The sequence below is a fragment of the Symphalangus syndactylus genome, chromosome 2 (genome assembly GCF_028878055.3).
Source record: "Symphalangus syndactylus isolate Jambi chromosome 2, NHGRI_mSymSyn1-v2.1_pri, whole genome shotgun sequence".
In the NCBI taxonomy this organism is placed as follows: Eukaryota; Metazoa; Chordata; class Mammalia; order Primates; family Hylobatidae; genus Symphalangus; species Symphalangus syndactylus.
The window spans coordinates 94,836,247-94,908,335 of NC_072424.2; positions in this window are offsets into that span (position 1 = coordinate 94,836,247).

The following is a 72,089-nucleotide window of genomic DNA, read 5'->3' on the forward strand; positions in this document are numbered from 1 at the left end:
CTCAGATATACATTGAAATGTTTAGCATAGTGTCTGGCCTAGAATAAATGCAAAAATTATACATTTGAACTATGTATTATTAAAGTAAAAATGAAACCAGTTGAAGTCTGCAAGACATAAAGAAAAAAACTTCATGATAGAGCAGGCTTAGTGGATGTTTACAACCTCATTGGTTATAAATCGCCATGCAAAGTAAATATGTGAACATGTATTTAATATTTTATCACTCTGTGAAAAGGTTCATCCTCAAAGTTTTAAGAGACTGGAAGGAATACAAATTTAATAAAAGAATTGGCTTAATTGTATTACCTGTTTGAAACAGCAAAGCTTTATTTCCACTAATAAGATACCACTTAGTGGCATATGATAAAGCTCAAGGAAATTTCACAAAGCCTATACTGATCTTCCTGATCTTTTTCACTCCTAAACAGTATCTTTATCCTAAAACAGTATGTTTATCCTATAACAGTATCTTTGTCCTAAATATATCAAGGACAAACTGTGAAACACAGACTATAGAATGGCCACAGAAAACCTCATACACACAGACAACTTTCAAAAGCTTCCCAACATCTGTCTTTTCAATATGCTAAAGTTATAGTTAACAGAGTCTGCAGAGAGGTAGTTTCCAGTTTTTCTTCATCCTGGTTTTTCATATCAGAAAATCTGAAATATAAGAGAGCTCTAAGACAATCTCTAATACCTTAAGAACTAGATAAACCAGGCAGCATTACCAAGTTTTTATGGCTTAATTATAACTGTTTCTCATAAGCTTTTATTTCCAGCTCCTAATTCAGCTGAAGGAATCTCCATATTTATCTTTTATCATGTAGCTTTAAATTTCCTGCTGAAATAATATTTTATTTAGAGTTGCAATACATCAAGAGACACCTACAGATTTGAAGAAAATGCAAATTGAAATGACAGTGAGATGCCCCTGCACACCTATTAAAATGGCTAATACTAAAAAGAATGACCTAGGAAGTATTGGAGAGAATGTGAAACAATTGGAAACCTCATACATTGCTGGTAGGAATACAAAATGATATAATCAGTTTGGAAAAGATTCTCAATTTTTTAAAAAGTTGAACAATCACCTACTATATGCCCCAGCCTATCCACTTCTAAGTATTCATTCAAGAGAAATGAAAACTTATGACCATATAAAGGCTTGTATGACACAAATATCTATAGCAGTTTTATTTGTTAAAAATTGCTAATTTATTTGCCCAAAATTTAAAACTACCCAAATGTTTTTGTATTTTTAGTAGAGACAGGGTTTCACCGTGTTAGCCAAGCTGGTCTCGAACTCCTGACCTCGTGATCCGCCTGTGCATGGTGGCATGCGCCTATAGTCCCAGCTACTCAGGAGGCTAAAGCAGGAGAATCACTTGAACCCAGCAGGCGGAAGTTGCAGTGAACCGAGATCCCGCCACTGCACTCCAGCCTGGGCGACAAAGTGAGACGCGTCTCAAAACAAAACAAAACAAAACAAAACAAAACAATAAACTACCCAAATGTCCATCAACAGGTGAATGGATACTTCTCCACACAAAAAAGTGAACTCTTCATACACACAACAATATGAATAAATCTTGAAATAATTATACTGAGTGAAAGAAGTCATACAATAAAGAATACTTATCATAATTATTTTATTTATATAAAATTCTTAAAAATATGGACTAATCTACTGTAATAAAAACCAAATCAATTGTTGCACAGGGATGAGGGGATAGGGAGGAGCAGGAGAAAGACATTACAAAGGTGTGAAGAACATGTTGGGGATAATAGACATATTCATTATCTTGATTTTGATGGTAGCTTTATGAGTATATACATATATCAAAGCCTATCAAATTGTATACTTTAAATATATGCAACGTATTGAGTGTCAATTATAACTCACCAAAGCTGTTAAAATAATTAAATAAAATTAAATATTCATTATTAAATATCAACCAGAAATGAATGAGACTTTCTATTTAAAATCACTCCAGAAAATTACTGGCTGAAAGAGACATTCCTAAATAACATTTCTAAATTACAAAACGGAGCTTAAAAGCCTTATTAAAACATTTTTTGTTTTAAATAGTAACTGAAAATCATGAGACGAGTAATATTATACAACAGAATTACAACATAGCCTTTGAAAACAGAAATAATAGAAAGAAAAACAATGTAACAATGTGTCACGTTTTTGAGTATAGAAATTAAAATGTTTTGGGCTTTCAAAGAAAGAAAGGACAGATTTTTCAAACTTGTGTAAAATTAACTCGGTAATGATAACGTGATAGCAAAGCATTTTATGAGAATGAAAGGGAGTAAAATATAATTTTCTTAGGGCTTCATTTGCTCGTCTTTGCCTCGTTTCTTAAGATAAAAGCTGAGGTCATTTATGTAAGACCTTTCTTTTTTACTAATACAGGTTTTTAGTGCTTATAATTTCTTCTAAATACTCTCTTAAATGTATCCCACACATTTTGATATGCTGTGTTTTTATTTTCATTAAATTCAAAATACTTCTTAATTTCTCTCTTTTTTTTTTTTTTTTTTTGAAAAACATCTGGGTTATCTAGAAGCATGTTATTTAGTCTCCAAGTATTTGAAGATTTTTCCAGATATAATTCTATTGTTGATTTTTAAAATTTATTTTCACTGTAATTAGGAAACATACTTTGTGTGACTTGACTCCTTTTAAATTTATTGAGACTGATTTTATGGCCCAGTAAAATATGATCTCTCCTGATAAATTTCATGTAAACATTTTTAAAAGCTTTGTGTCCTGCTATTTTTGTGTAGATTGTTCTATAAATGTTCATTAGGTCAGGTAGATTGAAAGTGTTGTTTAGGTTTTATATTCTTTAAAGTGATATAAATTATATTAATTATTGAGAGATAATTGCTTAAATCTTCAACAATTGTGGGTTTATCTATCTCTCCTTGCAGTTATGTCAGTATTTGCTTTATGTGTTTTAAATCTCTGTTCAGAAGTATATCAGCAATTAGATTTGTTATTTTATTGAATCCTTATGAAATGACTTCCATTATCTCTGATAACATTCTTTTGCTCAGAAATCTACTTCATCTCATATTAATGTAGCCATTCCAGCTCTTTTTTTTTAGAATGGTATATCTTCTTCTATCCTTTTACTTTAACATATTTGTCTCTTAATTTTTAAATTATATTTCTTATAAATATGTATAGTTGAACTTGCTTTTTTATCCAATATTTACAGAAGCAAAGCATGGAATCAACGTAAGTGCCCATCAGTGGTAGACTGGATAAAGAAAATGTGGTACATATACATGATAGAATACTATTCAGCCATAAAAAGGAATGATATCATTTTCTCTGCAGCAACAAAGATGGAACTGGAGGCAATTATCCTAAGCTAACTAACACAGGGGCAGAAAACCAAATCTGAATGTTCTCACTATAAGTGAGAGCTTAACATTGTACACATGGACACAAAGAAGAGAAACACACATATTAGGGTCTATTTGAGGGTGGCGAATGGGAGAAGGGGGAAGATCAAAAAACTACCTTTCAGATAGTATGCTTATTACCTGTACACCAAAACTCACAACACACAATTTACCTATGCAACAAACCTTGCACATATACCCCTGAAACTAAAAGTTATAAAAAATACACGTCAGTCACATCTAAAAAATGAAAAATAAATAAAATTGCCAGCACATAAAAAAGTTTGCCATTTAACTGGAGTGTTTGGATCATTTACATTTAATGTGACTATTATTATAGTAGGGTTTAACTCTACAATCTTGCTAGCTGTTTTCTGTTTATACCATTTTTGCTTTTCCTTCCTTTTATGCCTCTTTTGTATAAATTCATTATTTTTGTGATTCCATTTTATCTCCCCTTTTTAGATTATTAGTTATGAGTCTTTGTCATGCTATTTTAGTGTAATTTTGGGGGTGTGTAGTATACAGATTTAACTTATCACAGTCTTTCTTCAATATTATACCTGTTCGCATAGGCATAAGAACCTTACAACAGTGTACTGTTTCTTTCCACTCAATCTTTGTGGTACTTTTGTCACACATTTTATTTCTTTGTATATACTAAACTCCATATATATTGTTACTTATTTTTTATTGTAAATGTTCATCACCTTTTAAAGAAAATTAAGAAAAAAGTCTCTATTTTTACCCACGTAGTTACCTTTTTCTCGTGCTCTTCATTTACATAGATGTAAGAGTCCCTTTATTATGAATTTTCTTCTTCTTAAAATATTTTAATATTTCTTGTAAAGCATATCTGCTGATGATTTCTCTCAGCTTTTGTAGGTTGATATGGTTCGGCTATGTCCCCACCCAAATCTCATCTTGAATTCCCACATGTTGTGGGAGGGACTGACCCCATGGGATTTAATTGAATAATGGGGTCAGGTCTTTCCCATGCTGTTCTAGTGATAGTGAATAAGTCTCATAAGATCTGATGGTTTTATAAAGTGGATTTCCCTGCATAAACTCTTTTCTCTTGTGTACCACCATGTGAGACATGACTTTCACCTTCTGCTGTGATCATGAGGCCTCCCAAGCCATGTGAAACTGTGAGTCTATTAAACCTCTTTCTTTTGTAAATTGCCCAGTCTTAAGTATGTCTTTATCAGCAGCATGAAAACAGACTAATACATAGGTCATATAGTCTTATTTTACCTTCAATTCTGAAAAATATTTTCACTGGGTAAGGAATTCTAGGCTGACAATTTTTTTTGTTTGTTTGTTTCAATTCTATAGAAAACTGCTCCAGAAGAGTACTTCTAGAATGAGATAGTAAAGACTCCTGAAACCCACTCTTTCATAAAATCAATGACATCACTAGCATAAAAAATATCAAATAAAAATTTCAGAACACTGAAAATTAACCAAAAACTTGCATTAATCTGAAGAGTGCTTATTCAAGGAATAAGACTGAATATCTGGGAAAACCACAGCTTTGTGGTAATTTAATTTGCCACATCCTCATCCTCCTCTAATTAAAGTTCTGTGGAAGCCTTGAAAATCACCAGCAATGTAATCATGGTAACCATGAAAACCAGTAATTTATTAGCCCCTGTGGGGGACGGAATGAGTTTGGAGTTCTAAAAAGCTGCCCTATCGCCACAGGATTGTCATTATCTGATAGTTCCCTGAACACTTCCACTCACAGAACATGTTTTTATTTTACCTGACTTTAAGATCCTTCAGTGTGAACATATTTTTCCATGGGCTATTTGTCAAAAGCAACTAGCAACAACTGTTGAATATTGCAGCTATCTCAAGTGGTGATAATAGTTAGGGCAAACAATTTAGCCAAAGAGCTGTAGCGGCTATACTAATACCAGACAAAATGGACTTTAGGAATTGTTACTAAAGAAAAAGAAAGACATTTTGTAATGATAAAAGGGTCAATACATCAAGGAAGCATAACAGTTATTAACAAATATGCACCTAACACTAGGGCTTGGAAAAGGAAGCAAAAAAGCAGACAGAATTGAAAAGAGAAACAATTCAATGACAATTGTTAGGTACTTCATTACTCTAGTTTCAATAATCAATAGCACAACTAGACAAAAGATCAACAAAGAATTAAAAGATTTGATTACAACTATAAACCAACTAGACCTACATACATCTATATAACATACATGTATATAACACTTCACCCAACAATAGTATAATATTTATGCTTCTCAAGTGTACATGCAATGTTCTCTAAAATAGAACATATTTTAGGCCACAAAACAGCCTCAGTAAATTTAAAAGGACTGAAATCATTCAAAGTATGTTCTATGACCACAATTAAATGAAATTAGAAATCTTACTTTAAAACTGGGTCAGACTTAAATGTAAAAACTAAAGCTGTGCAAGTCTTAGATGAAAACATAGTTGTAAATGACCATTATCATGTATACGGCAATGTTTTCTTAGAAATGACCAAAAGCCGTAAGTGACAAAGGAAAAATACATACATTAAACTTAAAATAAATCAAGTTTAAATTAATGAAAAAACTTTGGTGCTCCAAAAGATAATATAAAAGTCCATACACAAACTATAAAACGGGAGAAAATGTTTGCAAATAATATATCCGAGAAAGGACTTGTATCCAGAATATACACAGAACTTTCAAAACTCAACAACAGAAAGACAATCCAATGTTAAAATGTGCAAAGTATTTGAATAGACATGTCTCCAAAGAAGATATTCAAGAGGCCAATATACACAGGAAAAAATGATCAAAATCATCTGTCATTAGGGAAATGCAACTCAAAACGACAACAAAGTATCATTTTCTATACATTAGGATGGCTATAATCAGTAAGATGAACAATAACAAATGTTGATGAGGATGTGGAGAAATTGGAACCCTCATACATTGCTGGTGGGAATGCAAAATTATGTAGCTTCTGTGAGAAACAGTTTGGAAATTTCTCAAAAGTTTAAACGGAGTTACTATGATGGCCAAGAAATTATACTCTTAGTTCTTTACCCAAGAGAAATTAAAATATATACTATACCACACAAAAAGTTGTGCACACATATAATTATTCATAATAGCTAAAAAGTGGAAACAAGTCAAATATCTGTCAACTGATGAATGAATACACAAAATGTAGCATATCAATATAATGAAATATTATTTAGCCATAAGAAGGAATAAAGTACTAATACAGGCTACAAAATACATGAACCATGGAAACATTATGGCGAGTGAAAGAAGCCAGACATAAAAGATAACATATTGCATGATTTCATTCATATGACATTTTAAAAATAGGCGACTCCATAGAGACAGGAAGATTAGTAGTTGCCAGGGCCAGGGTTGGGAAATGGGGACTGACTGCTAATAGGAACAGGGCTTCTTTTGGGGATAAATTGTTCTGGAATTAAATAGTGGTTATAGTTGCACAGATTGTGAATATACTAAAAATTATTGAAGTGTACAATTTTAAAAGGTGAATTTTATGGTATATGAATTATAACACGAATTTTTAAAACGTTCTCTATAAAAGGTTGCTACACTGTTTTCTAGTTTGCATCATTTCTGACCAGAAGTCTGCTGTCGTCTTATTTTGGTGCTTCCAAGTAAAATGTGTCTTTGTGTTCCTCTGGCTGATTTTAAGACTGCTTCTTTTCACTGGTGTTATGCAAGTTCATTGTTACGTACTTTGGTCTAACTCGTTCAGGTTTCTTGTGCTTACACTTTATTGAGATTCTTGAATCTGTGAGTTTATTGCTTCTATTGTGAACTTTGGAAACTTTTATGTACTATTTGTTCAAAACTTTTTTTTTTTCTGTGCCTCTCCCTAACATTTTGGGCATGTTGATTACATATGCATATGAGGCTGTTGGAAGTTTCCCCAAAGCTCACTGAAGCTGTAGGGAATTTTTCCCCCCTTTTTTTCATTTTTTCTGTTTTTAAATTTATTAATCTTCTGCTGTGTCTAATCTGCTATTCATTTAATCCAGTGTATTTTTCATTTCAGCTACTGTAGTTTCCATTTTAGAAGTTCAAATTTGTCTTTAAAAAAAATCTTTCATGCTCCCCTTAACATGCTCATGCTTTCCTCTTCCTTCTTGAATATCTGAACTATGGTTAATGCTAACCATTCTGGTGTCCTTATTTACTAATTCTACCATGTGTGACCTTTCTGGATTTATTTATTGATTGGCTTTTCTTAATTTATGGGTCTTATTTCCTATTTCTTTGTATGCCAGTATTTTATATTGGATACTAGGTGTGAATTTCATCTTGTTAAGTGTTGGATATTTTTATATTTTGTATTCCTTTAAATATATTTCATTCCAATTCCGATACGCAGTTAGGTGACCTGGAAACCATTTGTCCTTTTTAAGCTTTGCTTTTAAGCCTTGTTAAACAGAATTAGAGCAGCCTGTAGACACAAGCTAATTTTTATGCATTACTGAGACAATGCCCTTCAGAGTACTCTACCCAATATTACACACATTACATGGTTTCTGCTCTCTGTCTATTGTAGCATATGCTATACCCAGTGAAAGCTCTTAAGGTTGTTCTGCCTGCTCCTTTGGGGTTGTTTCCCCCCAGACTTCAGGTAATTTCCTTTCAAGCATGTGCTAATCAGTACCCAGGCATCCGTAGTGTGGAGGGAAGACATTCTACTCATCTCCTGGGGTCCCTCTCTGGGAAGCTCTCTCCTCTCCAGTATTTTGTCCTGCAAATTCTAACTACCTTGGTATCCTTGAGCTCCCAGCTCTATCTCTTTAACTCTGGAAAACTACCAGAACTTGCCTGGGTTCCTCCACAAGGTGGCCTGAAAACTCTCCAGGCATTAAGTTGGATTATTGTAGGATATCTAGTTTGTTTCTCATCTCTCAAGAATTGCTGCCCTCTACTTCCTGCTGTCCAGTGTCTGAAAACAATTGTCTTCTATATTTTATCTGCTTTCGAGTGGCTTAAGGTAGGAAGTTAAGTCCAGTCCCTGTTACTCTATCTTGGCCCAGAGTGGAGATCAGGTTATGTATTTTTTATATTCCCAAATTTATTTCACTCTGAGTATAGGAAGTTATAACATTAAATTGTCTCCCAACTATTCCTGGGAATTTCTCAGGTGATTCCTCTCCTATGCTTCAGAACACATTTCTCAGGTTATTCATTCATTTATTTATTCACATAATAGGTATTTATCGAGTGCTTATAATATCCAGGCACTGTTATAGGTGCTTGGGATACAATGAAAGACAAGAAAGACAAGCTTTCTGCTTTTGACAGTTTACATTTTGTTGGGGACAGCCAAATTGAACAAGCAAATATCAGAAAGCAGCAAATGCCACGTAGAAAACAAATCAGATGCTGTAATAGAGAGTGAATAGAGGGAAGGATGGTAATTAAGCTTAGGAGTTACCGAGAAGGTGACATTTGATCTGAGACCTGAGTGATAAGAAAGTATCACCAATAAAAAATTGGGGAAAGAGAATTCCAAGAAGAGGAACTAGCAAACACAAAAGTCTTAAAATGAAAATGAGGGATAGAAAGAACAGTGTGGTCCAAATTTAGAGAATGATGAGGAAAGTAGGAGGAGATAGGAGAAAAAGGCATGGACTTGTATTCTCAGCGCAAAGACAACGTGAGTGAGACATGCACCAGCTACTGCTTATTCCTACCAATACCGGTCTCTGTTCTCCCTTGTAGGCTTCGCCAATTCTGTTCTGTATTTAATCCTACCCCTGAACAAATGCTAATTACTCTAAACCAATCATGGTAATCCTATGTATCTGGCTAGTGACTGGTTTTGAAAAAGGTGAGTGACAGATACCTGGAAAATGAGACCTGAGAGGCAGTTTTTTAAGGAAAGATTCCCTTATTTATGAAAAAAGACCCACAGAAGGAGGTGGCCTCTGCTCTTTCATTAGATTAATGATTATCAACTGGGGACAAATTTGTGCCCCAGGAGATATTTGGCAGTATTTGGAGATGTTTTTGTTTGTCACATCTGGGAGTATGTTACTGGTATCTACTAAGTACAGGCTAGGGATACTGCTAACCATTTTACAATGCATAGGACAGCCCATGTAGCAAGGCAAGGAGTTATCCAGCCCCAAATATCAGTATTTCTAAGGTTGAGAAAGCCTACACTAGACACTCTTGGGTCTAAATGTGATTGCTACAACTGTTGTGGCCATCTTGCAACCAGGAATATTAGCTGATATGCTAAAGATGAAAAAGTGAAAAATAGAAAGGTCCTAGGGTTGTGATGTCTTTGAGCTGCTAAATAAACCAACTTATAACCATATCAGAACTTCTTGTTGTATGAACTATTACGTATGCTTATAGTTTGGACTATTTTGAGTTAAGCAGTTCCATATGGGAATCTAGAATCCACAGGAGAGATGACATATTATTTGGGAGTCACCAACAAATAAATGAAACTTGAAGCCTTGGGACTGGAAGAGGGCTTGGGTAGAGAACCAACATCAGGTAATGCCAACATTTATAGACTGGGTTGAGTCAGCACAGAAGACTAGGAGTCAGGAACAGCTAATAATAATATCTAATGCTTTGTATAGTGATTACTCCATGCCAAGCATTTTTCTAAATTCTTTGTAAATATTAACTCATTTAATCCTTATAACAAGTTTATGAGGTAGGGTTACTATTATCATCCCATTTTACACACAAGGAAAGTGAGTCATAGATCAATTAAAGCCAATTTTTCCAAGGTTACAAAATTAGTAAATGTATAAGTTGGGATTCAAATACAGGCAGTCTGGCACTATTGCTTCAATGTGTCCCCTCCTAAATTCAGATGTTGCCAATGCAATAGCATTAGGAGGTAGGGAGCTTAAGTGGTGATTAGACTATGAGTGCTCCTCCCTGGTGTATGGGATTAGGTATCCTTATAAAAGGACTTGATGGAGGGCTTTTGTCCCTTCTTGCCCTTTTGCCTTCTGCCATAGGAGGATATAGTGTTCTTCCCCTCCAGAGGACTCTGCATTCAGGGAACCACCTTGGAAGCAGAGGGAAGGATGCTAATTCAGGTTAGGAGTCACTGAGGAGGTGACACTTGATCTGAGGCCTGAATGACAAGAAAGTATCACCAATAAAAATGGAGGAAAGAGAATTCCAAGAAGAGGAATTAGCAAACACAAAAGTCTTAAAATGGAAATGGAAAATGTGTATTTGAAAGATAGAAAGAACAGTGTAGCCAGAATATAGAGAATAATGATGAAACTAGGAAGAGATACAAAGTGGTAGGAGGTGAGGGAACCTCACTTAAGGGAACCCTCACTCGATAATGAACCTGCCAGTCTTAATCTCAAACTTCTTGGCCTCCAGAACTATGAAAATTAAATTTTTGGTTTTTTAAAATAAACTAAATGTCTCAAGTATTTTCTTATAGCAGCACACATAGACTATGAAAGGCACCAAAGTCTAAACTATCTTGTTATACAACATTTCTAGCATCAGAAATATGTGGTTTCATAGATGGTAAGAAAGGTAAGTGCTTAAGAAAAGAGGAAATAGTCAGCTGTGTTGAAGGCTATTAATAAATCAACTAAGAGGGTAGAGAGGTGTCAGGTGGATTTGGCAACATGAAGAACATTGATGACCTTGACATGAGCAGTTTTCAGTTCCTTAGATAAAAAATAAGCTTATACATGTGGATTCAGAAGTGAATGGGGGATGAGAATCCTAGATTTAAAGTTTAGAATTTTATTTAATTGTTACCTGTTTAATTGTTGTGTGAAAATATAGGAATGAAATAATATTGTAGACTTTAAGTAACTAAGACCTAAAATACATAATATAGACAAGACAATTATGGTCAAATTAGCTAGATATGAATTAGAATACTTCATTTGTAACTTGAAATAATTATAAAATAGGTATGTGATTGATTTTGCCACCTGCCAAACGTTATCAATGAATTTTTCATTTCATTTCTTCTCTAAATATTCTTTTCTCTTATTTTTACCCTCTCATTTTGCATGCTTTGAAGTACAGACCTGTGCCTCCAGAAGGAACACAATCATGTCTATCAAATTATGGCCTTGACTATCACCGAGGCATTGAATTCCACAAGTACGTGCCTCTTAACCTCTGATGAGCAGCAGGTTACTGTAATTCTGTGTGTGAATTTCTGGGACAGACATGACAGGCGTTTCTCTCATTGTGATAAATATCTAGGGAATCTCGCTGCAATGTTGGCATAGTAAATCTTAAATTTGAGTATATCCTAGCGTCAAATTATGGTGTACTACACAGGTGATAAAAACAAACTAGATAAACATTTTTGTTTGCATCTACTGGCTTTAAGAGGCTATCTTATGGTACCAATGTGTTCTTTAGAGAATTGGCCAGTCATGTAATATTCTTCTATATCTCTATAATTAAAGTGGTTTGTAGCTCAAACTCTTAAACTGGACTTTAAGCAAAATGGCCATGAAACTCCACTCTTAGTAATAATAAAATGATTTTTAGGGATTAAAAAGAATGATCCAAATTGGGATACAGAAATAAAGTATATTGTCTTGATTATTATTTAATCCAAATATTTTCTCTATGGATACAGTCATGGCCATAATTCCACAGAAGTAGCATTGTGATATGGTGTCAACTGTGTATTAAAACCCATATTCACAGAGGTGAAATTATTATATTTCTATATTTTAAAAAGTCACTATCAAACATCAAGCTGTTGACTTTTCCTTTGCTAGGTTTAATTTTAATAATCACAGAGAAAGAAAACACTAGGTTGCTAATATAGAGCCCAGAAGAAATGTTTGCAACTAACTAGTGGCACAACTTTAGCTAGTTATTTAACCAATATGAGTCTCGATTTTCTTATGTGTAAACTGAGAACAATAGTATCTATTTGGCCTGTAATAAGTTATCAGTAAATGTTATCTAATTCCAATTCTAGTGGGCTGGTAGCATCATATTTATGTACAAAATTCAGGACATGATCAATGTGATGATTCCCATGATTCAAATGGAATATGACAATCAGGGTAATTGTGGCCTAGGAAACCATTAAACATACAGAAGATACTCATTTATTCAGATGTCAATGCAAATCTAGCCCTAAATTAAAGAAGACATATTAGATAACTTATCAGAGACATTCCTCCTCCAAACTGAAACAAAAGATAAACATCTATGTTTTGCCTAAACAAATAGAAAGAATCTAAGTGTGATGCAAATTGGGATAAAATTGTAGAACTTGCCTGATCATTTAGTTCTGGAGTCACATCAGTCAACATGGCATGACTCCTTGGCTTTGATTTTTGGCACTAATTGTGATCTTTAAAAAAAACTCATAAATTCATTTGATTGAGTATCTGTGGCACAGATCAAGTTTGTACTGGTAGAGCCAAGTCATGAACTTTCCCTCTGCTTTTCCTTGGCTCACTCTCCAAAGTTCTCGCTGCTCTTCCTGCAAAGGACAGTGAGTTGCTTGGCTGCCAGCTGCCATGGAGCAAGAGACTGGACTCAGATTTTTGTCTCTAACGAAACCAATGAAAGTCTGCATTCAGGTTTTGTCTGTAACAAAACCAATGTTTGGAAATGAAGACACTCAGTTTATCAGTCTCTTTGGTGACAGAAAACAACTGGTTTGACTAATGTTTTCACTTCATTAGCAGGTGATTAATGCCCTGAATGTAATACATATTGAGGTTTAATAGAAAGAATACAGGCTTAGGGATCAGAAAGCCTGGGCCTAAAGTCAAGACTTTAAAGCACCTCTTTGATTTTTAGGTTCTTTATGTATAGAATGGTTATAATCAAGCCTGTGCCATAACATTTTGGTGAGGAATAAATGAGGTAGCATAGTGTAAACTGCTTGGGTTTAAGGAAAGGCAACTAAAAGTGGTATTAAAGAGGAGAAGAGAATGGGAAAAGAGGCCCAGTTAGGTGATAATAGTAATATATAGGTAAGAAATGATAAGCATGTAACAATAGTAGTGGTGAGAGATTAAACACACACACAAACACACAATGCTTCTGGGATCTATTTTAGATGAAGGAGTAGATGTAGCTGGTAGTAGGATAACAGAGATATAAAATGTAAGACTGTGGGAGAAGCAGACCTTCCAGGAAACAAGATGGCTCTAGTTTTGCACATGTCAAGTTTAAGACGCCCACTAGACATCCAAGCAGAGTTCAGGGAAGGGGTGCAAGCTGAAAATGCAAACACAAGAATCATCAACATATGGATGATATTTAAAGCCATGAGGCCAAATGAGATCACCAAAGAAACATATGCAGAAAGAAAAGAGCAGAAGATCAAGGGTTGAGCATTGAATGGAGCCTTGAGAACAACAATGTCCAGAGGTGAGACTGATGAGGATGTACCCGAAAAAGAGATCAACTAAGATGATCTCCTTTTCTGAATTCATTTACATTTTCAATATATTTGAACACCTTTGTGATTTTCCATAGTAAATAGGAATTTTCCTAACATTCTTCCAGAGAAATCTAGAAAAGGAATAGTTGTTATAAATTATAGTGTTATAAATCCAAGATGTAAAGAATACATGTGTAACAAAGCTGCACATTCTGCACATGTATCTTGTTTTTTTACAAGAAATAAAAATAAAAGAAATTCATTGATTTTAGACTTTTAAATATGTATACAATTTCTATAAACATAAAGGGAATATTAAAAAAAGAATACATGTGTACATGTGATTTCATAGTATTCCAATTTGTTTCTGTTTGTGTAAAAGGTTTAATTTATACTGTAGTTCAAAGGTACAAAGAATAAATCCTCAACATGTGTTTTCATTTCATATCTCAGTTTCTGCAGCCTTTTATTTATAGCAAAAGATAAGTGAAGGCAAAAAGTTCACCTCAGAATTTGTCCTCCATGGTAGCTTAAAAACACAAAGGTTTGAACTAGTGTTTTGAAAGACAGGTTCTGTTTCAACAATTTCCATTTTTCTAAGAATGCTCATTCAAAAAATCATATGGTGTGCAAGGAAGACTTTATGTAAGATGTTATTCTGTAGCAGGGTGTTTGGCTTTCTCCTTTTTGATTCCCTTATTGTCAACTATTCATAACACAAATGCTTTTGTCCTTTTCTCCCTCTCCCTGCCACAATAGACCAAGTAATTAACCAAGTGAAGAGGCTGTCAATTAAACACTGATACTAATCTAGGCATAAAAGGTTCTTTAGGGAACATTGGTTTTGAACATATTTTCAGCATTATCAGCATTGATTTTATTCATCCAATTCTCATACAATCGAGTGCTCCAAATATTTACATGCCATCCAGGCAACACTTGCAACATGGATGACCCACAAAGTAGAAACAGCGTTCACAAAGAATGTACGGAGAATAAGCTCTCTATTGTGCCTCCAAGGCCTGTTTTCCCAGGAATAGATGTTCCATCATTAATTAATATCCCACATCTTTAATGATAAGATTGTCAAGGACAATTAGGGAAATGATTACAAGTGTCCTTGGCAACTGGAATGCCCCGCAGATTTTAGCTTACTTTCCCTAAGTGTTGCTGAAAGGTCATTTCTTTGAAGTGTGAAGACTTAACCATGCCTTGCATTGGTGGCATTGTGTTCAAATGTTATACAAAAAGAAGACATCTTTTTAGCCTGATTTCTTTGGCACAAATAAGATATTTAAAGATAATTATATTGTTGTGTCATTGCTTTAGCAATTAACTCTCTGGTAGTAAATTCACTAATAGTAAATTTTCTTGGGAATTAGTAGGGTTTATTATTACCTGTCTTGCTAATCTATTTGATAAATTTATATAAGCATGCTATTCCTTAAAATAAATCCATTTTTAGCTATCACTAGCTATCAATGATTTTTCTCCTATCTCTTACTTTTACTTCAGTCTGTTGATATATTTATCCAAAGATACAGCTTTGTCTAAGCAGTCCCTGTAAGACCTTTGGGCTTCAAGAATAACCTCCTTTTCCAAACCATTGTCAAAAACTGTGGAGAGTCTGCACTGTTACTCTATATTCAGGCTGATGAGTTGGCCTGCTACAGCCTCATCGATGCTGGCAGAAGACATGAGCTATGGGTCAGTACTCAGAACTTTATCCCTCAAGGCACTGCAAACAGCAGGAGTATCACGTTCATCACCATTCTTGCCTCTCAAGTCCCACAGGGGTAACAAAACAGGCCCAAGTGGATGCTGCACATACAGAGAATCACAGCTGAAGAAGCTTAAGTTTAGAGAACTCTGATCTTTTATAATAGGCAGTAAGCAAACCTGTGTGACCTTTGCTCCAGAGAAGGAAGTTATCTTTAACATGCTGGACAGGAAGCAAACCAACTTGCTGCTTCAGTGGAAGACACCCTGTTGTCTAAGGCTGTTTGCTATACGAACATCCTTGTGAAGATAAAGGTAAGGAGTGTCTCTGGTTGGAGGACATGCAGAAACATGAGAGACCCATGGAGAGTTGTCTCCCAAATCCTTTTTCTAGAAGTAAGACATTAATCATGAAAGAATGTTGAGATATTTCAACTATAATTACCTTTGGAAGGAAGAGTTCAAACTACGCATGTCCCATCCCCCTAACATTTTAATAACCCATTTTAATAACCTTTCCCCACCCACTCCTAGCCCTTTCCCCAAGCATATTATTTCCTTCCTGATAGTAAAATACCTGTGACACTTTCAATGTTTTTTCTTTTGTACTAGCCACAGACATATGAGTCAAGTCTGATGTTCAATCCCATAAAATTATGGCAATGCATATTAATAGTTTATTTACTTCTTCCTTTTTTCTTAGCCCCGATTTTTAATTTACTTTTTATAGTATATTGCACATGTTCTGTATTGTAAACTGCTTTAAATTATTTTGGGAAAGAAGCTGCTACATAAATTTTAAATAAATGCCAAATAATGAAAAGATTGGATAGGCCAAAATAGTTGACTACATAAAAAAGTTTCAAAAACAGATAAATCACAAATAATCTCTCTAGAGGCAGTACAAAGCATTTTTTTGTATTTATTCATTACATAGTTATTTGTCAAACTTCTTTAAAATATTGGAAAGGTAAGAATAAACAACATCATAACAATGCTAAATTTAATATATAATTTAAAATTTTCATATTTTTACTGGTAGTAACAGCAATGTGTTTATTATATTTAAAAATATGAGAAATTTAAAGAAGAAAAATTAAATTATCCACAGCGCCCCACCAGCCAGATATAAAACGATGCTAACTTTTAAATGTAGTTCCATGCAATTTTTATATATAAATATATACATTACATAATCAAAATTGTGTATGTACAGGTTACTTACTGTTTTTTGTTTTATGAGGATATTCAAACTATGCTGATATTATTTAAAAATGTAAGTTTTGAAATGACCTCCTATTTTTTTCATCATATGGCCAAACTATAATTTACTAAACATTTTCCTATGGTTTACTATTTGTTTATAATTTTCCCAGTAAAAATTCTGTAGCATATTACCTTATACACAAATATTTGTCCATATTTATGATTATGTTCTTGGGACAGAGTGATGGTTAATTTTAGGTGTCAACTTGTCTGAATTAAGGGATACCCAGAGAGTTGGTAAAGTAGCACTAATTCTCAATTCTTGCATTAATTATCCTCAATGCTTCAGTAGGCACTGAGCCCATCCCCCTCTGCTGAAAGGGGAAACCAGGTGGTTTGGCATTTGATTAGAACATTAAGGCTGTCCCAGGTGTGTCTCTGAAGGCATTTCTGGAGGAGATTGGCAGGTGAGTCAGTGGACTGAGCTGGGGAAGATTTGCCCACAATGTGGGTGGGCACCATCCAGTGAGCTGGGGTCCTGGATGGAACAAAAAGGTGGAGGAAGGGAGAATTCTCGCTCTCTAGAGTTGGGACACTTCTTCTCCTGTCTGTTGATATCAGAACTCCAGGTTCTTCTTTGGGTTTTAGACTGTGGGACTCACACTAGTGGCCCCCAAGGGCTCTCAGACCTTGGGCCTCAGACTGACAGTTAAACCAATGGCTTCCCTGGTTCTGAGGCCTTTGGACTTGGAGTAAGCCATGCACTGGCTTCCCGGGTTCTCCAGCTTGCAGACAGCTTATCATGGGACTTCTCAGGCTCCGTAATCAAATGAGCCAATTTCCCTAATAAATAGTTTCTCCTCTCTCTCTCTGTCTCTTTCTCTCTCTCTCTCTCATGAAAGGAAAATAAAATCTAGGGACCCCGATTCACTATGCTAAAAGAAAAACAATTAAGCCAAAAGCTGAGTCATGCAAGAAACTGCTAATTGGGAATTCTCTTGTTCCTAAGCTACAGATAAAAGCTGCAGATAAAAGGCCAGATACCTCCACAGGTACTACTCTATCTTCACCCTATCTTATGTGAAGTGCGGGTTTACTGACCACGAGATGAATACATAATTGACTCTTTGCCTACTTGCTCCTTTTCTCTTGTAACATGTGGATTCAGTAATAAATATGACCATCACCTCCCTCTTTCCCCTCCAGCCTTCTTTTCTCCTTTCAAATAATGAAGCCCTCAAAATTATCACTGGAGAAAGGCAGACACCACAGATTGTTTCTGTGATTTCTGTGTTCCTTTCTTCCAGGCATGTCCTTAAACCTTGGCAACATGAACTTCTAAATTGATTGAGACCTGTCTCAGACACTTTTTGGTTTATACTATATCTATCTATCTGTCTATCTATCTATCTCTCTATCTTATTGGTTGTGTCTCTGGAGAACTCTGACTAAAATAGACTCCTAGAAATGCAATAACTAGGTCAAATAACTAGGTTTAGACCCTTGAGGCACATTGGCAAGCTACTTTCTAGAAAAGTTGAATCAATTTACAATTCTGCCAACCACAAATAAGAGTGCTTGTTTTACCACAACCTGACCAGCATTGAGAATTATTTTTTATCTTGGATTAATAAGTTAAAAATAAAATGTCAATGTTTTAATCACGTTTCTTTTGTTATGAAGGGGACTATTTTCAAATGCATTTTTTGGTCCTCTGTGTGGTGAACCATTTAATTGTCAATTTAGCCCCTTTGTTTTCCTATAAAGAATCATGGTTTTCTTATTGATTATATGAGATTATTATTCTTAAGCACATTTTGACTGTTACAGTTATGATTAACACTTCTTTTTAAAACAAAGTTTTCATTTTCTTTTGAAGTTTAATTTTTATGCTCAGAAATATGAAATGTATGCAGTCAAATGTCTTACTACTTGTTGCATCGCTTTTATGATTTTAAATTTCTTGTCAATTCTGAAATCCTTAAGTCTTTTCCAGTATACCCTTCTAGTTTTGTGGGACTTTTATATTTAAATCTTTAATGCGTCCTAGGGCTAGACTCCAAAATGTTAAAACAGCAATGAATTATTTAACTAAACTCCCGGAACAGTACAGTAGAACCCAGCCCTAGGAGGGCTGCAAAAAGCTAATTGGGAATTCAAGTTCCTTTTTGCCCAGCACTGACTTCCACAGATATGAGCTTGACTTCTCCAGCTAGACCCTCGTCTGTCTCTGATGTTTAAGCATTATATCATCTAGAGTTTAAAAACTGCATTTGGTGGTAGGGCAGCACATGTGAATTGTGGTTTGGCCAAACATTCTCCAGTTATGTATCTAAATTTTGTCTCCTAACCATGTTTTCAGCCCCACTCCCAGTTTTCAACTTATGCATAGCTAGAGGGACCGTCCCCTTACCCTCTCTTAGAGACAGCTCCTCCCCACCATGTTCTTTACTGAGGAATCTGCATCATGAGTAGTAGACTTCTCTACTAAATTTCTTATAGGTAGGTTGTGAGGACACTGCATTAGCATGCCTACTGTTGACTCCAGAGCCAAACTGGCTGGGCTTGAATTACATTTCCCTAATGCTGGAACTGTGTAAACTTGGGCAAGTACATTGATCTTTCAGCTGATTATTGAGAGTTCTTCTGCAATGGAATTCCACAAGGGAGACAAATATCACATGTTCTAGATCCATCCAAAGAGGTTCATCCACGAAACTTTTCACTAGACCTCTTTGTCACCAATCTGCAGATCCCGCTGTTGCCATAAATCTTCCTTATAATGCATCTAAATCATTAGCTATTGCTAATTAATTTGTACAGATTTGTACTTTAGTCCAATTTTCCTTCCAGAAAAGTGAATACCCAGATATACGGTCGTCTTCCAAAGTACCTAGGCTTGTGTGTGTTAGGGTGGGGTGAGGTTATTTATTTATTTATTTTTAGAAAGAGTCCCACTCTGACTCCCAGGCTGGAGGGCAGTGGCATGATCAGAGCTCATTGCAGCCTCAAACTCCTTGGCTCAAGCCATTCTCCTGCTGCAGCCTTCCAAGTAGCTGGGACGACAGGCATGTGCCACCATGACTGGCTAAATTTTAATTTTGTCTTTTTTTGTAGAGATAGGGTTTCACTATGTTGCCCAGGCTAGTCTCAAACTCCTAGCCTCAAAGTGTTGGGATTACAGGCATGAGCCACCATGCCCAACGTATGGTTGTGTTTCCAAAACTTTGATGTGCATACAGATCAGTTGAGATCTTGTTAAAATTCAGACTGATTCAGTAGCCGTTGGGATTCTACAATCCTACATTTCTTAAACATTTCCAGGTGATGCTGCTGTTGTTGCTGCTGGTCTAAGGCCGGTATTTTGAGCACAAAGGGTCAAAGTTGCCCTTTCTTGTTCATCAGGTTCTTTCACCATGATGTCTTCTGGGATAGCAAGATTATCAAAGTCCCTCAGTCTTAACTAATAGAGGCAGAGAATTGACATAGCCCTGAAGCAATATGATGAAAGTATAAGGATATCCCTGTCTAAAAGTTAAATGAGTTAAAATTCATGGTATTATTTTGGGATTATAATTAGAATTATTTTAGGCTTATTGGTATGGGAAAGATACAGTCACCATATTAATAGCTATTTATCATGTACTGGAGGCTTCAGTGCAACAGCAGCTACAACTGAATTCACAGCCTGATTAAACATGTGATAACACAGCTCTTCTCTAAGATCCACCAAATATTTGACAAGGTATTGTTACCTGATGTCCTCAAGATTAACTATTGCTTTTGGTTTGCTATTTTGTTAACTAATGGGAACCTAAGGGACTTCTACTTCATACTTTCTCTCATGTACTGACATGCTAATCCATATGTCAGAGAAATAGACAGGAATTTTATCAGATGTTGAAAAAAGTGTATTTTATACATAAAGGAACAGATAAACCGAATAGCTTCATGGACTCACTTACTATGAGATAAACTTGGGCCAAAACTTCACTTATTGTCTGAATTCCATAAGCCTCCACTCTGAAGGGTGTATTACAAGCAGCATTTTGAACTCACAGAAAATAGCTCCAAACCAGTGTTCCATAATCCTCCAAAAATATATATCCTTAACTAATCCTAACCCTAACCCACTGTATATTCCGATCCTGGAAGCAGTTGCAGCTCCCTTTATGGATGACTAGGTGGAAGATTTACTGAAGTCTCTGAGTCTGTCAATTGACACAGGTCTGAATCCATGAATTCAAGTCATAATAACTCAAGTCTGACTTTTGTGCATCAGCCCTAGGTTTCTTTTGGTTACACAGACTAAGACCTTGGAAGGCTATCTATCTATTTCAGTTCTAATAATCAGTCAGCCACCACAAGAGGCCTGCTGCTTATTACAGTAACCACATCTCCCTGATCCTTGAGGTTAAGGATCAACATCATTGATCTCATAATTCCCACCGAAAATAGGGACCATATTTCAATGACAGCATCTCCTTTCATTCTAGCCTCAGAGAGCAGCACTACAGCACTTTTCTAGGCAACGGGCATTCCCCTTATCTAACGTACTTGTCCATGTCTTGATGAAGAGTGTGTCTCCTGAGCCCTACTGGGGGACAGGATTGGAGGAGGACATAGTTGTACATGATAAATCTACCCCATCTTCCTTGTCCTTAAAACACCTAAACATTTGTAGTTGTTATTTATATTAAGGCGAATAATGTCTGGTATCTCATGTTGATTCAGCTTAAGCCACTCTTGAGTTCACTTTTGGTTTACCAGCTGAACAAGCAATTAAAATAATTTCTAGACCCTGAAACTTGAACACTAAATCCAAGATTCCTCGGAACTGTATTTACATTCCACCCTATCTCATCAAGAATTCCCAGAAGCCATTCATACATGCTGCCTGGGCTTCATCCAATATAAGTTAGCAAAAATGTTTCAGTCCTTTTATAACGTAAACCTTTTCCTTCTAGGTTTGTTTGTTGTTATTAGCTCTTTGGAATATGCTGCTATTTAGCTCTCACTATCTAACTGAGGATAAAGAGGGGCAGTAAAGTTAGATCATGTGAAAACTTGGCATTCTCTTCCAGGCTAACTACCTTGAGTGAAGTCATAATAGAGGCCCTAAGCAAGGCAAGACTAGCCTCTCAAACAGAGGCTACTTTTATTAGGATAGGAAGCTCAGAGGGATTCTGGGGTCTGAGATGCTCTGACTTACTGAAATCTTTTAAAATTTGGCCATCTCAAATATCTGTGTCTCATTTTTTCCCAACCAAAGCCTTTATTTTTACATGAGATCTAACACGACGGTAACATCGACCAACCTTATAATTCATCAACTGCGGGGTCAGACGCTGTGGCTACAAGAAGGAATAGTCTCATTTAGGACCAATATAAAAACTTCTTAGCTGTTTTTTACTTTGTCTTTGGCCCAGAATTTAAAATCCTCAGACAATTATTTTTTTCCCTTAAAGGTCTCCAGTACAATTATTAATATAGGTGAACTTAAAACCTCACTGTAGTTTTTTTTTTGCAATTATGCTCCTGCACCAAAACTTCAGTATGATGTTTCCATTCTATTGTTCTGTATTTTTTTTTCTATTGATCCAAGTAGTTTATTTCTTTTCTGTTTTCCCCAGTCTCTTTTTTTTTTGAGACGGAGTTTCACTCTTGTTGCCCTGGTTGGAGTGCAATGGCGCAACCTTGGCTCACTGCAACCTCCGCCTCCTGGATTCAAAGGATTCTCCTGCCTCAGGCTCCCAAGTAGCTGGGATTACAGGCGCACACCACCATGCCCAGCTAATTTTTGTATTTTTAGTAGAGACAAGGTTTCACCATGTTGGCCAGGCTGGTCTCAAACTCACGACCTCAGGTGATCTGCCCACCTCGGCCTCCCAAAGTGCTGGGATTACCAGCGCAAGCCAGCATGCCCAGCCCTTTCTCCAGTCTTTAATTATGTTTGAATGCAGAGGAATCAATCTGGACTTAGATTTGCCAACAAATAGAGCACATGAATTCCCCCTTAGTTCTTACTCTGTATGTGGAATTTGATAAACCTAACTTCTCAGATCTATAGTTAGAAAGCAGATGTAATCCATAGCTCCAACTTCACTTCCCATTGAATAGCAGTGTTTTATGTCATACAGCTCTTACCCATCACTCTACCTTGTTCTCTGTCATGTGCAATGATGCTATACATTAAAAACTGCCATTTTCAACATATTCACTGCCATCAGGCCCCTTTCCTTGTTACCCATTGTATTGGTTCTCATGCTGATAATAAAGACATACCCAAGACTGGGTAATTTATAAACGAAAGAGATTTAATTGACTCACAGTTCCACATGGCTGGGGAACCCTTGGAGAACTTACAATCATGGTGGAAGGGGAAGCAAACACGTTATTTTTCACATGGTGGCAGAAAGGAGAAGTCCTTGGCAAAAGGGGAAAAGGCCCTTATAAAACCATCAGATATCCTGAGAACTCACTCACTATCATGAGAACAGCAGCATGGGGGTAACTGTCCCCATGATTCAATGACCTGCTACCATGTCCCTCCCATGATACATGGGGATTATGGGAATTATAATTCCAGATGGGATTTTGGTGGAGACACAGCCAAACCATATCACCCTTTTATACAAACTTTCTGTAACAACCTGTAGTTAATCACCACCCCTACTCCACCTCCAATTTCTGCCATGTTTTCTTGGACCAAGCCACTCACTACATGAGTAAATAAAAGTAAATAAATTTTTTTTTTTTTTTTAACCCATGTAGTAGGAAAGAAAATATCCCAGCCACTTCAAACAGAAACTCCACCAAGCTGGCCAGTTTTACAGTTAGTATAGAATATGGTTCTCTTAGCCATGCTATAGACCAGCACTGTCCATATAGAATGTGAGCCACAAATGCAAGCCACATATGTAGTTTTAAATTCTCTGGTAGCCACATTTAAAATGCGCTCAATAGTCACATGTGACTGGTGGCTGCAGTATTAGACTGCAGGTCCTGACAGTCAGGGAGGGATACAAAAGTCTCCATTCCTGTGTTCATCTACGGGTGACTCTTTTTGGTGGGTGAAGCATAAGTGAACTGCCAACTGTTTTTCCTAATTCTGTGCCTTCTCCCTTATGGTTACTAAAATTTCTGGCCCATCCTCTGGAAATGGGTTTTGATTATCCATTTAATTTTCTGTGGTGATATTATGTTTTATCTTTTTCTGTATAATTATAAGTGTTTTGTTGAAAATTGGGAGATGCCTACCCAGACATAATTTTAAACCCTGTTAGATAAATTTTAAGCTTTTTTTCATTAGTATATCAGCAGCTGAGAAAATATCTACGCTGTATAATAAGTTCAAAGTCTAATGCATGATAAGGATTCATAGTAGCAAGAAACCTCTTCCATAACTTTTGTGTTTATAACAAATGTGTGTGTGTGGACAGGTTTCTAAGTAGTTGCTCTCATTTTTATTTTCTCTTTGTAGAGACAATGCGCAGTCATGCATCTGAAGGTTTTGCAGGAAGCTGAAAAATGTTCTCATTCTCTGCATTTGTTTACCAAACACGCTGCTTCACAGAAAGCTAAACAATCCTGAAGTTTCTGTTTCAAAAACTGGCTATTTTTCAAGAATGTGAATAGCTTGGAAAGACAAATCCTGTTCTTTTAAATGTTCAAGACTAAATAACCCTTCTTTACATTAAGTGGACAAAATTCATCCTCGAAATTTCCATTTTATTTGAAGTTGACACCTTCCTTTTTAAGAGACAAAATCAATAATCTTTTTCGTTATAAGAATTTCTATTAAAATGAGCGAAATCTCAAAATGCAGAGAACTTGTGATATAATTAAAATAGGAGTGTCAAAACCTGAGATTCTTGCAATGTAAAAATCCATTAATTCCTAATATTGCAATTATTGTAAAAAATTCAAACTATAAAATTCTAATAGTTATAGCCTTACTATGAATTAATTGAAAACTACTAATACCAACTAAACATATATTTAACATTTTAATAACTCAGTTTAGTGTCCTTTTGAAAAAGATTTAATAGATTAAACAAAGTTAGCTGAATTGACTACATTATTGGTAGCCCATATATAAATCGACATAGATATTATACATAAAAAATACTAACTGATTTTTTAAAGTGAAAAACCATTAGTAACATTAAAATATGGTTATATTGTATACTTGCTTCATCCAGATGTAAAGCCAAAAAAGGACCTTGATTATTTGGGGAAGGAGAAAACTTTGGAAAAAATTATTTAAATTTTTAATAACACCATGCTAAAACTTCATATGGGACAGATATACAGAATATAGTCAATGTCTTCCATTTAGTGATGCTTGACTTTAATTTTGTAAGCAATTAGACATGTAAACCAAAAAATAGTGTTAGCTGTAGTTTAAAATCTACTAGTAGTGGCCAACATTTATGGAGAATTTGTGATCTATAGGAAGTATTCTAAATCGTTTTCATATGTGTGTTAATTTCTCAATAACCTTATTCCAGGCACACCTATTAGTCCCATTTTACAGAGGAAGAAACTGAGAGTTTATGTAATAAAAGAAGTTAGGTGAACTGACACCTTCTGACACTGAATGAAAGTATCCTTCCTATTAAATAATATTTAATCAGAAAATGGTTATTATAAATGATCAATAGCTAGGAATAAAGACAAAAAAGTATGTGTTCTCAAAGAGTAGATATACTAATAATTAAATGGAGGTTGCGAATTAAGCAGTTACTTCTGATGAGTACAATCAGTAATAACACACCAGGCAAATCTTACGAAAGTCTTATGAAAAGGTTTGCAGGGGAGTAGCTGGCAGTTTTTCCTTTAACTTACGAAAGCCAAAAGTCAGTGGTGGGAAACATCTGGAACCAAACAAAAGACCTAATCCTTCTGTATGCAAGGGGCTTAATTTTTCACGAGAAACGATCTATTGTGAATAGAGGCAGCCTAGAAAGAACCTGAGATCTTGCCACTGGTACAAGAGTCCCTATACTGAAGAAATGTTTAATGGCTCTTTCATTCCTTTTCTCTTTTATAAGTGTTCCTTCAGCACTTGATTTTGTTGTGAATGTGGATATGTCTATAATATTGTTTGTTTTAAATTGCTCGAATTGTTATATACTATTCAGTTTGGACTTCTTGGAATTCTAAATATGTAAATTGCATTCCAAACAAACAGCAATACATCATTCACAGAGTAAAATCTCTACATGGAGAATGAGATTAACTCATTTTAGTGAGAGATAAGTTCATTAGGACACTTTGAAGGTTGATGGAATGTCTGGAGTTAAATGTATTTTCAAGTATTTTGAATTCAACCATTTAATTTAATTTAACTTAGTGCATATTTATTGAATAACTCCTATAAACAAGACATTCTGAGGATACATATAGTTACAAGTCACAAACATTAAGAAATTCAAGACTCTACAAAGTAGATGTGTCTGTTATTAAGTATAACTGAAGAAATAACGTAGTTAGTTCTCTGAACATAGAGGAGGGATAAATCAACTAGTATTAGGGGACTGAAGGGAGTTCATGCTTGGAACTGCAGCAGCCATTTTGTGACTGCAAAGGAGATATTACTGGCACACTTGAGAATAGCAGAGCAGAAGGTAAGCAAGGGCCTGTGGGTCTTTGAAGACATCCTTGAGCTGCTAACCAATCCAGCAACTGCCTACCCCTGAATTTCTTGATTAGGAAGATTAAAACCTTGATTAAGATAATGCCATTTTTAGTCCATCATTCAGTTCTTGCAGCTGAAATCACCCTACCTTTGGTGTTACGGATCTGTTGGCTGGGCTATAACAATGGGTTGAACAAAGCTTGGGAGTTGTAATAAGAATAGAAAGGTGGGACCAAATGCAAAAACAATAGAGAGGAATCTGCAACTCCAAACACTGTGGTTTGGAGGGAAGGAAGAAACAAATACATCTGAGTTTTAAGGTCTGATTGATTGTGTGCATGACTGATATCAATAGGAATATGAGAAAAGGAATAGGTTTGGGAGCAGAAAGTAATAAATATAGTTTTGATGTTGAGATACAAAACAGAAAAAAGTCTCTTATTAATTTTGCTAAATACTTTTGAAATAAATGATACAGTAGTTTATGATGAAATAAAATGGTAGTATTTCCAACGGAGTTAAGTATGCCTTATTTACTCCATACTGAAATGAAATTTATCCAAAGTTGAGTTTGATAGTGCAAAGAAAACACTGGCTACTTCTTATTGGTTGAAAAAGAAAGTAGATTGAATAAACATATTAATCTTTGTTTTCTCCTGAAACTCGATTAAATTGACAGCAAAGCATAAGCAAGCATCTAAATCTACAAGGGCGAAGAGAATGGACACCCTCTCTCAGTAGGCTACTGGAGCATGTTAACCAGCACAATAAGGAAATGGCTCAGGAGGACGATGTGGGGCTCTGGAATCAGGGAACTGGACACAGGAAAGGGGTGAAGGAAATTCCTAGAATGGTGATGAAGGAAACCCTAGGATGACAATAACCAGCCTAACGAGCAGCAGCTGGTACCACCTGGAACAAAAGGTGCCAAGCAGGAGAAACTTATCTGAGGAAAAAGAGATCTTTTTAAAAAGGTAGATTTATCTGTCCTCTCATTTTCTGCTCACATGGCTAGCTCTTTCTTGATCCCAATCTAACTCCTGAGGAGGCTGGGAGTCTTCCCATGTACCTAGGAAGAAGAGAAGAACTAATATGGTAAGCACCAGTAATCTTTACCAGAGTTTCCAAAGCTGAATAATCAAGTTACAGCCTTATGAGCTTAGATGGAAATATGGAGGTAGCTAGCAGGAAAATAAGCCAGGAGTTGAAGGAGATTGGTCTGGGGCCTTGGAATCAGCAGTAGGGAAAAAAGAAACCAGAAATTTCCGTAGAATTTATTGTGATAGCCTACCAAAGTGATGTGATCTTTTAAACGCATAATGTTACAGCAGTCACCTCTGCTGAAACCTGTATTCAATAAATTCTAACTCTCCACTCAGCTGCCACTAAGTCTAGTGATTCAGCTTAAATGCTGATCTCCCCTCCCTGGGCTAAATCTTAGTAAAGTAGACCAAACAATGGAGAACACAGCTCAGGGATACAGGAAGGATTTGCTCTCTGAAAACAGCTCAGCCACAGTCTCCCTTGGTGTGGCGACAAAAAACCTCTTTAAGCACTTTAAATCGCTATTCAGAACTATCGCTTGCCTATTTTATCACAGTATTCTGGCCGGTGTAAATACGTCTGGAAAGCAAATCAGCACCAGTTTGAGTTGGATGATACTCTACTAAGTCATTGCTAGATTCTTGGAAATTCAAGAAAACCAAATTTTACACAATTAAATGTTAAATTACACATGAACACGGTCTGTTTGACTTTTTAAAAGAAATAACACTTGGAAAGTTGTTTTCATCTGTGAAAGTATATTAAAAGGCTGTCAAAAAGGAAAATGGAGGATTTCAAATATAAATATTATCTACTGATACTATTTTGCCAAATAGAAATTGAAAATTATAGAGGTAGAATGCACCTGAAGAGTCAACCAGTCCAACCCTCTTGATTTATAGATCAAGAGGCCCAGGGAGGAAAAGTGACTTGTTTGAAACACAAAATTATTTATGGAAAAGCAGGGAAGAAAACCCAGGCTACCTATCAATCGATTGTCAATCTGCATGAAATGCTGGCTGCAATGGCCCGACCTATATGCTGTTGCTGAGCTGGAGAATAGGACTCCTGACAAAAAGGGCTCACAAAGGTGGACATTTCAACCAGGCAGCAGGTGAAGTGCAGAACAAGCGCTGAGTTAATGCACTGCATACAATACAGCTGGGACTTGTGTGTCAGGAGGAAACTTCACAGGGTTTTCAAAAGGAGTAAAGTGCTTGGGAGCTTGTTTTAAAGGGTCAGAAAGCTCCTGCCTATTTTCTGTTCCTTTCATGTGCACAGTAAAAGAACAGAAGTATTCTATTTCCGCTTTTCAGTGTGAGACCAAGAAAGCTATTGATGCGAAACTGCTCTTTGGTGACATCGTGCTTCAACAAGTTATCCCCAGTGCAACCCAGGATGATGGCCATTTGCACTTACTTTTTAGGCATCCGACATCAGCTTCAAGAAGTCTCTCCCCATATGTAAGTTTCAAGTGTTGCCTGCAGACAGGTTTTAATAAAGGAAGTCAGCAGTTACAACGTATGTGTATACTTCACACTCCTTTTCCAACATACCCACTTCAAGCCTAGACCTTGGATTTCTCCCTCCCTCTGTGTCCTAAAGCGTAGAAAAAAAAAAAAAAAGCATTCATCTTTGTTATATATCAGAAGATATCAGAAGGTTCGTTGCCCTTGTCTACCAATTTCTTTTTCATTTAATAAATAATTGTGTGTTCTGATATTTGCTTTAAATTTCCTGGTTTTTGGGAATGTTTCATTGTTAAGGGTTTTCCTTCATTTCCGAGGTAAATGAGCTTACCTTAGTCCATTAAGATTGTCATTTTGTCTAAGGACCGTGGGCAAAGTCTCACAGGTAGTGTTTCAGTCTTATCTCTGTCTGATCAGAAGAGGAAGTCTTGCTAGTCCCTCTTTAGTCTGAAACTGATTATTGTCCTCACAACTACACAAAAGGAGCTGCAGTTCTTTCCACACCTGAAGGCATTTGAAGTGCAATTTGCATGGTACTTACAAACTCTGCTAAAAGGAACCGTTGCCTATTTTCCTAATCTGCCTGTTTGCATTCATAGGTATTAAGAATGCACAGTAAACAAGCTAAAGTGCAGAAGCTTTCACAGGTTTGTGTTGGACAATAACAACCACCGGTAACAAAGAGGACAAAAATCTGTTTACAAATGTGTATTTCATCAGGCAACACCTGCTCTAAAATGGTCAGAGCCTGCCATTTCCACAAATGTGGACTAAAATGAACATACCTGAAAAAAAGATTTTTCACCTTCTAATATAAAATATTCTGTCTTCATTTCAAAGGTGTAATGTATAGTACACAAATATAAGGTGGTAATAATCTTAAAGTGACCGATGGTTAGCAAAATTGGTTAACGGACTTCTATTGGATTTATAAAAGGGAAAGAGTTTTGCCTCTCTCTGATGCTTAGTTGGTGTTCCACTTGAAATTTGAGATGAATTAGAGTTGAATGAAGTCCCATTCGGCACTATGATTTTATTATTGTACACATTTCTGTTTTAGATATGAGCTTTAAATATAAAAATTTGTGGAATCCTTAATTAGAATCTCAGTAGATAAAGCCTGAGAATCACTGTTTATATCATGCTGCACAGGTGACTGTGATGCATAGCTTCTGAACACTCCAGCATTCATCACTGGTTATGTGCCGCACCCTTGATGGTTTGAGATGGTTAAGTGCTTGCAAGAAAGATGTTCTGCTATTCACTCAACAGATATTGGAAGCTTTTAGAGTCCAGGTAAGTTTTTCAAAAGTTGAAATTTTGTAATGGAGACAAATTAGCCTGAATTATATCTTTGTTATAGAAGCAGTTACAGAATGGACCAAACATTTTCTAAGGAATATTTCTTTAGGGATTTCCTCAACTATTTAAGCAAATATTCCAAAGTTATGTACCAGAAAGCATAGAACAATTTACCTTGGCCTGGAAAACCTTTATGGCTGTGGTAACCAATCAAGTAACTCCAATATAAAAAGCTTTGAGAAGGTTCCTATAAACAGCTTAAATTTTGTGTAGGAATATGCTTAAAAGATGAATAGCATGTTGAATAAAGTTGTTTAGAATTGTCATACAAATACTAAATTATATCTTCTTAAAACAATTATTTAGATTTTATAGATTTTACATTAAAATCTTACTTCTAAAAGAAATTGAAAAAAGAAATAATCTATCATGTTCAGTTTCCTCTTCAGGGCTCTTTATAATATTGTCACACTGACAGGTTAGAGGAAGATTTATATCTCTGGTGTATTAATGGCTGGAGGACTTTTATTCAATACTTCTCATTGACTTATTCATAAGTTCAACAAAAATGTATTGTGAATCTGCTATGTGCCAAACTGTTAAATGTTCTGGGATTGCAGTAAGTAAATACAACCAATATCACCTGTGCTTCCCTTAGTGCGCTGGAGAAATTGAGTATATCTGACTTGGATTTTCAGATTCTAGGATCAAAGGTTGTTTTCTCAAAAGTTTATTTATATTAAATATACTCCTTAATTTGAAGGAGTCTTAAAATAATGAAATCTATTAAACTCAATCTATATATGGCTCCTTTCTGAGGAGGTGGTGTCTCACAATAAATGAACAAATTTTGCAGAAAAATGTAAATTTTTCTAAGTAATCTTGCTAATTAGGTAAAACAGGACACAGAAATTAACAAGAACAAAAGAATTGTGTATAAACCCTACCTGTTTCCATTGTAGGATGCTAGATTTATTGATTCAGATGTGCATTTTTTAGAAGTAAGATGCTTTTGGAATTTGATGGATTATTTAGATTAAGTGTACCTAATAGAATTAGCAAATCTAATTAAGAAATATTCAGAGTCTACAATCATCAGGTGACTATCATAAAGCTTTATCAGTGGAAACAACTTGATAAGTTGGAATAGAAATACTTTAAAAGTGTTTTCATTTAGTCAATGGATATTTATTCACCTTCCACTATAAGCCATGTAATATACTTAGGTAATGGGAATATAAAAATAAAGACTCCTTCCATCGAGGACTTTACAGATTAGTAATGTCCCTAGTAGAAGAAGATTTCATTTATCTATTTATCCATTCCTACATACATGTTTTGATAAAGTGCTATGAAAGAAATATGTACTGAGTATAAAGAAGTCCAAAGTGGATGACAATATGGGTTTGGAGCCTCACAGATGTTACCAGTTACCCTTGCGCACAGGTACCCTAGAACTTAAAGTATAATAATAAAAAAAAGAACAGGGGATCTGTTAAAAAAAACAAACAAACCAAAAAACACAAGTACTACATGTTTAACAATCAGGCTAACATGGAACTGAGGTTCTCAGCAGAGAAGAGGTGTGAGAAGCATGTTTAGGCAATGAAAAGTAGTAAGTTTTTCTGGAAGGTGAGATTTAAATAGGATCATTAGGAATGATAGATCTGGAGGAGGTGCCAACATACAAGAAGGGGAGGAAGAGACAAGTGCCAATAGGCTGAGCCTCTTTGTCTATTGAGACCATCATTGAAATCAAAAGCAGTGCAGACGGAGAGTCTGAGAAGAAAAGCATAAAGGAACTTCCAGAAGGCTGAAAACCTGAACAGATCTACTGTCAATATCATAATGCTGGAGATATAAAAATTGGACTTCATAAACTATCAGGGAAGGGGAGCCTTGGTAAACATCCAAAGCTTTCAGCTGGGAACCCAAAAGGACTACTCAATAACAGTAACAGCAAATTAAAAATATCCAGAAGGCCTTACAAGGCTGGAAGTTAGTCTTAAATTGGCTCAATTCTTGATTAAAGTAATATATACCTACATTAAATGCCTGTGATTAATCAAACAAAATCCTTCATGGAGGAAAATAATATCAGTTAGAGATCTGGATTTTTTTTATAAACAATGTCTGAATTTTAATAAAAAATTACCAAGCAAACCAAGAGACAACAAGGAGTGAAGAAAAAGAAAACAATAGAAGCTGGTTCGCAGGGAATCCAGGTATTAGAAAATTTTATATTTATGATTAATATGGTCAAGAAAATAGATGGCAAGAGTGATAATTTCATCAAAGAACTCCTGTCTACAAGAAAGCATCAAATGGAAATTCTAAACTGAATAAAACCAAAATTGAATTAAGGAGACAAAAGGTGGATAAGACAGCGGATTGGTCACAGTTGCAGAGTATTCATTATCTAGAAAGTAAATCAATGGAAAATATCTAGAATAAAAAATAGAAAAAACATAGAAAAGATCATAGGAGATATATGAAAACTGGCAATATCATAGTCTGGCAGTTTGTTTCTATTGTCTTTTTTGTTTCTCTTCCTACTGTCTCTTGGTTTGCCTTATAATTTTTTATTAAAACCAAGAAATTGTATATGAAAAATTCTAGAATCTCTGAATGGTATTATTTTCCTTCATGAAGGATTTTGTTTGATTAAAGGCAAGTAGTTAATGTAGGTATATATTATCTGAATCTAATGAGGAATTGAGCCAATTCAAGACTGCCTTCCAGTCTCTTACATAATGAAAAGGAGCAACATGAATATAATTGGAGCCCCAGAAAAGAAGGAGGTATAAAAGAGTACAGAAACAAAACTGAAGAAAGATATCAAATAAAATATTCAAGAAAACTTACAAACTCAATATGAAAAGTACAAAAAAATCCCATCTAGGCACTTTATAATAGAACTTCTGAAAAATTAAACACAAGAGAAAAGTTTTAAAAGCAGTCAGAGAAAACTACATATTACCTCAAAAACAACAATTAACATTTCTCATAAAGCAATAGAAATCAGAAGAAAAGAAATGACATACTCAAACTGCTATAAGAAAACACCTGCCACCATAAAGTAAAGCTCTTTAGAAAATGAGGGTTAAATAAAGACATTTCAGGCAAATAAAAATTGAGAGAATTTGTCACCAACAGAGACTATCTGAAAGAATACTAAAAGGAGTTTTTCAGTTAAAGGGAAATGATCTCTGACTGAAGATTAAAAATGCAGAAAAGAATAAAGTATGCAAGCAGGTGAAGTTTGTTATTCTATGAGAAGCTGGAATTCTGAGAGAAAATCCATAGTCTTTCTAGTGTGAAGAACCAAGACAAAGTTCCAGGCAACCATAGCCACTGGCAAACTAGAAAGAAATCCCATAAATAAAAAACCAGAGAGGGGAAGCCCAAATTCTGTCTATAAACTCTGCCCAAGTTTCCGAGTGACCCTTGAACCACACATGAACCAACAAAATAATGTATGGATAGATTCCGGATAAGAATAAAATAATTATTTTGGCATATTTCAAGAATTCGTTTCAAGATTTAAGGCTCCTTTTAGCAGTTCTTATAGTGCTGGCTTGGTAGTGATGAATTCTCTTAGTATTTTTTTATCTGAAAATGACTGCATCTTTTCTTCATTTATGAAGCTTAGTTTCACTGGATACAAAATTCTTGAGTGATAATTGTTTTGTTTAAGGAGACTAAAGATAGGGCCCCAATTTCTGGAAATATATAATCCCCCTAGATCGAACCAGGAAGAAACAGAAACTCTGAACAGACCAATAATAAGCAGTGAGATTGAAATGGTAATAAAAAAATAGCCAACAAAAAAGTCCAGGACAGACAAATTCACAGCTGAATTCTATCAGACATTAAAAGAACAATTGGTATTAATTCTGTTGACACTATTCCACAAGATAAAGAGGGAATCCTCCTTAAATCATTCTATGAAGCCAGTATCACCCTACTACCAAAACCAGGAAAGGACATAACAAAAAAAGAAAACTACAGACCAATATACCTGATGAGTATAGATGCAAAAATCCTTAACAAAATACTAGCTAACCAAATCCAACAGCATATCCAAAAGATAATCCACCATGATTCAGTGGGTTTCATGCCAGGGATGCAGGGATGGTTTAATATACATAGGTCAATAAATGTGATACACCACATAAACAGAATTGAAAACAAAAATCACATGATCATTTCAATAGATGAAGAAAAAGAATTTGACAAAATCTAGCACCGCTTTATGATTTTTTTTTTTTTTGAGACAGAGTCTCACTCTGTCGCCCAGGCTGGAGTGCAGTGGCACAATCTCAGCTCACTGCAAGCTCTGCCTCCTGGGTTCACGCCATTCTCCTGCCTCAGCCTCTCTGAGTAGCTGGGACTACAGGTGCCTGCCACCATGCCCGGCTAATTTTTTTGTATTTTTTTTAGTAGAGACGGGGTTTCACCGTGGTCTCGATCTCCTGACCTCGTGATCTGCCCACCTCGGCCTCCCAAAGTGCTGGGATTACAAGCATGAGCCACCGCGCCCGGCCTGCACCGCTTTATGATTAAAACCCTCAGCAAAATCAGCATAGGAGGGACATAAAAGTCATCTATGACAAACCCACAGCCAACATAATACTGAATGGGGAATTGTTGAAAGCATTCCCCCTGAGAGCTAGACAAGACAAGGATACTCTCTCTCACCACTTTTATCTAACATAGTACTGGAAGTCTATACATGCCTACTCTCATGACTTCTATTCAACATAGTACTTCAAGTCCCAGCCAGAGCAATCAGACAAGAGAAAGAAATAAAAGATACCCAAATTGGTAAACAGGAAATTTACCTCTCACCGTTTGCCGGTGATATGATTGTATCCCTAGAAAACCCTAAAGACTCCTCCAAAAAGCTCCTAGAACTGATAAGTGAATTCAGCAAAGTTTCAGGATACAAAATTAATGTGCACAAATCAGTAGCTCTGCTATATACCAACAGCCACCAAACTGAAAATCAAATCAAGAACTTAACCTCTTTTACAATAGCTGCAAAAAAATAAAATACTTAGGAATATCTCTAACTAGGGAGGTGAAATACCTCTATAAGGAAGACTACAAAACACTGCTAAAAGAAATCATGGATGACACAAACAAATGGAAACACATTTCATGTTCACAAATGGGTAGAATCAATATTGTGAAAATGACCATACTACCAAAAGCAATCTACAAATTCAATGCAATTCCCACCAAAATACAATCATCGTTCTTCACAGAACTAGAAGAAACTATTCTAAAAGTGAAATGGAACCAAAAAAGAGCCCACATAGCCAAAGCAAGACTAAGCAAAAAGAACAAATCTGGAGGCATCACATTACCTGACTTCAAACTATACTATAAGACCATAGCCGCTGAAACAACATGGTACTGGTATAAAAATAGACATGTAGACCAATGGAACAGAATAGAGAACCCAGAAATAAAGCCAGACACTTACAGTCAACTTATCTTTGACAAAGCAAAGAAAAACATAAAGTGGGGAAAGGGCACCCTATTCAACAAATGGTGCTGGGATACTCCACAAGCCACATGTAGAAGAATGAAACTGGATCCTCATCTCTCACTTTATACAAAAATCAACACCAGATAGATCAAAAACTTAAATCTAAGACCTGAAACCATAACAATTCTAGAACATAACTTCGGAAAAATCCTTCTAGACATTGGCTTAGGCAAAGACTTCATGACCAATAACCCAAAAGCAAATGAAACAAAAACAAAGATAAATAGATGGGACTTAATTAAACTACAAAGCTTCTGCTTAGCAAAAGAAATAATCAGCAGAGTAAACAGAAAACCAACAGAGTGGGAGAAAAATCTTCACAATCTATACTTCCCACAAAGGACTAGTATCCAGAATCTACGAAGAACTCAAACAAATCAACAAGAAAAAAGTAAACAATACTATCAAAAAGTGGGCTAAGGACATGAATAGACAATTCTCAAAAGAGGATATATAAATGGCCAAAAAACATATGAAAAAATGCTCAACATCACTAATGACTAGGGAAATGCAAATCAAAACCACAATGTGATAACCACCTTACACTTGGAAGAATGGCCATAATAAAAAAAAAAATAAAATAGATATTGGTATGGATGTGGTGAAAAGGTAACTTTTTTTTTTTTTTGAGATGGAGTCTTGCTCTGGAGCGCAGTGGTGCATGCGATCTCAGCTCACTGCAACCTCTGCCTCCCAGGTTCAAGTGATTCTCATGCCTCAGCCTCCTGAGTAGCTGGGATTACAGACGTGCGTTACCAGGCCTGGCTAATTTTTGTATTTTTAGCAGAGACAGGGTTTCACCATGTTGGCCAGGCTGGTCTTGAACTCCTGACCTCAGGTGATCTGCTCACCTTGGCCCCCCAAACTGCTGGGATTACAGGTGTCAGCCACCATACCTGGCCGAAAAGGTAACACTTTTACACTGCTGGTGGGAATGTAAACTAGTACAACCACTATGGAAAACAGTGTGGAGATTCCTTAAAGAACTAAAAGTAGAACTATCATTTGATCCAGCAGTCCCACTACTGGGTATCTGCCCAGAGGAAAAGAAGTTATCATATGAAAAAGATACTTGCAGAAATATGTTTATAGCACCACAATCCACAATTGCAAAAATATGGAAGCAGCCCAAATGCCCATCAATCAATGAGTGGATAAAGGAATTGTGATATATATAAACACCATGGAATACTATGCAGCCATAAAAAGGAAGGAAATAATGGCATTCACAGCAACCTGGATGGAATTGGAGATTATTATTCTAGGTGAAGTAACTCAGGAATGGAAACCCAAACATCATATGTTCTCATTCATAAGTGGGAGCTAAGCTATGAAGAGGCAAAAGCATAAGAATGAATCAATGGACTTTGGGGACTTGGGAGAAAGGGGGGTAGGTGGTGAGGGATAAAAGACTACACACTGGCTGAGCATGGTGGCTCATGCCTGTAATCCCAGCACTTTGGGAGGCCGAGGCAGGTGGATCACTTGAGGCCAGGAGTTCAATATCAGCCTGGCAAACATGGGGAAACTCCATCTCTGCTAAAAATATAAAAAGTTAGCTGGGCACAATGGCACATGCCTGTACTCCCAGCTACTCAGAAGGCTGAGGCATGAGAATTGCTTGAATGTGGGAGGCAGAGGTTGCAGTGAGCCAAGATCATGCCACTGTACTCCAGCCAGGGCAATAGAGCAAGGCTGTCTAAAAAACAAGGCTACATAATTTTTACAGTGTACACTGCTCGGGTGATGGGTGCACCAGAATCTCAGAAATCACCATTAAAAGACTTATTCATACAACTAAACACCACCTGTTTCCCAAAAGCCTATTGAACTAATAAATAAATTAATTAAAATGTGCAAAAAAAGTCTAGAATGAAAAAAGAATAAAAGAGCTGATTTGAGATTTACACTGTGACCCAAAAGACAGAATATGATGTTTGAGACCAATCGGGTTAATTTCTAATAAAACATTCCTGAAGGATGAGTAAAACAGATTTTACAGTCTCCACAAGATAACATTCACATTGCCCTAGATACAACAGATGTATCTCATTATCTACAGAACCAGGAAAATATGACCCATTCATAAGAGAAAATGTTATTAATGGAGACTAACCCTGAGATGACTCAAAGGTTGGAATTAGAAGAAAAATATTTAAAACAGCAACTGTGACTGTGCTCTAGGATATAAAGGAAAGTATACTCATAATCAATGAAAGCATGGGAAATATTAGTTAAGAAATAGAAACTATGAACAAAAACAGGACTAAGTGCAAATTATAAAACTCAAGAATACAGTATCTAAACTAAAGACAAACAAAAATAAACACTGGACAAGCTTAACAGTGGAGTAAAGACAACAAGAGACAGAAACAGAGATTCACTGTTCACAGCAACCTGCATGGAATTGGAGACCATTATTCTAAGTGAAGTAACCCAGGAATGGAAAGTATACTTACAATCAGATTCAGAAAATAGAGCAATAAAAAATGTCCAATCTGAAGAACAGAGAGAAAATAATAATAAAAAAATGAATAGCCTTCCAAGGGAGTGACAGGATTATTTCAGGAGATCTAACAAATGATCATTGGAATCTCAAAAAAAAGAGACTGGGATGAAAAAAAAGTGGCCAAAACCTCCCCAAATGTAGTGAAAGTCATAAATTCAGGAAGTCCAGTGAACTGCGAGCAGGACAACTACAAATAAAACCATATTTAGCATCTAGGAGAGTCATAGTCGAACTGCTAAATATCAAAGACAAACTCTTGAAAGTAGCTAAAGATAAATAACACATTACGTATTGAGGAACATCAATTGAATTATCACTGCCTTCAGAAACTATGGAGAATAGAAGACAGTACAACATGTTCAAAGTGCAGAGAGAGAAGCTGCCAACCAGAATTTTATATGCAGCCAAAATATCCCTTGAGAATAAAGGCAAAATAAAGATATTTTCAGATATAAGAAAGCTAAGAAAACTCATTACCAGAAGACCTGTCATATAAGATATAGTAAAAATAAGCTCTTTAGACTGAGAAGAACTACCACATTATATCTTCAGCAAGGAGGGAAGCATTAAAAAGGTAAATATCTGAGAAAATAAAACATTGTTTTTCCTTTAATTTCTGGATAAAACACAGGACTGTTTAAAACAAAATTAAAACATCTTTGTGTGGATTTATAATGTATGTAGACTTAAATATATGACAACTATGGCAAAAGGTCAGAGTAAGGATAAATTGACCTATATTGTTGCAATTTCTGTCCCTTAATTGAAATAGTACAATATTGACTACAAGTAGAATGTAAAAGTCAAGAATGTATATTGTAATCCCTACAGCAACCCATAAAATAATGCAAAGAACTTAAAAATCAGTATATAAGTTGAAATGAAATTCTAAAAATTATTCAAATTATCCAAAAGAAGGAAGAAAAGGAGAAACAAGAGTGTCAAACAAACAGAAGAAACAAACAGAAAACAAATAATAAAGTGGTATACATAAATCCAATTACATTAGTAATTGTGACAAATGCAAATAGACTATGTACTCCAACTAACAGGCAGAGATTATCAAAACAGACTAAAAAACTCCACTATATACTGCCTACATGAGACAGACTTTAAATATAATAACACATCTAGGTTGGAAGTTAATATAAAAAATATGCCTTGCAAATAGAAGGCATCAGAAAACTAGAGAGACTATATTAATATCAGAGATTATAAACTTCAAGACAAATAGTATTACCAACAATAAAAAGGGATATTTCATAATGATTAAAATTTCAACTTATCAGAAAGATACAATAATAATAATAAATATGCGTGTGCTCAGTAACAGAAATAAAAAATACATAAGGCAAAAATGACAGAATTAAGGGAAGGAATGAATAATTCCACAATCATAGTTGGAGATTTTAATATTCCTTTACTGGCAACTGATGAGTGACTAAAACAAAAAATAATCAGTAAGGCCATAGATAATTTGATCAGCAGTATTAACTTGACCTACATACTATTTATAGAATACTATACCCAGTGACCTTTAAAAGTGCTGATAATGTTTTTTTGCTTATTTAAATACGGTTACATGAGTATGTTCACTTTGTTAAAATTCGTTGAGTTGTACCGTTATTTTGTACTTGTATATTTTACAATTTGATTTCTTACAATTCTATATACACTGGCAGTAACATATCAAATCAATTGGTAGGAAAAAAATAACACTGGAAGCAGGAAGGCCAATAGGTGTTATTCCAGCAGATCGTGTGAGAGATGAAGGAATCAAATCTGTGCAGATACTGAGGGAGGTAGAACTGACAATGTGTTTTAACCCATTTGATGTGGGAGGTCTCAGCAAGGGTGTGGCAGGAATTGGTGGGTTCTTGGCCTCACTGACTTCAAGAATGAAGCCGCGGACCCTCGCGGTGAGTGTTACAGTTCTAAAGGCGGCATGTCCGGAGTTTGTTCCTTCTGATGTTCAGATGTGTTCGGAGTTTCTTCCTTCTGGTGGGTTCGTGGTCTCGCTGGCTCAGGAGTGAAGCTGCAGACCTTCACGGTGAGTGTTACAGGTCTTAAGGCGGCACTTCTGGAGTTGTTTGTTCCTCCCGGTGAGCTCGTGGTCTCGCTGGCTTCAGGAGTGAAGCTGCAGACCTTCGCGGTGAGTGTTATAGCTCATAAAAGCAGCATGGACCCAAAGAGTGAGCAGTAGCAAGATTTATTGCAAACAGCAAAAGAACAGAACTTCCACACTGTGGAAGGGGACCCGAGCAGGTTGCCACTGCTGGCTCGGGCAGCCTGCTTTTATTCTCTTATCTGGCCCCACCCATGTCCTGCTGATTGGTAGAGCCGAGTGGTCTGTTTTGACAGGGTACTGATTGGTGCGTTTACCATTCCTGAGCTAGACATAAAAGTTCTCCACATCCCCATCAGATTAGTGAGACACAGAGTATGGACACAAAGGTTCTCCAAGGCCCTGCCAGAGCAGCTAGATACAGAGTGTCAATTGGTGCATTCACAGACCCTGAGCTTGACACAGGGTGCTGATTGGTGTATTTACAATCCCTGAGCTAGACATAAAGGTTCTCCACATTTCCACCAGACTCAGGAGCCCAGCTGGCTTCACCCAGTGGATCCCGAACCAGGGCTGCAGGTGGAGCTGCCTGCAAGTCCCGCGCCGTTCGCTCGCACTCCTCAGCCCTTGGGTGGTCGATGGGACTGGGCGCCGTGGAGCAAGGGTTGGTGCTCGTCGGGGAGACTTGGGCTGCACAGGAGCCCACGGAGGGGGTGGGAGGCTCAGGCATGGCGGGCTGCAGGTCCCGAGCCCCGCCCCGTGGGAAGGCAGCCAAGGCCCGGCGAGAAATCGAGCGCGGCGCCGGTGGGCTGGCACTGCTGGGGGACCCAGCACACCCTCCGCAGCCGCTGGCCTGGGCGCCAAGCCCCTCATTGCCCGGGGCAGGTAGGGCCGGCCGGCTGCTCCGAGTGAGCGGCCGGCCAAGCCCACGCCCACCCGGAACTCCAGCTGGCCCGCAAGCGCCGTGCGCAGCCCAGGTTTCCGCTGGCGCCTCTCCCTCCACACTCCCTGCAAGCTGAGGGAACCGGCTCCCGCCTTGGCCAGCCCAGAAAGGGGTTCCCACAGTGCAGCGGTGGGCTGAAGGGCTCCCCAAGTGCCACCAAAGTGGGAGCCCAGGCAGAGGAGGCTCCGAGAGCGAGCGAGCGAGGGCTGTGAGGACTGCCGGCATGCTGTCGCCTCTCAAGGGGAGAACCAAAGACGACCTTAGGGCTTCAGACTTGCAAGGTATGTCCGTTTTGGGCTGTTCCCCAATGCAGAGGATGCAAGAGGTGAGCAGTTTGAACAGTGATGTGGATCACTCTGAATTAAACCCTAATTACAAAAGTCATTCATTAGATTTACCCCTTAGTTTGATTGTTGCCAGGCCCATTCTGTGATTTATAACTTCTGCCCAGGTTTCAGAAACCGAATACAGAATGAAAGATTAAAATATATTTCAGGGTTCAATGATTGATAATGTGTGCCAAAAATGTTTATTACCTTATTCTTACTATCACTTACTAACTTTCCCATATCTTTTGCAATGCTTTATACAATTTATTTCTACCAGACATGCAACAATTAAAGATTCACTTATGATCAATATTGGATATATAGTGAGAAGAAAATGTAAATTCAAAGAAAGACTATTTTATATCTACAGCTGCCTTCCTAAACACAGAATTAAAAATATGTCCAAAGGAGGATTTCTTGGAGAAAGATACACAAGTGAATAATTTGCCTTTTTGAAACATAATTTAAAAACAAACAAAAAGAGCTTAAGAATACAAACTTGTAGTTTTTAAATCACTTTCTTGGTCTTAAAGATTCATCTTTTTAATGGAAAAATTTATAGAAAATTACCATCTCTTAAGAATAATGTATATAAAGTATTTGAAGTAATAAGCAGAAACTATAAACATAATGAAATCCTTGGGTTTGGGATTGTTCTGCATTCTATCACACAGTAATTTATTATAAGAATCTTTTCTGAGTGTCATTTTTCTTTGAATGAAATGATTTTTTAAAATTATTGGTAACCTAGTTTTCAGAACACTTCTCATCCTATTCCAAAGATAGGATTTTTTAAATTCTGAAAACAGCACGTAACAATTCACATAAACATAGACCCCCAGGGGCAAAGTGCAAAAATATATTAGGAGGGAACTGCAAGGACATACCAAGCAGACAGTGCTTTTGAATAGAGAAATAGAAGCTCTCTTCACAAAGAACCGAGGGGATCTATTTGTGGTTTTGTATACACATTTTGAAAGCTGCCAATTGTGGTTTCAGTATCAAAATAATGAAGTGTCAATGGCATTTCTCCTCGGAGTAAAGAATTAATTAAACAACCTCTATAATGATCTGGCTTTTATTAGTGCTATTTCTGACATGAGACCCTTTTACCTTGGTTCTGAATTACATGAATCCTTGTGAATGCTTTTGTTATAAATACTCATCTTGCTTCCTCATGTGTGATATGAGTTTCTGTGATCATGGGATCACAATTATCCTGTTACTCCTTTCAGAGAATTTGTATAGCTCCTTTGATAAGAGAAACTCAAAGCGTTTTGCAAATACACCATTTACCCCAGCCAATATGAATCACTGCCCTTATTTTAGAAGAATAGCATTACCACATTTCAGACAAATTGTCAGGCAAAGGAAAGTCTTAAATCATACCTAAGGACAAGCTACAACGATAGCAAGAGGACTAAATTATTTTAATCAAGTAATCAAAAAATCAAGTAATTTTTCCATGATCAAATATGACTTGCTTTATGTAATAGATGAGTTGTACCTTAAAGATTCTTAAAATGAATTGTTTTCAAGTCAAATCAAACTTTAATCATTTTAAAGACTCATTCCATAGCAATGAATCTTGTTAGCAAGATTCATTCCATAGCAATGAATCTTAATTACAGCCATTGAATTTTCAAATGGGAGAATAAAATATATACAATGCATTTTAGAGAAAAATTACTTTGAATATGCCAGGGAAGACCCACATTTGTAATTCGTCTGAAACATTGTACAAGAGTCATACAATCAAACAGTTATAGAAGCCGTCAGGAAATATAACCAGGTAGAATGAGGTTTGGTATAAGACAATAAGGGCAGGGGGAGGGTCACTGAGGCCCACATGCAAGGGCATGCCACATTTAAAGCAGCAACTAACGGCTGCTTAGCTCTTAAATGGTCTGTGCATGGCATTTGGGAAGGCAAGCTTATTTTACAGTATCTCCTGACTTTTAAAGATACAATGGAAACCCATGAGTTTCTGAAAATTTTCTGATGTCCTAAATCAAAATCTTCTAAAATCTTGGACAGACCAGACAAATTATGCTGACTAAATTATAACTGTAGGGCACCAAATTGTAATCTTTATATAGTAATACAGTGTGAAAAATGCAGCCACTCAGAAGTTAACCTTAAGATCACGACAATGAAAAGAAATCCCAAGAGGTCACTGGCCCAGATCTTCTATGTAGGCAAGTCTACACCAAAACTATTGATGATGCTTATTTGGCCAATGAATACTCACTGTAGCTATCAACTCACGCCATACATTATGCTAGGTGGAAGAGATATGACATTGAACAGGATGTAGTCCTTCTTTTGAGGAGGTTGGGGGATAGGTGTCATCCTCTGCCAGTTTTATGTTTCCAAGTGGCATGTGGGCACTCCATTAAGACAGTACTCCTGGATTCTGGTCACATCTCCTTACTCTCCTCTCTTAAGGTGTAAGAATGACTTCCCTGATTGGAGTTTCTGAGAAGGACCTGGAAGTATGTAGGTTGGTGCTATGGTCTGAATGTTTATGTCCCCCCAAAATTCATATGTTGAAATTGAATCCCCAGTGTGATCATATTTGGAGGTGGGACCTTGGAAAGTGATTGGGTCATGAGGGTACAGCCCTCATTAATGAGATTAGTGCCATTGTAAAAGAGGCCCCAGAGAGAGCCCTTGCCTCATCCACTATATGAGGACACAGTGAGATGGCACCACCTATGAATCAGAAAGTAGACCTTCACCAGACACCAAATCTGCTGGAGGCTTGATTTTGGGCTTTCCAGCTGCCAGAACTGTGAGAAATAAATTTGTGCTGTCTATAGGCCACCTGTATTTTGTTTTAGCAGCCCACACAGAGGAAGACAGTTGGCTTCTTCTCTGTCTTACGTATTCAGCTTCCCACTGTCATCATCTGCTCTTGGCCTAACAGTATGCATGGCATTTTGAATATAACCAGTTCAAGGGAGAGTTTGTCCATTTGTCCTCACGTAAGCCATGCTCTCCAATACAGTTTTAAAGGTCAAAAATTGAGGACAAAAATGTTTGATTCCTCTGTCTCCTTTTCTCTGTGGTCCCAAGCTGAGGTGGGATAAAAGAATGTTAACACTGAGTTTAATCAAAATCTCAACAATTCCTCTAGAACATAAATGGTAGTGGGCAATGCTGATTACTGTGGTAAGGAAAATATATTATGCTATGAGCACGTAGGAGAGAGACCTTAACCAGGATTCAGGGAGTCAGAAAAGGTCTATTGCAAAAGCCATGAAGAATATTATATGTTTATCCAGGTAAAGGCACAAGCAAGTGTGCAAAAACTGTGTTCTTGGAAGAGGAAACATCATGCACAGAGGCATTGGGGTCAGCATGGCAGAATGGAGAAACCAACAATAGCTCAATAGAGTGAGAATGCAGAGAACAGGAAAGCAGGGGAAAAGGAGTGAGGCTGGAAGAGCCAGCCAGTTCTAAAGGATCCCATAAGCCATATGTAGGAATCTAGCTTTCTGAGGAAAAAGAGGGATGTCTCTGAAGAATTTTAGTTGAAAAGTCACATAGTTAGATTTGTAGTTTTTCTTAGTTTGTTTGAGCTTTATAACAAAAAACCATAAACTGGGTGGCTTATAAATAACAAACAGGTACATTATCATGTGGTGGAAAGAGAAAGCAAGCTCCCTTGGGCCTCTTTTATAGAGGCACTTATCCCATTCATGAGGACTCTGCCCTTGTGACCTGATCATCTCCTAAAGGACCTATCTCTTCATACTATTTGCACAGGGGATTTGATTTCAACATATGAATTTTAGAGGGATGCAGACCATAGTATATTTTTAAAGATAGCCTAAGAAAAAGGAAATCTCACTCTGCCTACGATGTTATAAATGGGTTGCAAGCGGCAAGCCTGGAGAGAGATGGACTAATTATTATTGCAAGAATCCAGGCAATAAATGAAGGTTCCTATTCCAGGAATAAAGAAGAGAGATTCAAGAGGTGTATAGGGAAATTAATCATCAGGTCTCAGGTGAACTTATGACTTCAGAACAAAAAGGTCCTAAGATCCAAGCAGCATCCCCACACTGCCCCCTGCCCCCAGTTGCTAGCACTCAATTTGCCTCCAATGCTAAAGCCAGCGGCTAATCTAACTCAAAATCTGTTCTCTCTCAGCTTCCTCAGAGCTAGTAATACACTTTGACTGACAGCATTCCTCAGGGTTCTCAGTGGTGCTACAAACAGTTGAGTCTCTTGCAGCTCCTACTCAGGCATCCTAGGCCGGGTAGTCCACCCCAGCCTCTGCTGTGGGTCTCATTAGCCTGCACCATGACCAGCCAAGGGCTCCCAACTTAACCCCTTGGTCCTCCTGGGGCAGGATGTGCACTGGAGCAGGAAGAAGTTTTAGATCTCATCCATACCACCCAAGAATTTAGAGTGGCCAAAAAGTGAAGTTCACAGCCCATTAAAATCACTCTCCATCTAACTTATCTAACACTTCTCCAATTCAGAAATTTGAACATATCTCTATTGGCTCCATTCCCTTCTGACTCTGCTTTAGTCTTCTTTGATAAGACTGGGATTCCTTCAATTCCTCTTCCTACATGTGTCTCCTTTATGTAAATTCTATGGTCTAGTCCACAAAATCTGGCTTTCAAAGTAAAACTGTCAAGCATTTAATCTCCTTGGCCAGGATTTGAGGAAGACTGCAGGTAGAACGTGTTTTATGGGGGGAAAGAATCAATCAATCATAATAACTAACATTTATTGAATACTTATAAGCCTGTTGAGCACTATTATAAGCCTGTTGAGCACTATTCTAAGTGCTTTTAGATTTAATATCTTTAATCACTACAATAACTCTAGCATATTCCCCATGGTAGAAGAAATTGAGGAGCTAAAGAATTATGAAACATGTCTAGGGTTACGTAGCTACTAAGTGGGGGAGCTGAGATTTGAAACCAGGCATTCTGGATCCAGAACTCACATTCTTTGCAAAAAAAAAAAATATTTTTAGTGTGATATAATTCAAGCTAAGAGAAAAATTATTTCCCTAATATTAGAGTGGTCACTGTTTCAAATGCTGCTAATCAGTTAAACTAGATAAAGACTGTAAAGAGGTCATTTGATTTGTGTAAGAAAGTGACTGTTGACCTTGGTGTTTTTGTTCGGTGAAGAAGCAAAGCATTACAGGGGTTGAAGATAAGTGAGAATTGAGAAATTGAAGAAGGAACTACACCACTCTTCCCAGGGAGTAGTTATAGATACATATAAGGTTGAGGGAGAGTTTTTGTTTTGTTTTTTAACTTAGGAGAAAATTGGGCACACCTAACTACCGACACGGAAAGAACTAGTAGAGAGAAAGATTATACAAGGTTAGAGGGGGATGCGAGAAACCTCCCCATACCTCATGAGAAGCAGCCCCAGCGATCTCAGGAGAGGCTCTCTTTGTTAGTTTTGGGGCTGATAAGCAAACAGTAGGATACAAATGTGAGGCTATGCAGACAAATCCAACATTTAGAGATGGCTTTCCTCAGAACTGGTTAGCCAAGACCCAGAAGCTCATCATGAGAACTACACAACTTACTGTTTTTTTGTTTTGTTTTTAAAGAAAAAGCAGACAACAAAAAACACCTAGTTAACAGACCAGCATCTGCATCCTCTTTGTCCTTCAAGAAGTACAAGCCAAGAGGGTTCAGAAATACACATAAGAATTTCCATTTGATAAAATACAAAGTTCAAGGCAGCCTTTGCTTTTAAAAGTTGTTTTCATGTTATGAAAGATCTAAGGCTATTAAACCTAGTGGCAATATGCAAGGGAAAGGAAACCACTTAAATGTTGTTATAGTTCTAGTAATGGAAGCATTGTTCAAAGCAAGTGCAGTGGGTAGTGCTCCTGATTCTTCTCCCAAAGCAGCATTTACCAGAGAGAAAAAAACACTGGTGTTTATCTGTAGTGGGCAAATACTACATTGCATTTTAGCAAGACTTTACTGAAAATTTCTTGTTTTCTTTTCTTATTGCCTAAGGCATGTTGTTTGTCAGAATTATTTTTCCATTTTAGCTGTGTGGTGATTTTATTTTATTTTATTTTTAACATTTTTTTTTTATTATCATACTTTTGGTTTTAGGGTACATGTGCACAATGTGCAGGTTTGTTACATATGTATCCATGTGCCCTGTTGGTTTGCTGCACCCATTAACTCGTCATTTAGCATTAGGTATATCTCCTAATGCTGTCCCTCTCCCCTCCCCCCAACCCACAACAGTCCCTTGAGTGTGATGTTCCCCTTCCTGTGTCCATGAGTTCTCATTGTTGAATTCCCACCTATGAGTGAGAACATGCGGTGTTTGGTTTTTTGTCCTTGTGATAGTTTACTGAGAATGATGTTTTCCAGTTTCATCCATGTCCCTACAAAGGACATGAACTCATCATTTTTTATGGCTGCATAGTATTCCATGGTGTATATGTGCCACATTTTCTTAATCCAGTCTATCGTTGTTGGACATTTGGGTTGGTTCCAAGTCTTTGCTATTGTGAATAGTGCCGCAACAAACATACGTGTGCATGTGTCTTTATAGCAGCATGATTTATAGTCCTTTGGGTATATACCCAGTAATGGGATGGCTGGGTCAAATGGTATTTCTAGTTCTAGATCCCTGAGGAATCGCCACACTGACTTCCACAATGGTTGAACTAGTTTACAGTCCCACCAACAGTGTAAAAGTGTTCCTATTTCTCCACATCCTCTCCAGCACCTGTTTCCTGACTTTTTAATGATGGCCGTTCTAACTGGTGTGAGATGGTATCTCATTGTGGTTTTGATTTGCATTTCTCTGATGGCCAGTGATGATGAGCATTTTTTCATGTGTTTTTTGGCTGCATAAATGTCTTCTTTTGAGAAGTGTCTGTTCATGTCCTTCACCCACTTTTTGATGGGGTTGTTTGTTTTTTTCTTGTAAATTTGAGTTCATTGTAGATTCTGGATATTAGCCCTTTGTCAGATGAGTAGATTGCAAAAATTTTCTCCCATTCTCTAGGTTGCCTGTTCACTCTGATGGTAGTTTCCTTTGCTGTGCAGAAGCTCTTTAGTTTAATTAAATCCCATTTGTCAATTTTGGCTTTTGTTGCCATTGCTTTTGGTGTTTTAGACATGACGTCCTTGCCCACGCCTATGTCCTGAATGGTATTGCCTAGGTTTTCTTGTAGGATTTTAATGGTTTTAGGTCTAACATTTAAGTCTTTAATCCATCTTGAATTAATTTTTGTATAAGGTGTAAGGAAGGGATCCAGTTTCAGCTTTCTACATATGGCTAGCCAGTTTTCCCAGCACCATTTATTAAATAGGGAATCCTTTCCCCATTTCTTGTTTTTGTCAGGTTTGTCAAAGATCAGATAGTTGTAGATATGCGGCATTATTTCTGAGGGCTCTGTTCTGTTCCATTGATCTATGTCTCTGTTGTGGTACCAGTACCATGCTGTTTTGGTTACTGTAGCCTTGTAGTATAGATTGAAGTCAGGTACCATGATGCCTCCAGCTTTGTTCTTTTGGCTTAGAATTGACTTGGCGATGCGGGCTCTTTTTTGGTTCCATATGAACTTGAAAGTAGTTTTTTCCAATTTTGTGAAGAAAGTCCTTGGTAGCTTGATGGGGATGGCACTGAATCTATAAATTACCTTGGGCAGTATGGCCATTTTCACGATATTGATTCTTCCAACCCATGAGCATGGAATGTTCTTCCATTTGTTTGTATCCTCTTTTATTTCATTGAGCAGTGGTTTGTAGTTCTCCTTGAAGAGGTCCTTCACATCACTTGTAAGTTGGATTCCTAGGTATTTTATTCCTTTGAAGCGATTGTGAATGGGAGTTCACTCATGATTTGGCTCTCTATTTGTCTGTTATTGGTGTACAGGAATGCTTGGATTTTTGTACATTGATTTTGTATCCTGAGACTTTGCTTAAGTTGCTAATCAGCTTAAGGAGATTTTGGGCTGAGACAATGGGGTTTTCTAAATATACAATCATGTCATCTGCAAACAGGGACAATTTGACTTCCTCTTTTCCTAATTGAATACCCTTTATTTCCTTCTCCTGCCTGATTGCCCTGGCCAGAACTTCCAGCACTATGTTGAATAGGAGTGGTGAGAGAGGGCATCCCTGTCTTGTGCCAGTTTTCAAAAGGAATGCTTCCAGTTTTTGCCCCTTCAGTATGATATTGGCTGTGGGTTTGTCATAGATAGCTCTTATTATTTCGAGATATGTCCCATCAATACCTAATTTATTGAGAGTTTTTAGCATGAAGGGTTGTTGAATTTTGTCAAAGACCTTTTCTGCATCTATTGAGATAATCATGTGGTTTTTGTCTTTGGTTCTGTTTATATGCTGGATTACACTTATAGATTTGCATATGTTGAACCAGCCTTGCATCCCAGGGATGAAGCCCACTTGATCATGATGGATAAGCTTTTTGATGTGCTGCTGGATTTGGTTTGCCAGTATTTTATTGAGAATCTTTGCATCAATGTTCATCAAGGATATTTGTCTGAAATTCTCTTTTTTGGTTATGTCTCTATCAGGCTTTGGTATCAGGATGATGCTGGCCTCATAAAATGTGTTAGGGAGGATTCCCTCTTTTTCTATCAATTGGAATAGTTTCAGAAGGAATGGTACCAGTTCCTCCTTGTACCTCTGGTAGAATTCGGCTGTGAATCCATCAGGTCCTGGACTCCTTTTGGTTGGTAAGCTATTGATTATTGCCACAATTTCAGAGCCTGTTATTGGTCTATTCAGAGATTCAACTTCTTCCTGGTTTAGTCTTGGGAGGGTGTATTTGTCGAGGAATTTATCCATTTCTTCTAGATTTTCTAGTTTATTTGCATAGAGATGTTTGTAGTATTCTCTGATGGTAGATTGTATTTCTGTGGGATCAGTGGTGATATCCCCTTTATCATTTTTTGTTGCATCTATTTGATTCTTCTCTCTTTTCTTTTTTATTAGTCTTGCTAGCAGTCTATCAATTTTGTTGATCTTTTCAAAAAACCAGCTCCTGGATTCATTAATTTTTTGAAGGGTTTTTTGTGTCTCTATTTCCTTCAGTTCTGCTCTGATTTTAGTTATTTCTAGCCTTCTGCTAGCTTTTGAATGTGTTTGCTCTTGCTTTTCTAGTTCTTTTAATTGTGATGTTAGGGTGTCAATTTTGGATCTTTCCTGCTTTCTCTTGTGGGCATTTAGTGCTATAAATTTCCCTCTACACACTGCTTTGAATGTGTCCCAGAGATTCTGGTATGTTGTGTCTTTGTTCTCGTTGGTTTCAAAGAACATCTTTATTTCTGCCTCTATGGTGATTTTAAAACACTGTCGATGTATTATAATGATCTACTATAAGCATAATATGTAAAGTAACCCAGGTATAATACAATTTATAAAGACTTCTCCGTCAAGTTATTATCTGAGTTACTCATATTACTTCTAGCATCGACTGCCTTGTATTCTAAATATTTATGTATTTTCTGGAATATCTATTTCTCTTAATGTCCTACTCTATCCATATTTTACATTGACTGGAAATATAACCATAAGTTTAGTGAATAAATTACTTATTTTTTAAAAAGTCTGCTAAAAAAAACCTAATAAAATTGTTTTTGCTTTGTAACTTCAAGGAAGAAATCTTAGCCAGGAAGGGAAAGAATTTTCTAGTAGTTTCCACAGAAATTGCACAAATTTCCCTGCCGAATGCTACTCTTATTCTAAGATTGTCTCCACATTTGTCTGTTTATATAATTGTGATTTTGCCTTGTTTTTCTCAAGTTGCAGTCTTAGAAAGAGCTTAACATCTAGTATAAATTTTAGATCAAGGATAATTGTCTAATGGCAACCACATCTGCCATGAGTTGAGCCCCACTTTATCTCGGGAAGAGCCTGCCCACTAAATGCAATGCTTTGGGGCCTGCCTTGTGGCTGCCACATTTTACTGTAAAGAGCATGAGGAATTCAAGGTCTGCAGTTGAGGTAAGTGCTTCTAACAATTCTGGACAGCTTAAATAAGGAGAACAGCAAACCATCTTTTCAATTCAAGAAATAGAGTGAGACCTAAGGAATTCCCATGTTCATAACTTTAAAAAAAAACCTCATCTTTTCATTATATATGGCTATAGGAGCAAAAACAAAAATCCAAATTTTAACCTGGGTGTCATCAGGCATATGCCATACACCTGATGAAACTTACATTGTTTTCCCTCATATGCTATTTTGCTGTACTTGAATGTGGATAATAAACCATTTGGTTTTCAGGCAGGAAACGAATGGCACAAACTGAGTGATTTGAGAATTTAATAAAGGGATTATTGACAAAAGTATGTGCAGGGTGAAGGGAAAACCACAATACCACAGCATTTGTAAGAACTGGATGCCATTACCACTCATAAACTTGAAGATGTGAAGAGATAGAGAAGTTATCAGGATGCAGAGACAGAAAGGGCTACCAGATAGGAGCAGCAGGTTTTGGTAAAAATGATGCAGCCAACTCTCCATAACCTCATGGGGTGGGACTAGGGGAGTGAATAAATACTCTGACCTCATTGCTTTGTCACCTATCTCCTCCTGGCACCTGGGTTTGTCTAGACCAATTTGTAAGTCACTGGACAATGAAACTTATTAAAACAAGTCAAAATCTCAGGACATAAGGCAGGGTGGAGAAGGTAGTTAAACCAGAGACATTTAAAAGCTAAAAACTGTGTCTCTCTAAATCTACCAATTTGATGCACATAAGTTTTAGAAGTTAGGGTAAGTATATATGTCAGTGCCAACAGATGCGACTCTTTGCAGAAGCTGGACATTAGGTTCCATTATCTGTCACCAGCTTCATGGGTGGAGGGAGCAAGAGTATGGGCAGCAGCAGGCATTCCTGACTTCCGGATCACAACTATGATGTTTCTACTCTACCTCAAACCAGAAGTCATGATTTCCACTCCTCCAGTGATTTCTTTTTCTGCCTAAAATATCTAGAGTGGTTTCCATTTTTTGAATTAAACTTCGACATCAAATTACATCATGATGTAAAAGCATTGTAATTTCCTCATCTCAAGGAGTTTTCATGTATATGTCACTTTTGTACTTTAAGTCTTTTCAGTTGAGTTATATCAATGAATGCCCTAGAGGACCTGTTATTAAATCAAAGACTTGAAGAGAAGGCTCATACACCAAATTAGCATCTGGACATAATTCTAATATTTACGTGAATGGTTTATGTTTACCTGGTCTTAATTGTGGCTTATTCTAAATGTATGTGATAGAGATTTTCTTTTTTTCCTTTTTAAATTATTTTATTATTATACCTTAAGTTCTGGGGCACGGGTGCACAATGTGCAGGTTTGTTACATAGGTATACATATGCCATGTTGGTTTGCTGCACCCATTAACTCGTCATTTACATTAGGTATTTTGATTTTCATTAAATGTGAGGGAAAATATAATAAGTTTGAGAGAGAGAAATGTTGGCATGAATTTATAATGCATTACTTATTTACCCATCCTCTATGACCCTTCAGAGGGACCAGAATGTATACATGGTCTTCTCTTGGGTCTCAAATACATATTGGCAGGGGGCAAGCCAGTATTTCTAAGAAGCTTTTTATTTAGCTATTCGTTGTATGCCAGGAAATGCTGGTAAGAGACAATGAAGTTGAAATGAGCTCTCTGATTACCATGAGGATTGGAAAGCCACAGAATGGCAGAAACAAAATAGTGTCACTTATCCTACAGCGGCTAAGTTAGTTTGGTACCATAGTAGATAGAAAAGCCACTGCAGCTATGAAAATTGATTGGCCCCAAGAAATCTTTATTGCTGGTGAATTGATAATCTCAGTAAAGTTATATTTATGGTGTATAATAAAACAAAGAAAACCTTCCTAGTCTGATGAAGAAAAACCATTCCTAAATCGGAGTCAATATATAATCCCAGTACCATTTGAATAAGAAAAGGAGGCTATATATCCTTGAGGAAGGGCCCTTAAATGCTGTCACAAGAGAACTATAAATATACATTTTCATCTTGTTGAAATGGATCTGCATCCATCTATCAAGGTAACTGTGCAGTAGGAAATAGGGCAATATAAATACCCTTTCATGAATATTATATACTGGCTCAGCTCTGAACCAATATGAGTTCCTGAATGTCACTACAGTTTACCAGTCAGAATGTGATCAATAAAAGACATAAAATAAATGGAATTTCAACTTGAGTATGCTTAATAAAAACCTAATTCTTCATGGTAAACCCAAAAGAAACCTAATCCTTTCCCAAAGTTATTTACCTAGTATCTAAGTATGTTGTTATCATGGAAATACCCATCAATTTTCTAGAATTCTCGCATTGGTGCCCCAACTGTTATGGTACAAAATGCAAAATGGAAGACTGGGAAGTGACCCTGCTGTATGAAAACTGCAACACAAAGCAATGGCCCAGGCCAGCCCAGCCCTGGGGTAATTTCAGATTTAAAAATGACTACCAAACAGTTCAAAACTTCAGAGATTATAAGCTACATGTCTATATTGCTCTATAGTTTGCCAAGTGCAGAAGACAAATGGATATGTACAATGGTTTATTATACACTTAACAACATATTCAGTGATTAGTTTGTAGTTACAGATATGTCATCCTTCCTGGAGCAAATCAATCCAGAACCTGTCATCTAACACATACTTGTTGATCTGATAAAGGATTTTCTTTAGTCTAATATTCAGAAAACACCAAACACTGTTTCTTTCACCTGATCAGGGCACCAGCAAATCTTCAGTTTTCTGAGTCAGGACAACATCAACTCTCCACATCTCTGACACAATTTAATCCATTGGTACTTTAACCATGTCAGCCAGCATTTTTCAAGATATAACACTTGTTACTGAAGTGATATTAAAAAAAAAATGTCATGATCGCTCTTTTGTGGTCTGCTGCCTGTCTGATCCACTACAGCTTTCTTAATCCCAGCAAAACCATTACATCTGAGAAGTACGCTCAGCAAATGGCTGAGATGCACCGAAAACTGCAATGCTTGCAGTTGGCATTGGTCAACAGAAAGGGCCCAATTCTTCTCCAGGACAATGCCCAATAGCATGTAGCACAACCAATGCTTCAAAAGTCAAACAAATTGGGATGTGAATTGCCATATCATCTGCCATATTCAGCTGGCCCCTCGCCAACCGACTACCACTTCTTCAAGCATCTTGACAACTTTTTGCAGGAAAAACACTTCTACAAACAGCAGGATGCAGAAAATGCTTTCTAAGAGCTTGTCGAATCCCAAAGCATGGATTTTTACACTACAGGAATACACAAACTTATTGCTCATTGGCCAAAATGTGTTGATTGTAATGGTCCCTATGTTGATTACTAAAGATATGTTTGGACCTAGTTATAATAATTTAAAATTCACGGTCTAAAACCGCAATTACTATTTTGCACCAACCTAATATTATCTCGATAGGATTTTAAAAACAGAAAAGAGAACTATCTAATTTTTTTTTATAACTCATGTAAGTGTTAGAGCAGTAACTCGAAGTGTGGCCCTGTTTACAAATTATCTGTCACTGGTCCACAATCAGATAAGAGTTCAGAAAAGTTTATAACGATTTGACAATGATGCAACAGCTAAGCATGGAATGAGTGGACTTGTCCAGTTGAGTTGATATTTCAGTGTATGGCAGATTGGAAATAAAAATAAAAACTATTTCACTACAGGCCATTTTGAAGCGTTGTGCTAGAGAGTAGAAGATTAACCTCACAAGCCCACTAGGGCCCAGTTCAGTGGAGTTTCCAGAAGCCAGGTCTGAGACATGTTGGGATATTACCTACAAAACAGAGAGCACATTTCTGTACCTTCCTGCCTGTGTCTACTGTTGGTAAAAAATCAAAACAGGTGATAAGATTTATTGGATTTTAGAGATATCATATACGAACTAGTGCAACCATTTCTTGGTGGATTAATTGGATGATTGGAAAACTACTAGATTTGAGGGAGTCCAGAGCAAAAAAAGGGTCAACCAACTTGGCCAGAGACAGCACAAGAAGGTCTGCCACTTGGCCTTTATAATCCAGTAGATCTAATTTTGCTCCAGTGAAAGCAATCCAGGATGCTGTACGGGGGTGGTGACAAGATCTAGGAATTTAGAGCAAAGCTATACCCCCAACAAGAAAACAATTTTGTATTTAAGAAACAGTTCTACGGTGGCTCACGCCTGTAATCCCAGTACTTTGGGAGGCCGAGGTGGGCGGATCACTAGGTCAGGAGATCAAGACCATCCTGGTTAACACGGTGAAACCCCATCTCTACTAAAAAAAAAAAAAAAAAAAATTAGCCGGGTGTGGTGGCGGGCGCCTGTGGTCCCAGCTACTCACAAGGCTGAGGCAGGAGAATAGTGTGAACCAAGGAGGCAGAGCTTGCATGAGCCGAGATCACACCACTGCACTCAAGCCTGGGCGACAGTGCAAGACTCCATGTCAAAAAATAAATAAATAAATAAATAAATAATAAATAAATAAAAATTAAACATTTCTTAGCTCATTACTGAACCAAAACACTCATTATAGGTATGTCAGATACACAAATTCATCATAAAGTGAGAGGTGCCCAGAAACACTTTATTATCAAGTAGAAGTAGCAAGAATAGCCAGGCAGGTGAAGGATCTAAACAAAAATTGCCTATTCCTGCTGTATTGCCACTCCTTCCTCAAGCTACAACTTTGGCCTTTTAGGGAAATTCCTAAGTCCAGTAAATTAAAGAGGACAACCATGTCTAGAGATGTCTTTATATAAGTTTCTGTAAAATATGCTCAATTCAGCCAAACTGGACTTCTGTGACATTACAGCCTTCTTTGAGGAAAGAAATGAAGATGTTGAAAGACAAAAAAAGAGAAATCATCTCTGGGGCAGAAATTCAAGAATAAATCTCCTTGTCTATATTGCCAGGCAGCAAAGGTGACCAGAAATAAGAATCTGCATTCAATTTATGAACTCAGGCTAGTAGAGTTGGTCTCTACTAGCCAGATGGTCATGGACCCAGAAGAGTAACATGGAAGTTTGGGTCAAATGTATATGGATTGATCTTTTGGAATAGGTCCAGGATTTGAGGATGTATTTGTCTCATGTAAACCTACTCCTTAAAGTCCTTCTCTATTGAGGAACACTTTAATGAGTACCACTTTAATGAGATGTCAGATAGGCTGACTTTCTCCTTACATGTCAGTTAGTATCCTTCCTAGCCTCTTTGGTGCTTGCTCAGTAGGATCATGGGCCCAATAATATGGATATACCCTTCTTTAGGATGATCTAGATATTTACCCAGTGAGTGCACTATTGCCAGTGTCAGGCATCCCCCTTTTGATGTCAGACTAAAGGAGACAACTCAGCTTCCTGGTAGAAAGTTGGGTACTTTTATTGGCTACGTCTACTGCTAATGTTCAATTTTCTACTCCTACTTGACTGTTCTTGAAGGTAGCAATTTGTTCTCACTGGAATAAACCTACATTCAGGATCTGGATTTATATTCCCCACTCATTATTTTCTGTTAGGGACACCATCTGTGTACTTCTAGAGTCTATATATCACTATGGTGTCCTACCTAATTTAGCTTTCAATGGACAGTGAAAAAAATATAGAAATAGCCTGATGTCCATGGAATTTACTCATTTATGTACTAGGTCACCCAGAAGTGGCTACCCTAAAAAAAATGGAGGAATGATCTATTGAAACCTCCCTTATTTTGCCCCTGGAAGATAATGTCTTGTGAGATTGTGGGTGTTCTATAGGATACAGGATATTCTCTTTGGTGGCCACACACAAAAGCATCCTTTTCCCCTGATTCATGCTCTAAGAAAATGTATGATTCTGTTTCAGTCATAGTCAGAATATATCAATCCAAGAAACAAGGGTAGAAGTAGGAATAACAATTCCCAAGGTTATACCTAATGATCAACCCTGCAAAATTTGTGTTATCTTCATATCTACAGCCTTTGATAATTTAAAGAAATAAATGTTTCCCCTAAAGGACCCTCAAAAAATAATTCTGCTAAACTAGCAGATGAGATTTCCAGCTAGCTTTTTATATCTCCTCATGACACTAGAAAAAAATAAAATAAAATAAAAAGGTGAGGTTATAGTGCAGCCAAGAGTGATTGATCGTGGTTGTTAAGAAATAGGATTGTTTCTTCCTGATGGCAGCAAAGAGATGAATGGAACTTAATGGCAGATTGCAAGCCTATGTGGCTAGTACTATCAAGGGCTCAGATGCTGTGGGTATGATGATGGGTGACTTCAGGAGGTAAGGAACTCCATCTAGCTGAATTTTAAGCTGAAGGAAAAAAGAATATGAATGGTAATAGATAAAGGATGGTTTTGAACCTGTGTTCTTCCTAGGATTAGAGTTTGCACCTATATGCTTCCTTGCTGTGCATTTATCTATTTTTATCCATATAATTTCATAAATTTCTATTTTCATTTTTCTTTATTTCTTCCCTCTGGTTTTTAGAGTTTATTGCGGGTTGTTGGGTTTACATTTTATTTTATGATTCACAGAACCTGAGGGCAGGATGAGACAGAACTCAAGAGTTAAGATGACATCACTCCAAAATCCTGAACATGGAGATGGAAGCAGTAAAGCATGGAACTTGGGTTATTTCACTTTGGGCAGGGAAGAGTATATGGCATTATAGTAGTAGGAGCATTTTTGTGTGTGTGGAAGTAAAAATATGGGTCGGTGGAAAAATGTGTATTTTATATAAACATAGTAGTGACCATTTATGATTTTTATACCTGCCACACATTCACACTACTTTTTAAAAGAATTCTCCCACTGTATAAGTTTTTTTTGTGGAAGGTGAAAGACAAAGAGATAGGTTTTCCTCTATTTATTCTCTGTTAGCAAAGAAATAGGCTCGAAACTAAAACTTGACCAATCAGACATTCCTATATTAGGACTTCAAATTTTCAGTGAATTGACTAGCCATGGCATCAGAGCTGTAGGATTTGGCAGTGGCAGCTGTTTACAGCTGCTGTATGCACAGCACATGCACAGACCATATGGTTCTGCTGATGAGCTGCTAGAGCACCCCCAACTTGCACCTACTTCTTCAGTTTTGTGAATCATGTGAGCCTCCCTGTGAGCTTCTGTTAAATTCTTTTTTACTAAAGACAGGAATAGTTTGTTTCCCCTGCAGGTACCAAGAAGCCGGCTCTACCTTCAAAATACAAACTCTACGAGACTAAAAGGAGATGAATTACCATCTCCTTTTTATAAATGAGGAAACTGAGGTGCAGAAATATTAGGTAATTTGCCCATAGTGCTAGTAAGTGGGAACACAAAATTTGAGTTTTAACAGTTGCCTCTAAAAATCGTTAGACTTTATTTTGCTCTCATTCTACTTTCCTGTATGGTTTATTTCATCATTGCCCTATGCAGTTTCCATAGAATTCTTTTTCCTCCACTTCATAGCAAACTGGCTTTTTTCGGAACCCATAATGCTCACTGCCTAGACTACACATTGAGCAAATTAGTACATTCTGCTTTTGATTTACTGTTTTAGTGGCAATTGGTAAGTAACAGTATTAAATGTCTTCTTTTTAAATTTTCATCTATGTCTTTTCAGTTAGTCCAGGCATTTCTTTAAGGTAAGAGATAAACATTTTTTCAGCCACAATGCCGAGCACATAATAAAAGCATAGTAAATATTTGTTTGTCTTATCTTCTCTTTATTAAAGTAATTTTAATTACTTATACTAATTTCTCTTTGTCACAAATTAGCTTTGGTCTCAGTCCTAACAATAGAAAAGATAACTGGTTGCTTCTTTATCATCAGTTTTTCAAAAACCTGCCTCCCTTTAAATTCATGCTCACTTATCTCAAGTGGGTCCTTAGGCTTCTCATCATGAGCATGCATTTCCCTTCTTCATCATCCCCTCATAACCTTCTCTGGATGCTTATTTCGAACTACTTGCTCTTCCCTTGCATATAGCTAATGACTTTGGTTTCATTTCATAAGAAAGGGGATGCTGTCAGATGAGAACTTGTGCAGCAGCTCTCACAACAAAGGCCCACCTATTTGCATATGTGCCCATATATTTTGCCTCTCTAGCTCTTCCTATGGTTAAATTGCTCATGTTCCTTTCTAAGACAAACCGCTCCACTTCTCCAAAGCCTATCTTTTCTCACCTATTTAAGGAAATCACTCCAGCAATTGAACTTCACCTCTTACATAAATTTTCCCACTTGATAAGATTATCCCTAGCAATATGCAGCTATGCTAAATAATACCTATTGAATATTACTTGGATCTCTGTCCCCACCCAAATCTCATGTTGAATTTTGATCCTGAGTGTTGGAGATAGGGCCTGGTGAGTGGTGATTGGATCATGGGGATGGTTTCTAATGGTTTAGCACCATCTCCCTAATGCTGTCTCATGATAGAGATGTCACAAGATCTGGTTGTTTAAAAGTGTGTAGTATCTTCCCCTCTCTCTCTCCTGCTCCACCATGGTAAGATGTGTTTGCTTCCCCTTCACCTTCCACTATGATTCTAAGTTTCCTGAGGCCTCCCAGCCATGCTTCCTGTACAGCCTCTGGAATTGTGAGTCAATTAAACCTCTTTTCTTTATAAATTATGCAGTCTCAGGGATTTCTTTATAGCGGTGTGAAAACAGACTAATACACCCATCTTTGAAAACATCTGCCTTCACCCCAAATATCCTTCCAGCAACATCTCCATTTCTCTGTTCCTGTTTATAGCAAAATTCACAAAGTTGTCTGTATCCTGTCTCCATCTCTTCCCTTCTCATTTTGTTTACTACTCCTCTGAAACAGTTCTTGGGAAGGTCACTGATAACCTCTACTGACAAAATCCAGTGGTCATTCTCAGTCCTCTGATCAGAATCAAGTGGCACAGTTAATCAGTCCTGCCTTTTCAAAACACTTCTTCACTTGATTTCCAGGATGTGTAGCCTCTTGATTTTCTATCTTCACAGGTGGCCCCTTCTCAGTGTTCTCTTCCAATTCTTTCTCATATCCCAGACTTGCAAATATTGGAGGGCCTGCAGTTTAGTCCTCTTACCTTTTCTCCATCTGCTCTCAGTCCCTCGAGGAACTAATTGAGTCTGACATGTTACATACTCATTTGTTTGTAAACTCCATGAAAGTAATGACTTGACCTGTGTTCCCTTCCACCTTCCTTGTCAGCTAAAGACCCAACACCTGGAACTTACCTGGAAGATAATAATTACTGAATACATCTTGGGTGCATGAACATTTAAGTATTCTTTTTTTTTGCAGACACCACATTTATTCCTATTATTACTCCTTCCTCCAAGACCATTTTACTATACAGACATAGCTCTTAATGCTACAGTGGGCATATTTCATGGTACCTGCCCCCTCACAGTCTCAAAGGAAAGCTTATTTATGTCACTCAACTCCCCTATCTAGCAGAGCCAATAGATCCCTTTTGAGTGGATACACAAAAGTCTAAGTCTTAATCAACTAATGTGGTGGACATTGACTTGTGACTTCTCTGTTTTTCTAAACCAGGCATAAGACATATGAATGAAGGCACCTTTAAGATGACTCCAACCCCAGTCACCATCTGACCAAAGCCCATGTGAACCTCTGGACAGGAACTATCTAGTTCATCCCAGTGAGTCTCCAGATTTGAGAGCAATACTAATGATTGTTATGGTTTTGACTCACTAATTAATTTTTTTATTATTATACTTTAATAGTTATTAAATAGTTATTTAATAACTATTAATAGTAAAATTATTAAATAGTTAATTATTATTTTTTAATTTTTATATTAAAAATTTTATAACAATTTTATATTTTATATTAAAATTTTATATTAAAAATTTTTATAAAAATTTGTAATTTTTTTATTATTATACTTTAAGTTCTGGGATACATGTGCAGAGTGTGCAGGTTTGCTACATAGGTATACATGTGTCAGGTGGTTTGCTGCACCCATCAACCTGTCATCTACATTAGATATTTCTCCTAATGCCATCCCTTCTCTATCCCCCCACCCACCGACAGGCCCCAGTGTGTGATGTTCCACTCCCTGTATACATGTGTTCTCATTGTTCAACTCCTACTATGAGTGAGAACATGCGGTGTTTGGTTTTCTGTTCCTGTGTTTGTGAGAATGATGGTGTCCAACTTCATCCATGTCCCTGCAAAGGACATGAACTCACCGTTTTTTATGGCTGCATAGTATTCCATGGTGTATTTGTGTCACATTTTCTTTATCCAGTCTATCATTGATGGGCATTTTGATTGTTCCAAGTCATTGCTATTATGAACAGTGCTGCAATAAACATACGTGTGCATGTGTCTTTATAGTAGAATAATTTATAATCCTTCGGGTATATATCCAGTAATGGGATTGCTGGGTCAAATGGTATTTCTGGTTCTAGATCCATGAGGAATTGCCACACTGTCTTCCACAATGGTTTAACTAATTTACAGTCCCACCAACAGTGTAAAAGCATTCCTATTTCTCCACATTCTCTCCAGCATCTGTTGTTTCCTGACTTTTAATGATGATACATTGATGGAATGTATCTGATTCCATTTTCATATGTTTGTTGGCTGCATAAATGTCTTCTTTTGAGAAGTGCCTGTTCATATCCTTGGCCCACTTTTTGTTGGGGTTGTTTTTTTCTTGTAAATTTGTTTACATTCCTTGTAGATTCTGGATATTAGCCCTTTGTCAGATGGATAGATTGCAAGAATTTTCTTCTGTTCTGTAGGTTGCCTGTTCACTCTAATGAGAGTTTCTTTTGCTGTGCAGAAGCTCTTTAGTTTAATTGCATCCTATTAGTCAATTTTGGCTTTTGTTGCAATTGCTTTTGGTGTTTGAATCATGAAGTCTTTGCTCATGCCTATGTCCTGAATGGTATTGTCTAGGTTTTCTTCTAGGGTTTTTATGGTTTTAAGTCTGACATTTAAGTCTTTAACCCATCTTGAGTTAATTTTTGTATAAGGTGTAAGGAAGGGGTCCAGTTTTAGTTTTCTCAATACGGCTAGCTGGTTTTCCCAACACCATTTATTAAATAGGGAATCCTTTCCCCATTGCTTGTTTTTGTTAGGTTTGTCAAAGATCAGATGACTGTAGATGTGTGGTATTATTTCAGAGGCCTCTATTCTGTTCCGTTGGTCTGTATGTCTGTTTTGGTACCAGTACCATACTGTTTTGGTCACTGTAGCCTTGTAGTATAGTTTGAAGTCAAGTAGAGTGATGCCTCCAGTTTTGTTCTTTTTGCTTAGGATTGTCTTGGCTATATGGTCTCCTTTTTGATTCTGTATGAAATTTAAAGTAGTTTTTTCTAATTCTTTGAAGAAAGTCAATGGTAGCTTGTTGGGGATTGCATTGAATCTATAAATTACTTTGGGCAGTATGGCCATTTTCACAATATTGATTCTTCCTACCCATGAGCATGGAATGTTTTTCCATTTGTTTGTATCCTCTGTTATTTCCTTGAGCAATGGTTTGTAGTTGTCCTTGTAGAGGTCCTTCACATTCCTTGTAAGTTGTATTCCTAACTATTTTATTCTCTTTGTAGCAATTGTGAATAGTTCACTCATGATTTGGCTCTCTGTTTGTCTATGATTGGTGTATAGGAATACTTGTGATTTTTGCACGTTGATTTTTGTATCCTGAGACTTTGCTGAAGTTGCTTATCAGCTTAAGATTTTGGGCTGAGATGATGGGTTTTTCTAAATATATAATTTTGTTATCTGCAAACAGAGACAATTTGACTTACTCTTTTCCTATTTGAATACCCTTTATTTCTCTCTCTTGCCTGATTGCCCTGGCAAGAACTTCCAATATTATGTTGAATAGGAGTGGTGAGAGATGGCATCCTTGTCTTGTGCAGGTTTTCAAAGGGAATCCTTCCAGCTTTTGCCCATTCAGTATGATATTGGCTGTGGGTTTGTCATAAATAGCTCTTATTGTTTTGAGATACAGTCCATCAATACCTAGTTTATTGAGAGTTTTTAGCATGAAAGGGTGTTGAATTTTATTGAAGGCTTTTTCTGCATCTATTGAGATAATCATGCGGTTTTTGTCACTAGTTCTGTTTATGTGATGGATTACGTTTATTGATTCGCGTATGGTGAACTAGTGCTTCATCTCTGGGATGCAGTATTTTATTGAGGATTTTTGCATGGATGTTCATCAGGGATATTGGCCTGAAATTTTCTTTTTGTGTGTGTGTGTGTGTCTCTGCCAGATATTGGTATCAGGATGATGCTGGCCTCATAAAATGAGTTAGGGAGGATTCCCTCTTTTCCTGTTGTTTGGAATAGTTTCAGAAGGAATGGTACCAGCTTCTCTTTGTACCTCTGGTAGAATTTGGCTGTGAATCTATCTGGTCCTGGGCTGTTTTTGGTTGGTAGGCTATTAATTACTGCCTCAATTTCAGAACTGTCATTGGTCTGTTCAGGGATTCAACTTCTTCCTGGTTTATTCTTGAGAGGGTGTTATGTCTCCAGGAATTTATCTATTTCTTCTAGATTTTCTAGTTTATTTGCCTAGAGGTGTTTATAGTGTTCTCTGATGGTAGTTTACATTTCTGTGGAATCAGTGGTGATATCCCTTTTTTTATTTATTTATTTATTTATTGAGGCAGCGTCTCACTCTGTTGCCAGGCTGGAGTGCAGTGGCGCGATACTGGCCCACTGCAACCTCTGCTTCCTGGGTTCAAGCGATTCTCCTGCCTCAGCCTCCTGAGTAGCTGGGACTACAGGCATGCACCACCACGCCTGGCTAATTTTTGTATTTTTAATAGAGATGGGGTTTCACCATGTTGGCCTGATGGTCTCGATCTCTTGAGCTTGTGATCCGTCCGCCTCGGGCTCCCAAAGTACTGGGATTACAGGCGTGAGCCACTATGCCCGGCCTCCTTTATTTTTTTTTTATTGTGTCTCTTTGATTCTTCTCTCTTTTATTCTTTATTAGTCTGGCTAGTGGTCTATCTATTTTGTTGATCTTTTTTTTTAAAAAAAGAAAAACAGCTCCTGGATTCATTGATTTTTTTGAAGGGTTTTTTGTGTATCTATCTCCTTCAGTTCTACTCTGATCTTAGTTATTTCTTGTCTTCTGCTAGCTTTTGAATTTGTTTGCTCTTGCTTCCCTAGTTCTTTTAATTGTGATGTTAGGGTGTCGATTTTAGATCTTTCCCACTTTCTCCTGTGGGCATTTAGTGCTATAAATTTCCCTCTAAACACTGCTTTAGCTGTGTCCCACAGATTCTGGTATGTTGTGTCTTTGTTCTCATTGGTTTCAAATAACTTATTTATTTCTGCCTTAATTTCATTGTTTATACAGTAGTCATTCAGGAGCAGGTTGTTCAGTTTCCATGTAGTTGTGTGGTTTTTAGTCAGTTTCTTAGTCCTGAGTTCTAATTTGATTGCACTGTGGTCTGAGAGACTGTTATGATTTCTGTTCTTTTGTATTTTCTGAGGAGTGTCTTACTTCCAATTATGTAATCAATTTTAGAATAAGTGCAATGTGGTGCTGAGAAGAATGTATGTTCTGTTGATTTGGGGTGAAGAATTCTGTAGATGTGTATTAAGTCTGCTGGGGCCAGAGCTGAGTTCAAGTCCTGAATATCTTTGTTAATTTTCTGTCTTGTTGATCTGTCTAACATTGACAGTGGGGTGTTAAAGTCTCCCACTATTATTGTGTGGGAGTCTTAGTCTCTTTGTAGATGTCTGAGAACTTGCTTTATGGATCTGGGTGCTCCTGTATTGGGTGCATATATGTTTAGGATAGTTAGCTCTTCTTGTTGCATTGATCCCTTTACCATTATGTATGTAATGCCCTTCTTTGTCTTTTTTGATCTTTGTTGGTTTAAAGTCTGTTTTATCAGAGACTAGGATTGCAACCCTTGCTTTTCTTTGCTTTCCATTTGCTTGGTAAATATTCCTCCATTCCTTTATTTTGAGCTTATGTGTGTCTTTGCACATGAGGTGCGTCTCCTGAATATAGCACACCAATAGGTCTTGACTTTTTATCCAATTTGCCAGTCTGTGTCTTTTAATTGGGGCATTTAGCCCGTTTACATTTAAGGTTAATATTGTTATGTGTGTATTTGATCCTGTCATTATGATGCTATCTGGTTATTTTGCCTGTTAGTTGATGCAGTTTCTTCATAGTGTTGATGGTCTTTACATTTTGGTATGGTTTTGCAGTGGCTGGTACCGGTTTTTCCTTTGCATGTTTAATACTTCCTTCAGGAGCTCTTGTAAGGCAGGCCTGGTCATGACAAAATCTCTCAGCATTTGCCTGTCTTTAAAGAATTTTATTTCTCCCTTCGCTTATGAAGCTTAGTTTGGCTGGATATGAAATTCTGGGTTGAAAATTCTTTTCTTTAAGAATGTTGAATATTGGTCCCCACTCTCTTCTGGCTTGTAGGGTTTCTGCCAAGAGATCTTCTGTTAGTCTGATGGGCTTCCCTTGTGGGTAATCTGACCTTTCTCTCTGGCTTCCCTTAACATTTTTTCCTTCATTTCAACCTTGGTGAATCTGATGATTATGTGTCTTGGGGTTGCTCTTCTCAAGGAGTATTCTTGTGGTGTTCTCTGTAATTCCTGAATTTGAATGTTGGCCTGTCTTACTAGGTTGGGGAAGTTCTCCTGGACAATATTCTGAAGAGTGTTTTCCAACTTGATTCCATTCTCCCCATCACTTTCAGGTACATAAATCAATGTAGGTTTGGTCTTTTCACATAGTCCCATATTTCTTGGAGGCTTTGTTCATTCCTTTTCATTGTTTTTTCTCTCATCTTGTCTTCTTGCTTTATTTCATTAAGTTGGTCTTCAATCTCTGATATCCTTTCTTCCACTTGATCGATTCAGCTATTGATACTTGTGTATGCTTCACGAAGTTCTTATGCTGTGTTTTTCAGCTCCATCAGCTCATTTATGTTCTTCTCTAAACTGGTTACTCTAGTTAGCAATTCCTCTAACCTTTTATCAAGGTTCTTAGCTTCCTTGCTTTGGGTCAGAACATGCTCCTTTAGCTTGGAAGAGTTTGATATTACCCACCTTCTGAAGCCTACTTTTGTCAATTTGTCAAACCCATTCTCCATCCAGTTTTGTTCCCTTGCTGGTGAGGAGTTGTGATCCTTTGGAGGAGAAGAGGCATTCATTCTGGTTTTTGGAATTTTTGGCCTTTTTGTGCTGGGTTTTCCTCATCTTCATGGATTTATCTACCTTTGTTTTTTGATGTTGTTGACATTTGGATGGGGTTTTTGTGTATGTCCTTTTTGTTGATGTTGATGCTATTCCTTTCTGTTTTGTTAGTTTTCCTTCTAACAGTCAGGCCCTTCTGCTGCAGGTCTGCTGGAGTTTGCTGGAGGTCCACTCTAGACCCTGTTTGCCTAGGTATTACTAGCAGAAGCTGCAGAACAGCAAAGATTGCTGCCTGTTCCTTCCTCTGGAAGCTTCTTCCCAGAGGGGCACCTGCCAGATGCCAGCCAGAGCTCTCTTGCATGAGGTGTCTGTCGACCCCTGCTGGGAGGTGTCTCCCAGTCAGGAGGCACAGGGGTCAGGACCCACTTGAGGAGGCAGTCTGTCCCTTAGCAGAGCTTGAGCGCTGTGCTGGGAGATTTGCTGCTCTCTTCAGAGCTGGCAGGCAGGAACATTTAAGTCTGCTGAAGCTGCACCCATAGCTGCCCCGTCCCCGATGTGTTCTGTCCCAGGGAGATGGGAGTTTGATCTATAAGCCCCTGACTGTTGCTGTTGCCTTCCTTTCAGAGATGCCCTTCCCAGAGAGGAGGAATTTAGATAGGCAGTCTGGATACAGTGGTTTGTGGAGCTGCAATGGGCTCTGCCCAGTTTGAACTTCCTGGGGGCTTTGTTTACAAAAGGGGAAAACTGCCTACTCAAGCCTCAGTAATGGTGGATGCTTCTCCCACCTCCAAGCTCAAGTATCCCCGGTTGAATTCAGACTGCCGTGCTGGCAGTGAGAATTTCAAGCCAGTAGATCTTAGCTTGCTGGGCTTCATGGGGGTGGGATCTGCTGTGCTAGATCACTTGGCTTCCTGGCTTCAGCCCCCTTTCCAGGGGAGTGAAGGTTTCTGTCCCACTGGCTTTCCAGGCATCACTGGCATATGAAAAAAAAACTCCTGCAGCTAGCTCAGTGTCTGCCCAAATGGCTGCCTAGTTTTGTGCTTGAAACCCAGGGCCCCGGCAGCATAGGCAACTGAGAGAATCTCCTGGTCTGTGGGTTGCTAAGACCATGGGAAAAGCATAGTATCTGGGCCGGAGTGCACCATTCCTCATGGCACAGTCACTCAAGGCCTCCCTTGGCTAGGGGAGGGAGTTCCCTGACCCCTTGCACTTCCTGGGTGAGGTGACACCCCACTCTGCTTCAGCTAGCCCTCCATGGGCTGCACCCAGTGTCTAACCAGTCCCAATGAGATGAGCTGGGTACCTCAGTTGGAAATGCAGAAATCACCCGCCTTCTGCATTGATCTCTCTGGGAGCTACAGACCGGAGCTATTCCTATTTGGCCATCTTGCCAGCCCTGTTCAATATTCTCAATATTTAAAGAGTTACTTTATGTGAATAGAAAAGATAAAAACTAGGCCGGGCGCGGTGGCTCACGCTTGTAATCCCAGCACTTTGGGAGGCCGAGGCGGGCGGATCACGAGGTCAGGAGATCGAGACCACGGTGAAACCCCGTCTCTATTAAAAATACAAAAAAATTAGCCGGGCGTGGTGGCAGGCACCTGTAGTCCCAGCTACTCCGAGAGGCTGAGGCAGGAGAATGGCGTGAACCCGGGAGGCGGAGCTTGCAGTGAGCCGAGATTGCGCCACTGCACTCCAGCCTGGGCGACAGAGCGAGACTCTGTCTCAAAAAAAAAAAAAAAAAAAAAAAAAAAGAAAAGATAAAAACTAATAAGAAACTGAGCAAAAGATAGGAGTAAAGAGTGATTGCTTAATATATTAAAGGATGCCCAATCTCATTCATAAGAGAAATGCAAATTTCAACCATAAGATGCCATTTTTCCCCAAGTGATGGCAAGGATGTTGGGGGGGTGGTTCTTATAAAATTCTGATGGTAATATAAACTGGTGAAATTTATATGGAAAATAATTTAGCAATATCTGTCAGAATTAAAGGTGAACATAACATTTACCCATCAATTCCACTTTTCAGAATGTGTATATCAGATATTCTCATGCACCACACAAAGATATATGGAGTTAGTCACTTTTGCAGTGTTTTTTGGAATGGTCAACATTGGACACAATCTAAATATCCTTCAATATGGAAATATAATGAAATATAACTTTTAAAAGGATGTTTATCATGGAACTGACATGGAATTGCCTCTGAAATGTACTGATTTTTAAAAGGAAAATACAAAATAGGGCATAGAATATGCTATCAATTGTGTGGGGAAAAAAAACCCAGATACTTTTATATGTGCTTAGAGCATTCTAGAGCATTCCTGAAAAGATAAGCAGAAAGAAATAAGACTGGTCGACTTCAGGCGGGAAAAATGGCAACTAAGAATGAAATAGAAGAGAACCATTTGTTACTGCATGCTTTTGAATTTTGAACCATGTGAGTAAATTACTTATTAAAAAAACAAGTATCAGTCAGTTCTGACATAAAAGGAGCCTACGAGTCATCATTCCCATGCTTATAACAAGAAAAAAAGCTGAACAAATAAAATTTCAGTTACTTTCCCTGGAGTCCTGAGAAAATTGAGATCACAGAACAAATTGCTACCCCAAAATCTGGAAAGAAGGGTAAATAAAGAAAATCACAGCCACAGTCAGCTTACCTGGAGCACAAGTTGATAGAGCCAAAATTGGTAGGAACACTTAAATGGTAACTTTGATGAATTGCTGGAGGCTAAGTGTGAACTGACATGAGAGTGAAAAAGTCCAGGGTGCTGTAGTCTCAGGAATCCCACCTGGATCTTGTGAGAAAGAGCCAAGAAAAATTCCACTTTCGTGCTGCTCCCACAAATCTCAATAAGTTGTATTTATATTTTCATTTAGTTTAAAATACTTTTAGTTTCTCAGACTTCTTCCACCTATGGTTATTAGAAGTGTGTTGTGTTATCTCTAAACATTTTGAAAATTTTCATCTATCTTTCTGTTAATTACTAGTTAAATTACATTGTAATCTGAGAACATAAACTATATATTCTTCTTTATTAAGATGTATTTTGTGGGCCATCTTGGTGGATATTCCATGGGGGGTTGAGAAGAATGTGTATTCTGCTGTTGCTGGATGGAGTAGTCTATAAATGTCAATTTGATCAACTTGGTTGACAGCACTGTTCAGGTCAACTCTATCTTTACCAATTTCTGCCTCATCAATTACTTAATGAGGAGTGATGGAGTCTCCAACTGTGATAGTGTATTTGTCTATTTACCCTTGCAATTTTATCATTTTTGCCTCATATTTTAACATTCTATTGGTAGATGAGTACATAATAAGGATTGTTATGACTTCTTGGGGAATTGGCTCTGATAATTGATCTCTGATTATTTTCCTTGTTCTGAAGTCTTCTTTTTCTAAAACTAATGCCGCCTCCTTCCCCCTGTATGTCTCTATCTTCAAGTGGCATTTTCCTCTTCTTATAAGAAGGAACCTTACATGTATATTATTAAGTAAAATAAGCCAGTCTTAAAAATGCTATATGCTGTATAATTCCAATTATATTACATTCTAAAAAAGGAGAAATTGTAAAGCCAGTAACAAGATCAATAGTTGCTGGGGTTAGAGGATAGGGGAAGGGTTGAATAGGTGAAAAACAAGGAATTTTAAGATGGTGAAACTATCCTATAATTATGGACACATGACATCATACATTTGTTAAAACCCATAAACTTTACTTAAAAAGGAGTAAGCTTTCATGTATGCAAATTTTCTTTTCTTTTTTTTTTTTTTTTTTGAGACAGAGTCTCGCTCTGTCACCCAGGCTGGAGTGCAGTGGCGCACGATCTCGGCTCATTGCAAGCTCCGCCTCCCGGGTTCGCGCCGTTCTCCTGCCTCAGCCTCTCCGAGTAGCTGGGACTACAGGCGCCCGCTTCCATGCCCGGCTAATTTTTTTTTTTTTTGTATTTTTAGTAGAGACAGGGTTTCACCGTGGTCTCGATCTCCTGACCTCGTGATCCGCCCGCCTCGGCCTCCCAAAGTGCTGGGATTACAAGCATGAGCCACCGCGCCCGGCCATGTATGCAAATTTTCAAAAAAGCATTTAGGATGTGAGGGATCCTGGGAAAAAAATGCAGACAATGACAAGAGAATCTATCTATTACAAGTGTGTGGAACCTCACTGATCAAGGGGTGGGTGGAAAGGTATGATCTAAGTAACTTTGAAATGAGTAGAATCTCTAAGACAAGGCAAAGGAACTTACTTACGTATCTGTAAATATTTCTATATGTAACTAGCCGTACCTATAGTAAGCTATTTGTGATCCCATACTGATAGACATAAATGATTGAATAAATTAATAAATTAGGAAAAAGAGACAGAACTCTACAAATAAACTCTCCCTCTCAAACCTTCCATATTCTCTACATGTCTACCTCTGATTATCTTTTTAATTTTTTTTAATTTTATATACAAAGAACTAGCATGGTTTCTTTCATGGGGTGGAGAATTCCAAGTAATTTATGCAGATATTCCAAGCCCAAGGAGGGGATGCATAACGCTTTACTCTTTAAGCGTGGGCTCAACACTCTTCAAGTGTGGGGGTCAATATTTCTCCAAGGTAAAATTGCTCCTTTTCCCCTCTTTGGAAGTAAGTCAGAGTACTATATGGAAGAGGAGCAGTTTTACAGTGGAGAAATACTGCAAACACTACACCTTAGCCAACTAATCAAATAACATCATCAGGGATTATTCATGTTGATAGTATATGCCCTTGATGTGATGCAATGATAATGGTACTTTGTGTCTGTGATCTTCCCCCCATACCCTAGTTTTATTAAGAAAAAAATATTAGAAAAATTTCAATAGAGATGTATCCTAAATGACACCTGGAGAGTATTCCTTAAAACTGTAAAGGTCATCAAAAACAACAAGTCTGAGAAAATATCACAGCCAAGAATAAGCTATGGAAACATGGCTACTAAACATAATGTCATATCTTGGATGGGATCCTCCTGAACAGAAAAAGGACATTAGGTAAATACTAAGTAAATCTGTATAGAGAATGGAGTTTAGTTGACAATAATGCACCAACATTGATTCATTAATTATAACAGATGTACCATACTAATGTAAGATGTTAATGATTGGGGAAACTTGGTGCTGGTATATGAGAACTCTATTATTTTCTCAATTCTTCTATAAATCTAAAATTTTTTTAAATAAATTCTATTAAAAATAGACAAATGAAAAATTATATATGGGAAAATATTTTAAAATATATTATTTGAAATGTATGTCATCAAACTTTGACT